The sequence below is a fragment of the Gorilla gorilla genome, chromosome 9, assembly GCF_029281585.2.
Source record: "Gorilla gorilla gorilla isolate KB3781 chromosome 9, NHGRI_mGorGor1-v2.1_pri, whole genome shotgun sequence".
Classification (NCBI taxonomy): domain Eukaryota; kingdom Metazoa; phylum Chordata; class Mammalia; order Primates; family Hominidae; genus Gorilla; species Gorilla gorilla.
Window position 1 is genome coordinate 132,306,513 of NC_073233.2, and position 72,089 is coordinate 132,378,601.

General features: G+C 39.4%; 5 protein-coding genes and 1 long non-coding RNA gene across 7 annotated transcripts; all 6 read right to left on the bottom strand.

Moving 5' to 3' along the window:
• Positions 1–354: 354 nt before the first annotated feature.
• On the bottom strand, positions 355–1,287 carry LOC101144637 (olfactory receptor 143-like). The gene has a single exon (XM_004052338.1). The coding sequence runs from the start codon at positions 1,285–1,287 to the stop codon at positions 355–357; it is 933 nt and encodes a 310-aa protein (XP_004052386.1).
• Positions 1,288–5,871: 4,584 nt separating this feature from the next.
• On the bottom strand, positions 5,872–7,974 carry LOC101145021 (olfactory receptor 8B3). Its single transcript, XM_019036005.4, has 2 exons — positions 7,849–7,974; positions 5,872–6,835 (listed from the first exon to the last, which is right to left on the bottom strand). The coding sequence occupies exon 2, from the start codon at positions 6,816–6,818 to the stop codon at positions 5,880–5,882; it is 939 nt and encodes a 312-aa protein (XP_018891550.4). The 5' UTR covers positions 6,819–6,835; positions 7,849–7,974; the 3' UTR covers positions 5,872–5,879.
• An 11,926-nt stretch (positions 7,975–19,900) lies between these two features.
• LOC115936276 (olfactory receptor 8B3) lies at positions 19,901–22,226 on the bottom strand. Its single transcript, XM_031016314.3, is given in 3 exon segments — positions 19,901–20,230; positions 20,232–20,860; positions 22,196–22,226. Coding segments are annotated over 2 exon segments (942 nt in total). The 5' UTR covers positions 20,844–20,860; positions 22,196–22,226.
• Positions 22,227–29,569: 7,343 nt separating this feature from the next.
• Positions 29,570–33,405, bottom strand: LOC129525441 (uncharacterized). 2 transcript variants are annotated; one of them, XR_010135411.1, is made up of 3 exons: positions 33,356–33,405; positions 30,311–30,447; positions 29,570–29,689 (listed from the first exon to the last, which is right to left on the bottom strand). It is a non-coding gene; the product is annotated as an uncharacterized lncRNA (long non-coding RNA). The 2 variants fall into 2 exon arrangements; XR_008669753.2 differs by lacking the exon at positions 33,356–33,405 and adding an exon at positions 33,185–33,325.
• A 14,247-nt stretch (positions 33,406–47,652) lies between these two features.
• On the bottom strand, positions 47,653–48,580 carry OR8B4 (olfactory receptor family 8 subfamily B member 4). The gene is given in 3 exon segments (XM_019036015.2): positions 47,653–47,834; positions 47,837–48,553; positions 48,556–48,580. Coding segments are annotated over 3 exon segments (924 nt in total).
• Positions 48,581–64,261: 15,681 nt separating this feature from the next.
• LOC101145374 (olfactory receptor 8B8) lies at positions 64,262–65,203 on the bottom strand. Its single transcript, XM_004052340.3, has one exon. It carries the CDS (start codon positions 65,201–65,203, stop codon positions 64,262–64,264), a length of 942 nt encoding a protein of 313 aa, XP_004052388.2.
• Positions 65,204–72,089: the final 6,886 nt, after the last annotated feature.

Sequence of the window (72,089 nt, forward strand, 5' to 3'; positions counted from 1 at the left end):
TGTTCTATTGCTGCTGTCTTGCAGGTTTTGCTTTTGCTATTGCTTAAGCTAACCTACATCCAACAGGTCCCCTTCACCCCCGACTTCCTCTGCTATTCTCCTGCCTCAGTATGGGGAACAAAGCTCAGGCTTGGACCACCTTGGGACTGAGGACAACTCTTCTGTCCAAGGATAGACCCACACAGTTACATTGCATAGTGAGAGAAGAAAGGCAGAAACCTTGCCAACATGACTTTAGAAAGAAAGATGGAGAGAAGGAAAAAAGATTAGGAGGAAGCAGATGAGGAGGAGCAGGAAGAGGAGATGAAGACTCAGCAATTGGAGAAGGGGCTAAGGCAGCACCATTGGCTCTACTCAGTTTGTAATTTTATTTAGGGTTTTCTTTAGAGCAAGTTTGACATCCTTGTTCCTGAGGCTATAAATGAGGGGGTTCAGCATGGGTACCACATTCGTGTAAAACACTGAGAGAAACTTCCCCTGACCCATATACCAATCAGATGATAACTTAACATGAGTGATCAGCCCAAATCCATAGAATAGGCCAACAGTTATTATGTGGGAGCCACAGGTACCGATGGCTTTGAACCAACCCTCTGCTGAGGACATGTGAAGGATGTTGAAAAGAATCAAAGCATAAGAGATTAAGATAATGAGGCTTGATACTATAACAGCTGTGCCTACAATAACAGACATCACCAGCTCATTGGCATAGGTGCTGCTGCAGGAGAGCTGGAGCAGTGGGAAGATGTCACACATGTAATGGTTGATGACGTTGGAGTCACAAAAGATGAGCTTCATCATACACTCTGTGTGGACCATGGCCCCAGCAAACCCCATCACATATGAACCAAGCATCAGTAGAGAACAGATCTGAGGGGACATGGTGACCATGTACAGAAGGGGTTTGCAGATGGCCACATAGCCATCATAGGCCATGGCTGTCAGCACATAGCACTCAGAGTGGACAAAAAAGCAGAAGAAAAAGAGCTGAGTTATGCATCCTGGAAAGGAGATGATGTTCCTCTCTGAAATAAAGCTCATCAGCATTTTGGGGGTAAAGACAAATGAATAACAGAGATCAATGAAGGACAGATTGAAAAGGAAAAAATACATGGGAGTGTGAAGGTGTGAATTCAGGCAAATTAGATTAATTAAACTCAAGTTGCCCACCATGGTGGTCATATAGTTTACCAAGAACAGGAAAAACAGGGGCAATTGGATCTCAGGCTGGTCTGTTAATCCCAAAAGAATAAACTCTGTCACTGAAGAGTCATTTTCCACAGCCATTAACTTGCTGGGTGTGATCTGTAGGAACAGGGGTAGAAAACATTGATAATGGATCCTCACTCTTTATCTCCAGAGGGAGAGCTGAATCTCCTGGTTTACAAACCCAGGGATGTCTGAAGACACATAGCAAGGCATCCAAGGCTTAATATTTTCTATGATGATACCTGAGAATTCCCTTTTCCTGCTCTTCTCCCCCATCATGTTGTGTGTCTGTCGGTGAGAATGCTGGTAGACCTCCCAATGTGTCTGCACATTGTTCCCTCCCTTCTCCTCAAACTTCTTTAAGGATTAAAGCTGGAAAAAGCAATGAATTGATGGTATTCCCCCGGAATCGTTGATTTATATAGTTTTGAGTTTGAACGGAAATTATCAAGACAAAAGTGATTCAATGCTTACCCTTCTATCCTTGGAGGACTAACTGCTGCAGGACCTTCAGGGTCCTTCCTCCCCATTGTCCTGAGAGGGTCAAAGTTGCTGATGATGAAGGAGGTAATTGCCAACAGCACAGACCTCCATCTTCGACGTGCTAGAAAAGGTATTCTAGGGAATATGCCATAATATCTGTCTGAGAATTTTCCCAGACGGTTCTCTCCTCCTGCATGCAGGAAAACAACCACCTTATAGGAGCCTCCTAAAGTCAGATGACTCAAATAAAAATCTATTTCATGTCACATAGTTCTGGGAAAGTTGATTAGAAGCACAAAAAATTATTATCTGTTTTATGATTTCCTCCCAAGTTTAACGAGCCCCTCAAGGGTAGATATTACCAAACCTGTGTTTACAACCTGTGTCACAGATCCAGCATTGGCTCCTTTGGGACTCAGTGTTCCAGTCAGTTCGTAATTTGACATCAAGAAGTCCTAATCCCCACTGCAGAAGGACGAGCTCCTCCCTTTGTAATCATTCCCTGGAGTCTATGCACAATTCTACAGAGGAAATGTCCAGGGCACAGTCACTTGCCATTTCTGCTACCTTCCTACAAGACCCCTGGATTGTGTTAATAAAATATTAGATCATACCCTTAACACTATATGTGCTTGTGGATTCCACCTCAATAGAGATGTAGCAAAATGGTTGAGGGAATGGGAGCAGGCCCTCAAGTCAGGCTGAGTTTACATCCAGGCTTCTTAACTTTCTCTGAGACCTCAGACAAGTGATAGAACTTCTCTGCCCCTTATGTATGTATATTTGTATCTATATAACCTATGCATATCTACAAACTAAGGCTAATTTTAAAAAGCTATCTCATAGCATTTTGTGGGAATTACATGAGTTAATTCACATAAAGTGTTAGAAATGTGCCTGACACATAATAAGAACCTGATAGGTGTTGGCACCCCTGCCCCTGTTACTCATCCATATATATAAAAATCAGGATTTATTGATCTTGGTACTTTTTACATTTCGGATAAGTTTTGGTTGTGGGGCTGTCCTGTGTAGCACAGGACTCACAGCACAGCATCCCTGACCTTACCCATTAGATGCCAGTGATATTCCCCCTACCATACAGACACACCAATCATTAAATCAAAATATTCTCCATTGTCAGACATCACCTGGGGAGCAACATTGCCCATATTTGAGAATCGCTGCTCTGTCTGTATAGCCTGGACTTCTGCCATAACTGTTTTTCGGAAAGTTCTACTTTATGTCTATTTATGTGTCTCAAGTTCAAAGTGCTCCAAATTGATTCAGTGTTTTCTTAGGCTTCCCAGGGCTGCTGCTTCTCAGGTCATCATTTTATAAATTATTTTTACCACCGTCTGGGCATATAATCCACAAAGTAAACTTAAGCACCTCCTTCTCCCTTACTATCTCTTCCAGTCTTCAAGTCCCAGAGAATCCACCTCTTTGAATGATCTGGACTTTCTCTCAATTCTACAGCTTTCACAGTCCCTCTTCATCTCAAATTTGGATTACTCTAATGGTTTTCTAACTTAGACTCCTTAAAGGTGAGAATTTGGACCTTTCAGGTCTATCACCACCACTGAAAACACACACACACCTCCTCATCCTGGCCCCCAGTACCAATTCCTACCAATAGGATTATAATTATAAATTCGGTTGTAACAATATTCCTGTGTTACATTATTAAGCCTATTTTTAAACACTATTCACAAAAAATTCATCAAGTACTGTAATTGTTTGTCTTTTTTTCCTATAATTCCATATATTTTTTCTTCTTTCTTTATATATTCTTACCCTTTTTTTTTTTTTTTTTTTGTAAATCTCTTACATGCCGTCATGGAGATTCAACTTCATATTTTTTTATTTACTTTTTTTTTAGACAGCATCTCACTCTGTCACCCAGGCTGGAGTGCAGTGTTGTGATCTCACCTCCCTGCCACCTCCACCTCCCAGGTTCAAGTGATCCTCCTACCTCAGCCTCCCATGTATCTGGTATTACAGGTGTGTGCCACCACACCCACCTAATTTTTGTATTTTTAGTGGAGACGGGTTTTCACCATGTTGGCCAGGCTAGTCTTGAACTACTGACCTGAGGTTATCCACCCACCTTGGCCTCCCAAAGTGCTGGGATTACAGGCGTGAGTCTCTATTCTATCCCATGGACTTGTTCACCTGACTTTATAACAAAACCAATCTGCCTTGATTGTCACGGCCTTATACTAATTTTTAAAATCAGCTAATGTAAGTCTTCTTTTTCATTTAGGGTCCCTTAAGTAGGAGATGTCAAGAAATGATAAGACTTGCAACACATATTTTGTTATAAATGCCTATTAAGGATAAAACTAGAGGGAGCAAGAGTCAGTGATGAAGGCCTCAGACTAGGATGAAAGTCACCTATGAAAGGAGAAAAAAATGGAAAGATCAGGTAGGAAAATCTCAGACCATAGAGCAGTTCTAAAAAGTCTTAGTCAGGAGGATAGGAAGTCTCTAAACAAAGATTTCCTATCAGAAAAGACATATGTTAGATGGAAATTGCCAGCTCTCTTTAAGTCCCACCCACCCTGCTGAGTCATTGGTGGAGGGCATCTCAGAGTAAGAATGGACTCTGCCTAAACACCATGGTGGATCCAAAGAAGTGCAGCTATAGACTTTCAGTCAGCCATGCACCCCACTGATGGGTCTCTTCATGGGGAGCTGAGCCGTTCTTCTCTGAGGCTACCACACTCCACCTCCAAAAATATAAATTAAACCCCAAAGCTGTTCAGATTGATAATTGTCATTATTTTTGTATGTTATTAATTATTAATTAAAATAATACATTTATTATTGGTGTAAGAAGCAAGGTACTCCAATTCAGCCAGGCACAGTGGCTCACACCTGTAATCCCAGCACTTTGGGAGGATGAAGCAGGAAGATTATTTGAGGCCAGGAGTTAAATTTTTTTCTCCAAATATTTAAAAATTAGGGAGGCATGATGGTGTGTGCATGTACTCCCAGCTACACAGGATGCTGAAGAAGTCCTCTACCTCATGCTGTACACAAAAGTTAATCTAAAAATGGACCAAAACCATACACACACAAAAAAGCTTAAACTGTAGGCTGAAGTGGAAGAATTACTTGAGCCCGGGAGTTGGAGGCTGCAGTAAGCTATGATCGAATCACTGCACTCCTATCTGGGTGACAACCTTTATATAAAATGTGTTTCATGTCTTATTGGTGAGATAAAGTTTAAGTAGGCTCACAATATTTGTAGAAATATAGTTTATTAACATTAATATACATTCCTTATGATAAACCACACTGGATAAGGAAAATGTTGTATAAAATATTGCTACTAACAATGTGCAGTATTTACCTATAATGAGTAAAAAATAACATTTACAGTAGGAACTACATGCTTTTTTTCAAAATTTTCAGTGCTGTTTTAGACAGTAATAAATGAAGTTTTATAATGTAAATTATATTCCCCCTTATTGGAATCCTGAGGTGCACATGTATTATTTCTCTAATCATCCTCTGTTAATGCTGCCTTTGGCAATAAAAGGTGGAGATACGCATATTCTCTGCTGTATCAAATGCACTGGACTGATAGAGGTTCTCAAAAGCAAACGGCATGTGGTACAAATTTTGCCATTCTCAAAGGGAACAAGAAAAGTCAGAATAATAAAAGGCAAAATGGTGACAACATAGAACAAAAGGACAAGATCAAGGGGAACTGATTCTGCTTTAAATTACCTACCATTTGTAGTGGATATATTTCATCAAATCCAGCTGCCTATATCTGTAACAATGTTGATAAAAATAAGAATGCTTCTATCATATTTGGCACTTCTGTGTTTAGGTGAGAAAGCCGTGACTTTGACATTTTTATAATTCATGAAATTTACCACATTTTTCCAACTAAGAATAGCCCAGGAGAGAGGAAAGGTAGAAAATGATGAAGAAAAATATCAGTGCATATGTTCCCTTTACAAATATGCCATGACCTCTTTAGTAATATTGCGAGAAGTGCCAGAGATGCAAAAACAAAAAAGAAGAGACAAGATGATCTCATAAGAGAAATGATAAGACAAGTTTATTAAATCACATTTAACACCATCTGTAGAAACAACAAAATCTCTTCATGAAAAACACTAATAAAAATTTGAAGTCCTTCAATTGTTTTACATCATTACTGCTTCTAATTAGAATATATTTCTTCTCTGAATTTTAATCAGAGCTTTCCTCAGTGCAACTTTGACATCCTTGTTCCTCAAACTGTAGATGAGGGGATTGAGCATGGGCACATTAGTGTAGAAAACAGAAGAAACTTTTCCCTGCTCCATAGATCCAGAAGAATATTTAATATACATGAATGCCGCTGACCCAAAAAACAGAGACAGAGCAATGACATGAGAGCTACAAGTACTGAAGGCTTTTGATCTTCCTTGAGTGGATTTGATATGAAGAATGCTAGTGACAATGAAAACATAACAAATGAGGATGATAAAACTGGGTACCGTGATATTAATACCCACAACGATGAGAACAACCACCTCATTGACATAGGTGCTGGTGCAGGAAAGCTGGAGGAGGGGGAGTATGTCACACAAGTAATGGTTGATGATATTAGCACTGCAGAAGGTGAGTCTAAGCATGCACCCGGTGTGGTCCGTGGCTCCAGCCAATCCCATTATGTAAGCAGCAAAAGTGAGCATAGAACAGACCTGATGGGACATGGTGACCTTATACAGCAATGGATTACAGATGGCCACATAGCGATCATATGCCATTGAGGTCAACATGTAACATTCAGAGATGACGAAAAAGAGAAAGAAAAACAGCTGAGTCATGCACCCAACATAGGAGATAATATTCTTTTTTGATACAAAGTTCATTAGCATTTTGGGAGTGAAAACAGAGGAGTAACAGAGATCAATGAAGGAGAGATTGAAGAGGAAATAGTACATTGGTGTGTGGAGGTGAGAATTTAGACCGATAAGAGTGATCAAGCCAAGGTTGCCTACCATGGTGACAACGTAGATCACTAGGAACAGGAAAAAGAAGGGTTGCCGGAATTCTGGACGATCTGTTAATCCAGCAAGAATGAACTCAGTCACTAAGGAGTTGTTTCTAGCCAGCATTTTTTGTCTTCAAAAATCTGGGAAGACAAAAGAAAATTCTATTAGGAACACAGATTTCTTTTTACAAAATCTCATTAATGAGGAGGGGACTCAGGCTGTAGGAATTTGGGTGAGTTCTTTGTTTCATGGGATCTGAATGTACTGAATGTACTGCCACTCCCACTCCTCAACATTTCAGTCACTGTCTTTTGTCTGTACAGACTGAATGTGACAAACAATTGCTCCTGTCCTTGCTAGAAGACAGAGAGGTGGAGTAGCTGAGGCACAAGCCTACCTGCTGTTGAGCTTGGGTTATATGGATGTGTCTCATCTCCCTCACTTCCATCTGTCCCTTCACTTCCTAGTTTCTACTTATGTTTCCATTATTCTACTAGACACTTCAATTTCCCTGTGATGACCACCAGGTAAGGGAGGATTCCTTTAGGGCAGAGACCATACCGATATTCTGTTTCCTAGACGAGGTCTCCTATAGGGTTTCTAGATACCTTACTATAAGAATCCATGAAGTCACCGGGTGATAACAGAAGACCCTTAGTAGTCGAGGCCTTATGATTCACCACATACAAATCACGTTAAGTGTTTCTACACATTCTCCTCTATTCCATCCTAGCTAGACAGAGGATGAAGAAAGGAAGCTGAATGTGCTTTCACAGGTCTTTGTAGGAAGGCATAAGAGAAACATAATTAATTTGGGTACAGTTATATTAGTTGTTAAGTTTGTAAAATTTTACCAAACTGGTATTTTTATGACACTTAAACTCTTCTATATGTATAGCACATGTCAATTTATTTTTAATAAAGAGACAAATCTCCTTTCCTGGCATTCCTCTGTTCTGGATGTGTCACTTGGAACTGCTATTGCTATCCTGATACCAGGCTGAGAATGAAGCCAACAGAGAGAACAGTGTGAGAAAAATGCAAGCCCGAGAGTCAGAGCTCCATACCACTAAGTTTCTTGCTATTGAATAAATACTTTTCCCCATTTTTCAGCAACATCCAGGAGAGAGAAATAGAAACTTGATTAACTCACCTTCCTTCCACTCAGAGAACTCAGTGCTGACCATTGATATGTGTTTCACCTCCACTGCCCTGGAGGTAGAACTGGTGGTGAAGGTATCTACGTTGACCACATGTAGTCAAAGAATCTTCTTCTCCCTTACCTGGCAAAAGCATTGAGCATAGATATCAGAGTCTGAATGTTTTGGGAATCATTCTGAGGTGTAGATCAAACTATTTATAAATTTGCCAAGAGGGTTTGTTGGAAAATCAGACTTCACACCAGACCCACCATGTCCACCGTCATAGAGACATGGCATTTGTTCAAGGCTCATAATTCTTTTAGACCTGATTACATACCAACAGTAAGTCTCTCTCAGGACCTCCCCTACCATGACACACTCTGCAGGGAAGAAATTATATGCCTGTGTTTACAGCCTAACTTGTTGTTGTAGATGTAAACTTTTCATCAGGGATTATACAGTCCACAGGGCATAGGAGAAAGAGCCTCTGCTGTCATGTATAAAGATGTAAATGTAATGATTGTCAGAATTTTTGCTAATTATAATTATCGGTAGTATTAGCTTTAACAAGTATGTATGTATAATTTAGTAAAGTTTATTGCTATGGTCATTTTTAATATTGTGAGTCCTTTTAAATAATCCATTTTTAGTTTTGCATACTTTATAGGCAAAAAGAAAACAAAAAGAATAAAGAAAAGGATACTTTTAATTGATTTCAGATTTTTTAAATAAAAATTTTGTGTAACAGAATGATCCTTTATTTCATCAAAATTTAATTATCTTGGGTCGCTCTAACTCAACATGTCTTTGCCTTTAACAGGTTAAAATCAAATCTGTAAGAAAAATCACTAATCATGTGCCCTCATTTCAAGACAGTATGACTTCAGAATTTCCCTGTAGGTTGGAATTTGTGCTTGTGAGAAGGCATCTATATTTTTTACCTTTTTATTTTAAAATTATTAGAATCACAAGAAGTGGCAGAAGTATACGTAGATTCCCTTGGACACTTCACCCAGCTTCCTCACACAGACATCTTCCACAACTGTAGGACAATAGCAAAATCAGGAAACTGACATAGGTTCAATAACGTTAACGAAACTACAGACCTTATTCAGCAGTTTAACATGCACGTGTGTGTGTGTGTGTGTGTGTGTGTGTGTGTGTGTGTGTGTGTCTGTGTGTGTGTGTAGATCTATGCAATTGAATCCTATGTACCTATTTATGTAACAAACACCTAATTCAGGATACAGAATTCTTTCTTTTTTTTCTTTTTCTCTCTCTCTCTCTTTTTTTTTAAAGACAGGGTCCTACTCTGTCACCCAGGCATGAGTGCAGTGGTGCAATCACAGCTCACTGCAGCCTCAACCTCCAGGACTCAATAGATCGTCCCACCTCAGCCTCCCAAGTAGCTGTCACTACAGGCACATGCCACGACACCTGGCTAATTTTTTAATTTTTTGTAGGGATAGGGGGTCTCACTATGTTACCCAGGCTGGTCTTGAACTCCTGGTCTCAAGAAATCCTCCTGCCTCAGCCTCCCAAAAGTGTTGGGATTACAGGCATGAACCACCATGCCTGGCCTCTAATTAATTCTTAAACAGACTTTTAAGCATTCCATTTGTTCTGCCCCATCCTCACTTCTTCCAAAAATATATGCTGCCGTGAAATTGTGAGAATGTTGGAGACTGTGTGTAAATCAGGTGTGTTCTTGGTTTTCCCAGTTCTATCATAGTGTCAGATGTCGTAAGAATGCCAGTGCAGATACTGCTTGTTTATCTACTGTCTAATTTCCAAAATCTGGGAGTTGTTCTAATTCTACCTTTTTTTTTTTGTCCCTGGGAGCGAACACCATGTTTATTTTTATATATTTATTTATTTATTCCCTTCTGATTTGCTTCTTTTTTTTGTTTTATTATTATTATACTTTAAGTTTTAGGGTATGTGTGCACAATGTGCAGGTTAGTTACATATGTATACATGTGCCATGCTGGTGTGCTGCACCCATTAACTCCTCATTTAGCATTAGGTATATCTCCTAAAGCTATCCCTCCCCACTCCGCCCACCCCACAACAGTCCCCAGAGTGTGATGTTCCTCTTTCTGTGTCCATGTGTTCTCATTGTTCAATTCCCATCTATGAGTGAGAATATGTGGTGTTTGGTTTTTTGTCGTTGCGATAGTTTACTGAGAATGATTTCCAGTTTCATCCATGTCCCTACAAAGGACATGAACTCATCATTTATTATGGCTGCATAGTATTCCATGGTGTACATGTGCCACATTTTCTTAATCCAGTCTATCATTGTTGGACATTTGGGTTGGTTCCAAGTCTTTGCTATTGTGAATAGTGCCTCAATAAACATACGTGTGCATGTGTCTTTATAGCAGCATGATTTATAGTCCTTTGGGTATATACCCAGTAATGGGATGGCTGGGTCAAATGGTATTTCTAGTTCTAGATCCCTGAGGAATGGCCACACTGACTTCCACAAGGATTGAACTAGTTTACAGTCCCACCAACAGTGTAAAAGTGTTCCTATTTCTCCACATCCTCTCCAGCACCTGTTGTTTCCTGACTTTTTAATGATTGCCATTCTAAGTGGTGTGAGATGGTATCTCATTGTGGTTTTGATTTGCATTTCTCTGATGGCCAGTGATGATGAGCGTTTTTTCATGTGTCTTTTGGCTGCATAAATGTCTTCTTCTGAGAAGTGTCTGTTCATATCCTTTGCCCACTTCTTGATGGGGTTGTTTTTTTCTTGTAAATTTGTTTGAGTTCATTGTAGATTCTGGATATTAGCCCTTTGTCACATGAGGGCTGTGAAAATTTTGTCCCATTTTGTAGGTTGCCTGTTCACTCTGATGGTAGTTTCTTTTCTTGTGCAGAAGCTCTTTCATTTAATTAGATCTCATTTGTCAATTTTGGCTTCTGTTGCCATTGCTTTTGGTGTTTTAGACATGAAGTCCTTGCCCATGCCTATGTCCTGAATGGTAATGCCTAGGTTTTCTTCTAGGGTTTTTATGGTTTTAGGTCTAATGTTTAAGTCTTTAATCCATCTTGAATTAATTTTTGTATAAGGTGTAAGGAAGGGATCCAGTTTCAGCTTTCTACATATGGCTAGCCAGTTTTCCCAGCACCATTTATTAAATAGGGAATCCTTTCCCCATTGCTTGTTTTTCTCAGGTTTGTCAAAGATCAGATAGTTGTAGATATGTGGCATTGTTTCTGAGGGCTCTGTTCTGTTCCATTGATCTATATCTCTGTTTTGGTACCAGTACCATGCTGTTTTGGTGACTGTAGCCTTGTAGTATAGTTTGAAGTCAGGTAGCGTGATGCCTCCAGCTTTGTTCTTTTGGCTTAGGATTGACTTGGTGATGCGGGCTCTTTTTTGGTTCCATGTGAACTTTAAAGTAGTGTTTTCCAATTCTGTGAAGGAAGTCATTGGTAGCTTGATGGGGATGGCATTGAATCTATAAATTACCTTGGGCAGTATGGCCATTTTCACGATATTGATTCTTCCTACCCATGAGCATGGAATGTTCTTCCATTTGTTTGTATCCTCTTTTATTTCATTGAGCAGTGGTTTGTAGTTCTCCTTGAAGAGGTCCTTCACGTCCCTTGTAAGGTGGATTCCTAGGTATTTTATTCTCTTTGAAGCAATTGTGAATGGGAGTTCACTCATGATTTGGCTCTCTGTTTGTCTGTTATTGGTGTATAAGGATGCTTGTGATTTTTGTACATTGATTTTGTATCCTGAGACTTTGCTGAAGTTGCTTATCAGCTTAAGGAGATTTTGGGCTGAGACAATGGGGTCTTCTAGATATACAATCATGTCATCTGCTAACAGGGACAATTTGACTTCCTCTTTTCCTAAGTGAATACCCTTTATTTCCTTCTCCTGCCTAATTGCCCTGGGCAGAACTTCCAACACTATGTTGAATAGGAGTGGTGAGAGATGGCATCCCTGTCTTGTGCCAGTTTTCAAAGGGAATGCTTCCAGTTTTTGTCCATTCAGTATGATATTGTCTGTGGGTTTGTTTTAAATCCCTTTTCTATCACATTAGTGACTTTGGGCAAAGAATAGAGACAATGCATTGACATTAAGACTGCCATCTTTAACCAGAGTCCTCCAGTTGCATTTCTAGAACAATGCCTAGGAGCACACCAAGCTTACAGAAGCCCAGAGATTGGCCGTTCAAGCTCCCAGGACTTGACCAGATGTATTCTGCTCAGAGATGATGATGCATGAGGCCTAAAATCCCATAAATTATCTTTATTTTAGAGATTCTACTGATTTATTTCATCAAATGAGCTTCTTTTTTGCATTTAGGTTACAATTACTGTGAACACATAAAGAAGGCCCTGCCCATAGGATTCCTCAGTCTAATCAGAAATATAACCCAGGAAATTAAAATTGAAACTTGTACCTCCATTAGTTATTGTTTGCCAATCAGAGTGTGAAATTCTTTTTTTTTTTTTTTTTGAGATGGAGTCTCGCTCTGTCACCAGGCTGGAGTGCAGTGGAGTGATCTCAGCTCACTGCAACTCCACCTCTTGGCTTCAAGTGATTCTTCTCCCTCAGCCTCCCAAGTAGCTGGGATTACAGGTGCGTGCCGCCATGCCTGGCTAATTTTAGTATTTTTAGTAGAGACGGGGTTTCACTATGTGGGACAGGATGGTCTCAATCTCTTGACCTCATGATCCGCCTGCCTCGGCCTCCCAAGGTGCTGGAATTATAGGTATAAGCCACCACGCCCAGGCTGAATTCTTTATCTACCTTCTCTCATGTCACCCTTATGATCACCCTCTGAACCAGACACCCCTATCTCACATATAAGAAATCCAAAACTAAGAGGGATAATCAATTGTTTCAAGGTCAAAATGCATACTGGCAGAGCAAGTTTTATACTTGGTATCTAGGAATGCAAAATTGCTTTATTTAATGACTACACTATGCAGAATTGTGTTATACAATGTAGAATGTGCTACTATGCAACCTTTACAAAGCACATTGGGGTTCTTTCCATTTAAGTGACAGGAATAAGACAGCCTACACCAAAAATGTGTGTAAAACTGGTAAGTCAAGGATGTGGATGACTTCTTGTATGCTGGACAAAGTAGAATCAAGTCATATCATGAGTGGGTGTGTCTCTTCTCACTTTTTTCCTGCTTAATTCTACCAGGGTTTTAATCTTAGATGGGCTCTCACATGTAGTTTTTGAAAAGGAGCCACCCAGAACTCCTAGGTTTAATTATAACTTCAGGGATAAAAATTGATTGTTAAAAATCATTTTGGCAGAGAAAAACTACAGTTAATGTTAATACTCCAGACTAATCAGGAAGTTGGACAGCTCTGACACGAGGGTTTGACATGTGCTAACTGGACAAGTTTATAGTCTATGACATGGACAAGAGAGTCCATAAAAATCACATACAGTGTGTTCCATGTATCAGAAAAGATCCTGCCAAAAAAGCCAGTAGTATGCTATGCATTTCCTAAAGAGGATATTTAAACAGAGAATTAGTTATACAGATATTGCAAGGGGGAAAGAGCAAAACGTTGGCACAGAGAAAATATGAAGACTAATAAAGTGTGGAAAATAGCCACCACTCCCAGAACTCGTGGAAAAATAGAAAGGGGATGCATAACCAGATTCTCAAATGTCAGAGAAGCCCTATAGGATTGGCGCTTGAATTAATTGAGGTATGGAAATACCCCACAGCTGGTGCTTGGCCCTCTCAAGTAGAGGCTCCACTCAGAGATTGCTGGGACTAACAAGGAAGGAGACTAACCAGAAGGTCTGATAAATGCTTGACTGGGACAAAGTCTAGGTAATGTAGTGAAAGAGGATAGGCACAAATTCCAGGCAATGCAATGAGGGGGGATAGAACAGCTGGTAAGGGAGTGCTATCCAGCTATTCACTATAATTCTAAGAGGTTACAACAAATTAAGCACATTGGCAGGTGTTTATTGATTTGCATGTCTTCCTTTAGGACAGGGGTGTCCAATCTTTTGGCTTCCCTGGGCCACACTGGAAGAAGAAGAATTATCTTAGGCCACACATAAAATACACTAGCACCAACAATAGCGGATCAGCCTTTAAAAAGTCACCAAAAAATAGCATAATGTTTTAAGAAAGTTTACAAATTTGTGTTGGGCCATATTCAAAGCCGTCCTTGGCTTGAGACCCGAAAGCTTGCTTTCGGATATGTCATTTGAATCATTTGTCTGTTTATTAAATGGTCTTTTTTGATATATATTTTAAGTAATGAGTTGAGATCTATATGTGGACACAATACTGTATTGAATATATAGTTACAAATATTTTTCTAGCCTGTGTTTGCCTATGAGAACTTCTCTGATAAATAGATAATCTCATTTTAATTAAGTTTCTTTGTTTTTTTTTTCCTTTGGGGCTTAGTGCTTTATAGAATAATGCTAAGAAATCTATGCCTGTACCAACACAATTTCATATGTTTTCTTCTAGAAGATCCAGAATTTAAGTTTTTTTGTGAATGGTTTTGGTCCATTTTTAGATTAAGTTTTGTGTATAGTGTGAGGTAGAGGTCAAGGTTCGGTGTTTTCCTTATGGATAGGCAGTACATCCAGCAACAATTGCTTCAAAGCCTTTTCTTTCTCAATGGAATTACTCTGTTCCTTGGTCAACAATCAATTGACCCTGTGAGTGAGGCTCTGTTTCTGAATCTGCTATTCTATCTCATAGACTTGTTCACCTGTCTTTATAACTAAACTAATCTGTCTTGATTATCACAGCCTTATGCTAATTTTTAAAATCAGCTAATAAGATCCAAAATTGACACCCTAACATCACAATTAAAAGAACTAGAAAAGCAAGAGCAAACACATTCAAAAGCTAGCAGAAGGCAAGAAATAACTAAAATCAGAGCAGAACTGAAGGAAATACAGACAAAAAAAAAAAACCCCTTCTAAAAATTAATGAATCCAGGAGCTGGTTTTTTTTTTAAAAGATCAACAAAATTGATAGACCGCTAGCAAGACTAATAAAGAAAAAAAGAGAGAATAATCAAATAGATGCAATAAAAAATGATAAAGGGGATATCACCACCAATCCCACAGAAATACAAACTACCATCAGAGAATACTACAAACACCTCTACGCAAATAAACTAGAAAATCTAGAAGAAATGGATAAATTCCTCGACACATACACTCTCCCAAGACTAAACCAGGAAGAAGTTGAATCTCTGAATAGACCAATAACAGGATCTGAAATTGAGGCAATAATCAATAGCTTACCAACCACAAAGAGTCCAGGACCAGATGGATTCACAGCCGAATTCTACCAGAGGTACAAGGAGGAACTGGTACCATTCCTTCTGAAATTATTCCAATCAATAGAAAAAGAGGGAATCCTCCCTAACTCATTTTATGGGCCAGCATCATCCTGATAGCAAAGCCGGGCAGAGACACAACCAAAAAAGAGAATTTTAGACCAATATCCTTGATGAACATTGATGCAAAAATCCTCAATAAAGTACTGGCAAACCAAATCCAGCAGCACATCAAAAAGCTTATCCACCATGATCAAGGGGGCTTCATCCCTGGGATGCAAGGCTGGTTCAATATATGCAAATCAATAAATGTAATCCAGCATATAAACAGAACCAAAGACAAAAACCACATGATTATCTCAATAGATGCAGAAAAGGCCTTTGACAAAATTCAACAACCCTTCATGCTAAAAACTCTCAATAAATTAGGTATTGATGGGACGTGTCTCAAAATAATAAGAGCTATCTATGACAGACCCACAGACAATATCATACTGAATGGACAAAAACTGGAAGCATTCCCTTTGAAAACTGGCACAAGACAGGGATGCCATCTCTCACCACTCCTATTCAACATAGTGTTGGAAGTTCTGCCCAGGGCAATTAGGCAGGAGAAGGAAATAAAGGGTATTCACTTAGGAAAAGAGGAAGTCAAATTGTCCCTGTTTGCAGATGACATGATTGTATATCTAGAAGACCCCATTGTCTCAGCCCAAAATCTCCTTAAGCTGATAAGCAACTTCAGCAAAGTCTCAGGATACAAAATCAATGTACAAAAATCACAAGCATCCTTATACACCAATAACAGACAAACAGAGAGCCAAATCATGAGTGAACTCCCATTCACAATTGCTTCAAAGAGAATAAAATACCTAGGAATCCACCTTACAAGGGACGTGAAGGACCTCTTCAAGGAGAACTACAAACCACTGCTCAATGAAATAAAAGAGGATACAAACAAATGGAAGAACATTCCATGCTCATGGGTAGGAAGAATCAATATCGTGAAAATGGCCATACTGCCCAAGGTAATTTATAGATTCAATGCCATCCCCATCAAGCTACCAATGACTTCCTTCATAGAATTGGAAAACACTACTTTAAAGTTCACATGGAACCAAAAAAGAGCCCGCATCGCCAAGTCAATCCTAAGCCAAAAGAACAAAGCTGGAGGCATCACGCTACCTGACTTCAAACTATACTACAAGGCTACAGTCACCAAAACAGCATGGTACTGGTACCAAAACAGAGATATAGATCAATGGAACAGAACAGAGCCCTCAGAAACAACGCCACATATCTACAACTATCTGATCTTTGACAAACCTGAGAAAAACAAGCAATGGGGAAAGGATTCCCTATTTAATAAATGGTGCTGGGAAAACTGGCTAGCCATATGTAGAAAGCTGAAACTGGATCCCTTCCTTACACCTTATACAAAAATTAATTCAAGATGGATTAAAGACTTAAACATTAGACCTAAAACCATAAAAACCCTAGAAGAAAACCTAGGCATTACCATTCAGGACATAGGCATGGGCAAGGACTTCATGTCTAAAACACCAAAAGCAATGGCAACAGAAGCCAAAATTGACAAATGAGATCTAATTAAATGAAAGAGCTTCTGCACAAGAAAAGAAACTACCATCAGAGTGAACAGGCAACCTACAAAATGGGACAAAATTTTCACAGCCCTCATGTGACAAAGGGCTAATATCCAGAATCTACAATGAACTCAAACAAATTTACAAGAAAAAAACAACCCCATCAAGAAGTGGGCAAAGGATATGAACAGACACTTCTCAAAAGAAGACATTTATGCAGCCAAAAGACACATGAAAAAACGCTCATCATCACTGGCCATCAGAGAAATGCAAATCAAAACCACAATGAGATACCATCTCACACCACTTAGAATGGCAATCATTAAAAAGTCAGGAAACAACAGGTGCTGGAGAGGATGTGGAGAAATAGGAACACTTTTACACTGTTGGTGGGACTGTAAACTAGTTCAATCCTTGTGGAAGTCAGTGTGGCCATTCCTCAGGGATCTAGAACTAGAAATACCATTTGACCCAGCCATCCCATTACTGGGTATATACCCAAAGGACTATAAATCATGCTGCTATAAAGACACATGCACACGTATGTTTATTGAGGCACTATTCACAATAGCAAAGACTTGGAACCAACCCAAATGTCCAACAATGATAGACTGGATTAAGAAAATGTGGCACATGTACACCATGGAATACTATGCAGCCATAAAAAATGATGAGTTCATGTCCTTTGTAGGGACATGGATGAAACTGGAAATCATCATTCTCAGTAAACTATCGCAACGACAAAAAACCAAACACCACATATTCTCACTCATAGATGGGAATTGAACAATGAGAACACATGGACACTGGAAGGGGAACATCACACTCTGGGGACTGTTGTGGGGTGGGGGAAGGGGGGAGGGTTAGCACGAGATATACTTAATGCTAAATGAGGAGTTAATGGGTGCAGCACACCAACATGGCACATGTATACATATGTAACTAACCTGCACATTGTGCACAGGTACCCTGAAACTTAAAGTATAATAATAATAAAAATAAATAAATAAATAAATAAATAAATAAATAAATAAAATCAGCTAATATAAGTCTGCTTTGTCATTTAGGGTCCCCTTAGAAGGAGATGTCAAGAAATAGACTTGCAACACATTTCTTGTTATAAATGCCTATTAAGGATAAAACTGAAGGGAGCAAGAGTCAGTGATGAAGGCCTCAGACCAGGATGAAGGCCTCATCCGGGATGAAAGGAGAAAGAAATGGAAGGTTCGGGTAGGAAAATCTCAGACCATACAGCAGTTCTAAAAAGTCTTGGTCAGGAGGATAGGAAGTCTCTAAGCAAAGATTTCCTATCAGAAAAGATACATGTTAGATGGAAATTGGCCAGCTCTCTTTAAGTCCCACCCACCCTGCTGAGTCATTGGTGGAGGGCATCTCAGAGTAAGAATGGACTCTGCCTAAACACCATGGTGGATCCAAAGAAGTGCAGCTATAGACTTTCAGTCAGCTATGCACCCCACTGATGGGTCTCTTCATGGGGAGCTGAGCCGTTCTTCTCTGAGGCTACCGCACTCTACCTCCAAAAATATAAATTAAACCCCAAAGCTGTTCAGACTGATAATTGTCATTATTTTTGTATGTTATTAATTATCAATTAAAATAATACATTTATTATTGGTTTAAGAAGCAAGGTACTCCAATTCAGCCAGGCACAGTGGCTCACACCTGTAATCCCAGCACTTTGGGAGGATGAAGCAGGAAGATTGTTTGAGGCCAGGAGTTTAATTTTTTTCTCCAAATATTTAAAAATTAGGGAGGCATGATGGTGTGTGCATGTACTCCCAGCTACACAGGATGCTGAAGAAGTCCTCTACCTCATGCTATACACAAAAGTTAATCTAAAAATGAACCAAAACCATACAAAAGAAAAGCTGAAACTATAGGCTGGTGTAGAAGAACCACTTGAGCCCAGGAGGTGGAAGCTGCAATGAGCTATGATTGAACCACTGCATTCCTGCCTAGGTGACAGAGTGAGATCCTGTCTCAAAAAAAAGACAAAAAAACAAAACAAAACAAAACAAAAAAACTTCAATTCAACAACTATTTCTTGATTTTACAATATATCTGACATTTTAAATATATGAACAGGAAAAGAATTCGACAAAATAAAGGAATTATGAGAAATAACCTTTATATAAAATGTGTTTCACGTCTTGTTGGTGAGATGATAAAGTTTAAGTAGGCTCACAAAATATTTGTAGAAATATAGTTTATTAACATTATTATACATTTTTTCATGACAAACCACATTGGATAAGTAACCATTGTGTAAAATACTTCTGCTAACTTAATGTGCAGTATTTACCTATAACAAGTAAAAACATTACAGTAGGAACTACAGGCTTTTTCAAAATTTTCAGTGCTGTTTTAGATAGCAATGAATGAAAGTTTTATAATGTAAACAATGGACCCACTTATTGGAATCCTTTGGTGCACATGTATTATTTCTCTAATCATCCTCTGTAAATGCTGCCTTTGGCAATAAAAGGTGGAGATACACATATTCTCTGCTGTATCAAATGCACTGGGCTGATAGAGGTTCTCAGAAGCAAACGGCATGTGGTACAAATTTTGCCATTCTCAAAGGGAACAAGAAAAGTCAGAATAATAAAAGGCAAAATGGTGACAATATAGAACAAAAGGACAAGATCAAGGGGCGCTGATTCTGCTTTAAGCTACCCACCATTTGTAATGGAGACATTTCATCAAATCCAGCTGCCTATATCTGTAACAGTGTTGATAAAAATAAGAATGCTTCTATCATATTTGGCACTTCTGTGTTTAGGTGAGAAAGCTGTGACTTTGACATCTTTATAATTCATGAAATTTACCATATATGTCCAACTAAGAATAGCCCAGGAGAGAGGAAGGATATAAAATGATAATGAAAAATATCAGTGCATATGTTCCTTTTACAAAGATGCCATGACCTATTTAGTAAAATTGTGAGAAGTGCCAGAGATGCAAAACCAAAAAAAGAGACAAGATGATTTCATAAGAGAAATGATAAGACAAGTTTATTAAATCACATTTAACACCATCTGTAGAAGCAACAAAATCTCTTCATGGAACACACTAATAAAAATTTAAAGTTCTTCAATCGTTTTACATTATTACTGCTTCTAATTAGAATATATTTCTTCTCTGAATTTTAATCAGAGCTTTCCTCAGTGCAACTTTGACATCCTTGTTCCTCAAACTGTAGATGAGGGGATTGAGCATGGGCACCACATTAGTGTAGAAAACAGAAGAAACTTTTCCCTGCTCCATAGATCCAGAAGAATATTTAATATACATGAATGCCGCTGACCCAAAAAACAGAGACAGAGCAATGACATGAGAGCTACAAGTACTGAAGGCTTTTGATCTTCCTTGAGTGGATTTGATATGAAGAATGCTAGTGACAATGAAAACATAAGAAATGAGGATGATAAAACTGGGTACCGTGATATTAATAACCCACAACAATGAGAACAACCACCTCATTGACATAGGTGCTGGTGCAGGAAAGCTGGAGGAGGGGGAGTATGTCACACAAGTAATGGTTGATGATATTAGCACTGCAGAAGGTGAGTCTAAGCATGCACCCGGTGTGGTCCGTGGCTCCAGCCAATCCCATTATGTAAGCAGCAAAAGTGAGCATAGAACAGACCTGATGGGACATGGTGACCTTATACAGCAATGGATTACAGATGGCCACATAGCGATCATATGCCATTGAGGTCAACATGTAGCATTCAGAGATGACAAAAAAGAGAAAGAAAAACAGCTGAGTCATGCACCCAACATAGGAGATAATATTCTTTTTTGATACAAAGTTCATTAGCATTTTGGGAGTGAAAACAGAGGAGTAACAGAGATCAATGAAGGAGAGATGGAAGAGGAAATAGTACATTGGTGTGTGGAGGTGAGAATTTTGACCAATAAGAGTGATCAAGCCAAGGTTGCCTACCATGGTGACAACGTAGATCACTAGAAACAGGAAAAAGAGGGGTTGCCGGAACTCTGGACGATCTGTTAATCCAGCAAGAATAAACTCAGTCACTAAGGAGTTGTTTCTAGCCAGCATTTTTTGTCTTCAAAAATCTGGAGGACAAAAGAAAATTCCATTAATAACAAACACAGCTTTCTTCTTACCAACTCTCATTCACGAGGAGGCAACTCAGGCTGTAGGAATTTGAGTGAGTTCCTCTTTGTTTCATGGGATCTGAATGTACTGAGTGTACTACCACACCCATTCCTCAACATTTCAGTCACTGTCTTTTGTCTGTACAGACTGAATGTGACAAACAATTGCTCCTTTTCTTACTAGAAGACAGAGAGGTGGAGTAGCTGAGGCACAGGCCTACCTGCTGTTGAGCTTGGGTTATATGGATGTGTCTCATCTCCCTCACTTCCATCTGGCCCTTCACTTCCTAGTTTCTTTTTTTTTTTTTTTTTTTTTAAGATGGAGTTTCACACTTGTTGCCCTGGCTGGAGTGCAATGGTGGGATCTCGGCTCACTGCAACCTCTGCCTCCCGGGTTCAAGAGATTCTCCTGTCCAGCCTCCCAGGTAGCTGGGATTACAGGCGCATGCCATGATCCCAGCTAATTTTTGTATTTTTAGTAGAGACAGTGTTTCATGATATTGGTCTGGCTGGTCTCAAACTCCTGACCTCAGATGATCCACCTGCCTCAGCCTCCCAAAGTGCTGGAATTACAGATGTGAACCACCGAGCCTGGCCACTTCCTAGTTTCTACTTATGTTTCCATTATTCTACTAGACACTTCAGGTTCCTTGTGATGACCACCAGGTAAGGGAGGATTCCTTTAGGGCAGAGACCATACCGATATTCTGTTTCCTAGACAGGGGTCTCCTATAGGGTTTCTAGATATCTTACTATAAGAATCCATGAAGTCACCAGGTGATAACAGAAGACCCTTAGTAGTCAAAGCCTTATGATTCACCATATACAAATTACATAAGTGTTTCTACACATTCTCCTCTATTCCATCCTAGCTAGACAGAGGATGAAGAAAGGAAGCTGAATGTGCTTTCACAGGTCTTTGTAAGAGTGCATGAGAGAAACATAATTAATTTGGGTACAGTTATATTAGTTGTTAAGTTTGTAAAATTTTACCAAACTGGCATTTTTATGACCCTTAAACTCTTCTATATGTATAGCACATGTCAATATATTTTTAATAAAGAGACAAATCTTCTTTCCTGGCATTCCTCTGTTCTGGATGTGTCACTTGGAACTGCTATTGCTATGTTGATACCAGGCTGAGAATGAAGCCAACAGAGAGAACAGTGTGAGAAAAATGCAAGCCCGAGAGTCAGAGCTCCATACCACTAAGTTTCTTGCTATTGAATAGAATACTTTTCCCCATTTTTCAGCAACATCCAGGAGAGAGAAATAGAAACTTGATTAACTCACCTTCCTTCCACTCAGAGAACTCAGTGCTGACCATTGATATGTGTTTCACCTCCACTGCCCTGGAGGAAGAAATGGCTGTGAAGGTAACTATGTTGATCAGATGTAGTCAAAGAATCTTCTTCTCCCTTACCTGGCAAAAGCATTGAGCATAGATCTCAGACTCTGAATGTTCTGGGAATCATTTTGTGGTGTAGATCAAACTATTATTTATAAATTTGCCAAGAGGGTTTGTTGGAAAACTGCACTTCAAACCAGAGCTACCATGTCATAGAGCACATGGCATTTGCCCAAGGCTTATAATTCTTTTGGACCTGATTACCTATCCAGTAGTAAGGCTCTCTCAGGACCTCCCCTACCATGACAAACTCTGCAGGGAAGAAATTGTATGCCTGTGTTTACAGCCTAAGTTGTTGTAGTAGAGGTAAACTTCTCATCAGGGATTATACAATCCACAGGGCATAGGAGAAAGAGCCTCTGCTCTCATGTATAAAGATGTAAATGTAATGATTGTCAGAATTTTTGCTAATTATAATCCTAGGTAGTATATTAGCTTTAACAGGAATGTAAGTATAATTTAGTGAAGTTTATTGTTACGCTCATTTTTAATATTGTGAGTCCTTTTAAATAATCTTTTAAATAATCAATTTTTACTTTTGCATACTTCATAGGCATAAAGAAAAGGGATACTTTTAATTGATTTCAGATTTTTTAATAAAAATTTTGTGTAACATAGAATTATCCTTTATTTCATAAAAATGTATTTACCTTGGGTTGCTCTAACTCAACATGTCTTTGCCTTTCATGTTAAAATCAAATCTGTAAGAAAAATCACTATTCATGGGCCCTTATTTCAAGACAGTGTGACTTTAGAATTTCTCTGTAGGTAGGAATTTGTGCTTGTGAGAAGGCATCTATTTTTTTACCTTTTTATTTTAAAATTACTAGAATCACAAGAAGTGGCAAAAGTCATACGTAGATTCCCTTGAACTCTTCACCCAGTTTCCTCACATGGCGATGTCTTCCACGACTATAGGACAATAGCAAAACCAGGAAATTGACATAGGTTCAATAATGTTAACAAAACTACAGACCTTATTCAGTAGTTTAACATGCTCGTATGTATGTGTGTGCAAATCTATGCAATTCTATCCCATGTACATATTTATGTAACCACCACCTAGGAGTCAGGATACAGAATTCTCTTTTTTTTTTTTTTTTTTTTGAGACTGTGTCCTGCTTTGCTGCAATCACAGCTTACTGCAGCCTCAACCTCCCAGGTTCAATAGATCTTCCCACCTCAGCCTCCCAAGTAGCTGGGACTACAGGCACATGCCACCACCATTGGATAATTTTTGTATTTTTTATAGAGACAGGATTTCATCATATTGCCCAGGCTGGTCTTGAACTCCTGGGATCAAGTAATCCACCTGCCTTGGCCTCCCAAAGTGGTGGGACTACAAGAGTGAGTCACCATACCCAGCCAAAAATATCCATCTTAAAAGAGATGTATAAACTTTTGTCTTCTTATTTTTTATTAGTAATTATTGTATGTATTTATGGGATACAATGTGGTGTTTTGATAAATGTATACATCATGAAATTATTAAATTAAGATCATTAACACACCTATCAACTCACATACTGATTTTCTGTAGTGCAAACACTTAAAATCTACTCCCTTAGCAATTTTGAAATATATATTGCACTATTATTAACTATACTCTCCAGTCAGTGCAATAGATTCCAAAAACATATACCTCCTTTCTAATTAAGACTTTGCACCCTTTGACCAACATCTCATTCCCCTCACCCCCAGCCTCTGGTAACAACCATTTTGTTCTTTTTCTTTTTATTATATTTATTTATTTAAAAATATTTGAGACCAGGTCTCACTCTTTCACCCTGGCTGGAGTACAGTGGCACGATCTTGGCTCACGGAAGCCTTGGCCTCCTGGACTCGAGCAATCCTCTCACCTCTGCCTCCTGAGTAGCTGAGAGTACAGGCGCCTGCTATCACACCCAGCTAATCTTTTTTTATTTTTGTAGAGACAGGGTCTCACTGTTTTACAGGCTGGTCTCTAACTCCTGGGCTCAAACAATCCTCCCACCTTGGCCTCCCAAGGTGTAATCTCCCAAGGTGTAATCTCTCACACCTGGGATTACAGATGTGAGCCATCACACCCAGCGTAATTTTAAAATTTCTATAATTTTATAATATTCCAAAAATATATATATTCATAGTTATTAATGAAAATTTGTACTTTCTTTTGGAACATAAATTCTTTACATCAGGCTTTGTGCTAGAAATAGCTATTTGCAATGCTTTTTCCAGAATTTTTAATGAGTGTATCTCTAATTTCTTTTACAGTCACTGTTTTAGTTCACATTGACCTGCTATAAGAGAATACCTAAGACTGGGTAATTTATACAGAATTTTGTTGGCTAATGATTCTGGAGGTTGGGAAATCCAAGATTGAGGTGTCAGCATCTTGCAAGAGCCTTCTTGCTGTATTATCACATAGGGGAAATGCAAAGAGACAGAGAGAGAGAGAGAGAGAGACTGGAGCTGAACTCATCCTTTTGTAAGGAACCTACTCTTGCTATAAAGGCATTAATTCATGAGGGGAGAACCCTCATGGCCTAATCACCTCTTACAGGTCTCGTCTCTTAATACTGCTACAATGGCAATTAAATTTCAAGATGCATTTGGGAGGGGACAAACAATCAAAACACAGCAATCATCATCAATGAGAAATTATATATGAAAAGTGGTAAGAGTTTTCAATGATTTGTACCACCATTTAAAACTTTGCTATTGAAATCAGATTTTAAAAATATAAGAGTTTTTTTCCTTTCATTGGCGTATTTAATGTTGAATCAGTTTGGAATCAATTTCACTTTTTATTTCAAATATTACAAAATAACAAAGAAGCTCTAATTTGCAGAAAGTGTATGCATTGTTAGAGTAACCACATTGCAACCAGCTTAGATGCCACCAAAAGGCTCCATCAGCTGCTGTAAGAGAATATATGGCGAGAAGTATCTGATCTGGGATACTTGGACAGAAGTATCTGATCTAGGGCTTCTGCTTGGAGCAGTGGCCCTAGGATTTCTAGCCTGGTCTCCCACCACCACAGAAGGCAGCACCTAAGGCTGAGCACTGTGCTTCTTGGGCACCCAAAACATAAGCTCCACCAGCAGCTCCATAGGCCTTTTGTCCACAATGGTCTCTGTCCTTCTCTCCATGTGACAGCTGTAGCTGGTGTCCAGGTGGTGAAGTGCCTCTTTGGTCAGGCTGTGAAATAGAACAGTGAGTACCTGACTTGGCCAACTGTTCTTGCATCTAGGCAAAGCATACCATCAGATAACGCTCCACTCTTGCCCTCCTGACAGCATCTTTTTAGGCTCTGTAGCCTCTGTGCCTTTCGCATGTATTCTTATAGGGCTTCTACATGAATAAAACTTTCTTCCAATTAAAATTGTATTTATACAGCCGGTATAACAGAAGGATAACAAAGATATACAACAGTACCCATATCTTCAAGAAAGTCGCCAATTTGCAGATACAATACTTCCAAATATCCACAAGTTGGTTTTAAAAATGCTTCACATTCTGAAATAGTTCTTCAAATCTCTAATTATATTAGTTTTTAAACCTACGTTTGAATGTTTAATCAATTCAGTTTTATGTAAATTATAGCTTTAATTTTAAAAATTGAAAATTTTTGCCAGGATGATGAAGAGTGGGCCTGTAAAATAAGTCTGTTGATTCACAGCAGAGCCAAGCATTTTGCTGACTTATCCTCCACCAGGGGGTGCTGGTGACGCGGATATCATATTCAGACTGCAAGGTGCATGCCAAACCTGCGACTCATATTTTACTTTTGTTTGTAGTCATGGATGCTGCACATCTTTGTTTGTCTTTCATAAAATGTGAAGTTTTTTAAAGATGTGCTCTTGAGCAAAACTTAGATCAAACCATTTTAAGCTATTTAATCAGGCATCTTAATGGATGTAGGAGAGAAAATGATAGAGGCAGACATGAGGCCTTCAGATTTCTGCATGGTAGAGTAAGAGCTTTAAACAAATCCATTACAATAAGGTAAGTTTACCTAATAAACGTATATAAATGATGCTTCTTTTTTTTTTTTTTAATTGATCATTCTTGGGTGTTTCTCGCAGAGGGGGATTTGGCAGGGTCATAGGACAATAGTGGAGGGAAGGTCAGCAGATAAACAAGTGAACAAAGGTCTCTGGTTTTCCTAGGCAGAGGACCCTGCGGCCTTCCGCAGTGTTTGTGTCCCTGGGTACTTGAGATTAGGGAGTGGTGATGACTCTTAAGGAGCATGCTGCCTTCAAGCATCTGTTTAACAAAGCACATCTTGCACCGCCCTTAATCCATTGAACCCTGAGTGGACACAGCACATGTTTCAGAGAGCACAGGGTTGGGGGTAAGGTCATAGATCAACAGCATCCCAAGGCAGAAGAATTTTGCTTAGTACAGAACAAAATGGAGTCTCCCATGTCTACTTCTTTCTACACAGACACAGCAACAATCTGATTTCTCTATCTTTTCCCCACATTTCCCCCTTTTCTATTGGACAAAACTGCCATCGTCATCATGGACCATTCTCAATGAGCTGTTGGGTACACCTCCCAGACGGGGTGGCGGCCAGGCAGAGGGGCTCCTCACTTCCCAGAAGGGGCGGCCGGGCAGAGGCGCCCCCCACCTCCTGGACGGGGCGGCTGGCCGGGCGGGGGCTGCCGCCCACCTCCCTCCCGGACGGGGCGGCTGGCCGGGCGGGGGCTGCCCCCCACCTCCCTCCCGGATGGGGCGGCTGCCGGGCGGAGATGCTCCTCACTTCCCAGACGGGGCGGCTGCCGGGCGGAGGGGCTCCTCACCTCTCAGACGGGGCGGCCGGGCAGAGACGCTCCTCACCTCCCAGATGGGGTCACGGCCGGGCAGAGGCGCTCCTCACATCCCAGACGGGGCGGCGGGGCAGAGGCGCTCCCCACATCTCAGACGATGGGCGGCCAGGCAGAGACGATCCTCACTTCCTAGACGTGATGGCGGCTGGGAAGAGGTGCTCCTCATTTCCCAGACTAGGCAGCCGGGCAGAGGGGCTCCTCACATCCCAGATGATGGGTGGCCAGGCAGAGATGCTCTTCACTTCCCAGATGGGGTGGCGGCCCGGTAAAGGCTGCAATCTAGGCACTTTGGGAGGCCAAGGCAGGCGGCTGGGAGGTGGAGGTTGTAGCGAGCTGAGATCATGCCACTGCACTCCAGCCTGGGCAACATTGAGCACTGAGTGAGCGAGACTCCGTCTGCAATCCCGGCACCTCCGGAGGCAGAGGCTGGCAGATCACTCGCCCTTAGGAGCTGGAGACCAGCCCGGCCAACACAGCGAAACCCCATCTCCACCAAAAAAATACAAAAACCAGTCAGGCGTGGCGGCGTGCGCCTGCAATTGCAGGCACTGGGCAGGCTGAGGCAGGAGAATCAGGCAGGGAGGTTGCAGTCAGCAGAGATGGTGGCAGCACAGTCCAGCTTCGGCTCAGCATCAGAGGGAGACCATGGAAACAGAGGGAGAGGGAGACCGTGGGGAGAGGGAGAGGGAGAGGGAGACCATGGGGAGAGGGAGAGGGAGAGGGAGAGGGTGCTTCATTCTTATAGCAATTTTTTTAGTCAGATGTAAGTAAAGATCTTAACTGGTATAAATACGTTCTATAGCTGTTCTTATAAAGCAGTGTTTTCAACTTTTTCAGAAGGTAGTAGTATCTTCTGACAAAGATAAAAATTGCACACATAGGTAAGCTCATTCTCCAGAATCAGATATATCCTTTAAGGAGCATTTTTCCTTGAACCATTTGAGAAGTAGAAATGGACAGAGAAAATTTTTCTTGTGAGTAACCCACAAAACATGAAGATTTTGTAAAGATCCATTTTCTATGATTTGTGATATAAATAACTCTTTTTTTCTGTTTCCAAATATAAAAACATATTATAATATGTAACAGACTTTTTAAAGTACATGTGCAATTCTAGAGAGTGTGTCTTGCTGCGCTAAGGAACCTTGTCCCAAAGCTCTGCAGCCTCACTATCTCTGGAAATAATCGCTGTAATACAAGAATATGATTAAATGTTTCTTTGTAGTAGATCCTGCTTATCCCATTCTAAAATCAAACCTTTCTAGGGCCATGTGCATTTTGTAGTTTCACATCAACGACTAGTCCATTATCTCTCGGCTACAAGCATCTTGGCTGAGAACATTATTCCCACAATGACCCCATTTTTAGGTTCTTTGACAAAGATGCAAAAGAAATATAGCTAAGTTGGCCATCCCACAAAGGAGATGATGTTCCTCTCTGAGATAAAGCCCATTGGAATTTTTGTGGTACAGACAAATGAATAGCGGACATCAATGAAGGATAGAGTGAAGAGGAAAAAGTGTGTGGGGGTATGAAGGTGAGAATTTAGGGACATAAAATTATATTCAAATTCTCCCCACAGGGACCACATTAAGAATAAAACACTGGGGCAGCGGGAGTTTGTTAATCTCACAAGGATAAATTCAGTCACCGAAGAGTTATTTTCCACTGCCATTCATTTCATGGTGTGATCTATAAGAACAGGGGCAGACAGTAACATTAATGACAGATCCTCCCTCTTTGTCCCTAGAGGGAGAGCTGGATCTGCTGGATTGTCAGCTCAGGGTTGTCTAAAGACTTACAGCAAGGGATCCAAGGAGGAAGAGTCCCTAAGGAGGTCCCCAAGACCTGAAATTTCAGATTGTCCTTCCCTCTTCTCTCCCTCCCCCAAGTCAGTTTTTGTAGGTCTCTAACCAGAGAAAACTGCTTGTAGACCTTCTGCAGTTTCAGCACTTCCTCCCTCCAACCAGGGCTGTCTCCAGAGTATTCCCCTAGAATCTTTGATTTATGGGTTTGGAAGGAAATTGGCAAGACAAAGATGATTTAGACATTCGTCGTTGTTTTTCCTAGAGACCCTGCCTGGAGGGCCCTTCTTTCCCACTGTCTTGAAGGGGGCAAATCTGATGATGCAGCAGGCAAGAGCCATCAGCACAGTCTTCAGTCTCTGACAAGCTGTAAGAGTTCTTTGGAGAATTTTCCATGACTTCTATTTGAAAACTTGCCCAGAAGGCCCTCTTCACAAGCAAGCAGTAAAACAACTTTAGAAGCCTAAATGGCTTGAATGGGAATTTGTTTCATGCCCTACAGCTCTGGAGAAAGTGATTCAAAGCCCAGAGAATGATTCTTTCCATTGCAATTTCCTCTAAAGTTGGATGAGCCTCTTAAAGGTTTACATTACTGAGTCTGTGTGTACATCCTGTGTCATAGACCTACCCTTGGATCCTTCTGTACTCAGCGTTCTTACTTAGTTTATAATTTCATGTCAGGAAATCCAATCTCCAATGCAGAAGAGTGAATGCTCCCTTTGTCAGTTCCTTCATTTTCCCCTGGAGTCTATGCACAGTGCTACAAAAGGAAAGTCCAGGGGTACAGTCACTTGCCATTTCTACTCTCCTACATGCCTTTGGGATCGTGTTAGTAAAATCGTAGATTATAGCTTTGACACCATATGTGATTGTGGATCTCTCCTCTATAAAGATATTTGTAGCAAAGTAGCTAAGTCTTTGTAGCTACTTTGTAGCTAAGTCAGACTGCCTCAATTTAAATCTAGACTATTTCTGCACTTCCTAACTGTGAGATTTTAGATGTTATGTAACTTCTTTGACCCTTGTTTCATTTGACTCCTCTGTAAAATGAGAATAGTAATTGATTGCCATGGGGGTTAAATGATTTAGTACATGGAAAGTGTTAGAACACTGCCTGGAATATGAAAAGAGTCTGGTAAGTGTTTGTTCTCCTTCTCCTCATTCATATTCGCCTGTATATATAAAACGTGAACCTTTTCCCTGCATGGTCCCTGAACACTTTTATTTTATGTGTATTTATGTGCCCCAAGTTCGAAGTGTCCCAAACTGCAGTCAGCATTTTCTTATGATTTCCAGAACCACTCCTTCTCTGTTCATTATTGTCTAAATTATTTTCATGACCACCCAGGTTACTAAATTTAAGCATCTCCTCCTCACTCACCTTCTTCTTCCAGGCTCCATGTCCCAGAGAAGCTATCTCTTCAAAATCTTGCTCTGGTCTTTCCTCTCTAATACATTGCTTTCGTAAGCCTCTCTTCACCTCCTGATTGGATTACACTTGATTTTCTAATGTGGGTTCTTATGGAATAAAAGAATTTGTTCTTTGTAACCTCCTTCTCACCACACACACACACACACACACACACACACACACACACACACACACACACAATCTTATCCTTGTAATATGGCTTATAATAATTATAAATTTGGTTAGATAAATATTCAGTGGTTGCATTATTAACACAATTTTAAACACTATTTACAGATAATAGATCAGATACCAGAATCATTTTTATTTTATTTCTTTTTCATTTTCCATGAAGCAAATGTTTTTGGGGGCTCTCATTTGCTTTGATAGTCTATGATTTCCTTGAATTATCCTCATGACCTCTTCTCCATTTGTATATATCTTTTCTCACTATATACAGTTGTAGCCATATGATGTTAGCTGATATTTCAAAAATTTCATCTTCTCCAAAGTGTCATCCTAAGAAACTTGTGATCTACTACCAGATCAGAAGTTTAATGGGATGTCCTCTAGCTTTGTTGAAAATCTAACATTTTGAGATCTCTTGTCACCATCTTTCTGGGAATTCTCTTCACCTCATACCTGTGTTAGGTAACCTGTTTTCTAGATTCTATGTTTTCCTGTTTCTTCATTTCTCTCTCCATTTTTAAAGTGAACTTCATTTTTTAGAATAGTTTTAGATTTATAGAAAAATTGAGAACGTAGTACAGAGAGTTCTCATATACCCCACTCTCATGTCCCCTAATATTAAATCTTACCTTAGTATGGTACACTTATTACAATTAATAAACCAATGTTACATTATCATTAACTAAAGTCTGTATTTATATAGCCTCAGTGTTCACCTAATGTCATTTTTCTGTGCCAGGTCATCTAGGTTACCCCATTACATTTAATTTTCAATTCTCCTTACATTCCTCTCAACTGTAATAGTTTTCTTCCTCATTTTGATTGAAAATTTTTCTATTAATTTCCAGAGAAAATGTACATGAAATACAAATTTTATAGAAATTGCCTGTCTGAAATTGCCTCTTTTTTGCCTTCTTCTTTGATTGGCAATGGTAGGGTTTAACTTCCAGTTTAAAAGTTAATTTAAACCTCCAGTTTAAAGCTTCATTTTTCTGAGAATTTTGAACATATTGATACAATATGTGTACTGGAATTGCATTAAATCTACAGATCTAATAGACGGACATGTTAATAACATTGTATCTTCCATTCCATTAATATCATGTATCTTGCATTTATTTATATTATTTTTCTTTCTCAGAGCAAGGTTTAAAAGTTTTCAGTTTAGACATTTGCACATCTTTCATTAAATTTATTCCTAAGTTAGTTTGTGATGCTATTATAAATGATGTATGTATTAATGTAACTTTCCAAATTTTTGTGGCCAGTATATAGAAACACAGTTGATTTATGTTTAATGACCTTGTATCCTGAGACCTGAATTCATTTTTTAGCTCTGGTATTTTTGTTTTGTAATTTTTTAAAGAATTTTCTACATAAGCAATTATTTTAGGTGAACAATGCTTATTTATCCTCTTCCTTTTCAATCTGTTGGCATTTTATTTCATTTTTCTGTCATATTTCAACAAGCTAGGCTCTTCACCAACCATAGAGGAGAGAGAATAATCTTAGTTTGTTTCCAGTCTTTTAGGGAAAGTAGTCAGTCTTCAACCATTAACTATGATGTAAGACGTAGTTTTTTAATAAGTTTCTTTTGCTAAATTGAGAACGTTCTCTCCTGTCCTATTTTTCTGAAAGTTTTCTTGTTAAGTGGCTCTTTCCATGGCTGAGAGTAATAAAGGTGGAGACACATGTTCATAAGGAGCAGAATGGGGTCTTCTTGTCTATAGGTGAAGAAATCTGTCTAAGAAAAAGCCACATAGAACCAAGCACATCAGAAAAATTGAAAAAGAGGCACAATCCCTGTGACCCCTTGGATCCAGACAAATCTGAAGCAAAATGTGTCCCTAGGAGGCAGGATTCGACTCCATCTACTATTTTAGGGAGCTGCCCTTCATATAAATTGAAGACTGGCTAAAGCAGGAAAGAGGCACGGAAGGCACCTCCCCATAAGACATGTCCACCAGTGCCATGAAAATTTACCATTACCATGGCAACACTCAATGTCACCACCCCTTTTCTAGAAATTTCTGAATAACTTGTCTCTTAATTTGCATGCAATTAAAAGTAGGTATAAATAGGACTGCAGAACAACCTCTGAGCTGCTGCACAGTGCACGCTGCCCCTGAGAGGAGCAGTACCTCTGCTGCTGCCATACATTGCCACTTCAATAAAAGCTGCTGTCTATTACCACTGGCTCATCTCGGAATTCTTTTCTGAGCGAAGCCAAGAATTCTCCCAGGTTAAGCCCCAATGTGGGGGCTCGCCTGCCCTGCATTACTTGGACCTTCCCATTAAATGAACTTTTTTGTTTAAACTGATTTGGCTCAGGTTTGTTAAATCTGAATTACCGGAAGTAATTACTGAAAAGCAATCACTTCGAATGAAAAGGCTCTTAATATATTGCACTATTGTACCTTGTACAAATTTCTGTGGCAGCGCTTACTTCCATTTTTATGTATAGCACTGTAACAGAGATAATTTTACATTAAGAAAGATCTGTGTTTGAATCCTGGCTCTGCCACTAGTTTTTGCAACTTGGGCAAAAGCAGTTAAACTAAGCCTTGGTTGATTCCTGTGTAAAACAGAGATACTTGTGTAGAGATTTTAAAAGGTAAGTTAATAAAAGAGCTTAGCATTGTTAACACCAGTTACCCATTAGTTGTGCAATTCTCAGTTTCTTCTGTTGCTTCTTCAATTAGGCCAAAGGGCAAATCTGTATCTTATCTCTTTTTGTGTTCAGAGAATCTTCATACTTAAATCCTCTACAGATGTTTATTTGATGAAATGAATAAGTAAACCTTCCAAAATAATCAGATAACTTACTTGTGGAGTTTAGATCTCAAGGATCCTTTATCTAAGCAAAGGTATATCAGCTCAGGAGAGGAGTGTTTTTGCCAATAGATAGAATTGTGCAGGCTTTGTGCGCTCACAGACATCACCTTAGAAACTTAGCCAGAGGACTTTGGGTTAGAGAAATACAGTTGAGCTCATCCATTTTAACCACTGCTACTTTCTGAAAGCCCACTAAAATGTTAATGAAGGCATTAAAAGGCAGAAGAACAAGCATGTTTCATTAACTTACTGGGACAAGAACACAGGGGAAAGACAGCAGGAAAAAAAAATCAGAAAGCTGGAAGGCACAGTGATAATCAGTAACTGACTCGGTGGTCCCCAGAAAGCTGAATTCAGAGCTCCGTAGTGGAAGCAAATATCCAGATTACGCCATAGCGTGTCTCACGTGCTCAGTAATGTGGTGGCACAGCTCACTTCTGAAAGTAGGGGTTATGGTGAGCATAAAAACAGGAGGGCAGCTTGAAAGTCTGTTACAGAAGTAGGCAGATCCCCAGATTCTCTCTTCTACTCGGTGCATCCAGAAGAGTGATCCTCCTACACCCCAGCAGAAGACTGGAGGTTTATTCTGCAAAGATGAAAAATGAAACATCTCTAGAATAGAAGGCACTTGAGTGTGGAGAAGTACTATACTAAAACTGAGGGAAATAATTGGCAGTTCACATACTGAATGTTACTGTGTCATTGAAATATGAGTATAAAATAAAGACACTTTCTGACATGCCAGGTGTGGTCAAGGCATACAAAGTATGGACAGGCTAGATGTCCCACAAATTCATTTTATCTTCTTCCTGATCACAAAACTAGAATACTTTTTGCAGAGTCTCTTTTGCTTAAGTACAGCCATAACTGAGTTCTAGCCATGGAGCATAAGCAAAAGTTAAGTGTGTCCGTTCCAAACCCACAAAAACTTCACTTCCATCATCTCTCACGATGCTCCCTCTTTGGCCACACTGATGCAGAAGAGCATGTGTTAGAGATGACTTAGCAACGTGAGAAAAGGGTCTTGTGTCCAAGTTTATTACTTTATGGAGCTGCCCTCCATTTACAAAAACTTATTTTAAACTTTATATGAGTAACATGGAAACTTTTATTATATTTCAGTTATGTATATTTGCTATCAAACACCAAGTTTTGTAAGTATGGAAAGATGATTTAAACAACAGAGAGAGTATTAAGATGAATTTATTGTAAGTACATAGGAAATTGAATGAAAAACCAAAACCATTATTTATTCTAGAAAGAACAAAGGTAGTGAAAGAAAAATGATCATAGCACATTACAGTACTTATATAAGCAAAGCATTTACATTCTTATAATTATGTAAACACTGAATATGAATCCAACTACAAAAAATAAACTGTATTGGGAGGATAAAGAGAATAGAAAGTATATTTGTGTTGAAGGGAGGTAAAAAATGAAGTTAATTCTGATATCCTAAACTGAAAACCAGTTGACTTTTTATTTAGGCCTAACACTGAAAAATCAAGAAGCAACTGCATATATTTAGTGATAGGGTGATAAAGACCAGAAAAAAAAAGCCAAGATCTGTTTTTAATAGGACCATAGAAAATGATAAATAAGATTGAATTCTTGCCCCTAGCTTCATTTCATTAGTTTCATTTCTTATGCCCTGATCCTCTTCGATATCCTCCACATCTCATCAGCTGAAAGTCTTCAGCACCTGTAGTTCCCACATGGTAATTTTTGCTGTGGTCTATGATTCTACATTATTCACACATCTCAAAACCTTTCCTGATGGTTCTTTGAGCCAGGGGAAATTTTTTACTCTGGTTTTCTATATCTCTTGCTATCATGAACATGTTCTCATTTCAGTAGATATTTTTCTTGAGGAAAGCACTGTTTAGGATGCCACACGTTCTCTTTTCCATCTTAGGCTTTTCACCGCTGTTTCTTCCTTGGATGCTGTTTCCCCTGGAAAGCTTTCTTTTACCACATTCTCTTATCACCACCACCACCTCTGCCTAAATTTAGCTCCATATATATATATATACACACACACACATATATATTTATATATTTTTATATATATATATATTTAGAATTAATATATTCTGTAAGGAAAATACAGCTTCTTAGTATTGTGGGGTTTTTTTTAAATGATTTAAGTCCATAATGCAATGATATGGTTCAAAATTCAAAAGATTCAAAAAGGATATGCAGAGGAAAGTCTCCTTTATACCCCTGTCTCTCAGCCATCTAGCTGTCCTCCCTGGAGGCAACCAGTGCTACCAGTTACTATCAATGCTATCAGTGATATTTTATTCATATACAGTCCTATGTTGCTTAGAGACTAGGACTATATTCTGAGAAATGTGTTGTTAGGTGATTTTGTGGTTATGCAAACATCACAGAGTGAATTTACACAAACCTAAATCATACAGCCTGCCACACACCTAGGCTACATGGTACAGCCTCTTACTCCTAGGCTACAAACTCCTACAGCATGTGACTGTAGTTTGTACTGTAGGCAATTGTAACCCAATGGTAAGTATTGCTGTATCTAAACATATCCAATCATAGAAAACGTACAGTAAAAATATGGTATAAAAGATTAAAAATGGTACACTTGTATAGGGTACTTACCATGAATGGAGCTTGTGGGACTGGAAGTTGGTCTGGGTGAGTCAGTGAGTGAGTGGCGGGTGAATGTGGAGGTCTAGTACATTACTCTACACTACTGTAGACTTTATAAACACTCTACACTTAGGCTACACTCAATTTATCTTAAAATATTTTTCTTTCTTCAATAATAAACTTTAGGTTACTGTAACATTCTTACTTTATAAATGCTTTTGTTAGAAACTAAGACACAAATGCACATGTTAACCTAGGCTTACACAGGGTCAGGATCATCAATATTACTGTCTTCCACCTCCACATCTTGTTTCATTGAATGGTTTTCAGGGACAATAACATATGGAGCTGTCCTCTCCTATGGTAACAATGTCGTCTTTTGGAATCCCTCCTGAAGAACCTGCCCGAGGTTGTTTTGCAGTTAATTTTTTTTTAATAAGTAGAAAAAGTACACTCCAAAATAATGATGAAAGAGTATAGTAAGCTTAATACATAAACCAGTAACAGTCATTCATTAGTAAGTATTATGTACTGTACATAATAATATGTGCTATCCTTTGATATGACTGGCAGCACAGTAGGTTTGTTTATACCAGGATCACTACAAATATGTGGGCAATGCATTGTGCTACGTCTTTACCTTTTGATGGCTATGACATTGCTAGGGGATAGGAGTTTTTCAGCTCCATTATAATCTTAGGGGACTACCATCATATGTGCAATCTGTCATCAACCAAAACATCATTATGCAGTGCATAACTGCATAATGAAATTCACATGCATTATCCCACAAATTTTACACAAATAGTAGTATACTGTATGCACTGTTTTTCAACTCGCTTTTAATTTCCTATCTATCACTTCTTGAGAAACGACTGAAGAATGAGTAAGACTTAGGACCCAGGAAGAGTAGATTCAGAAGAGTAGTAAAGAGGAGTCCCAGATATCTGTGCAGTCACCATATGGACCAACCAGGCTAGACTGGAACAGTGGTGTAAGAGAGATTTTTCCACTTAACAATATCTTTTGGAGATTATTTCATACATAAAGGTAGTCTTCATTTTTTATACACCTAGATAGCAGTTTTTGTACAGATATCTGAAAATCTATTTGATCTGTCCCTCTTTGATGAATAATCAAAGGACTATCTCAGTCCTTTGTTATTAACTGAGGTTAATCTCAGTCCTTTCTTATTATTTTTTAATGTAATGAGTAAACCAATATATAAATCATTAGGCATATGTATATGGTTTCCTCTCTGTCCAAATCCATACACCTATTCTTTTCCTTTATGCTTCGACTCTGGGGATATACTTTTCTTTATGATGCTGGAGCTGAGCCTCTGGAGATTAGATTTCTACTTTGCCAGACAGCTTAGTATTCAGTTCCACCAATACTCAGTGCTTCCACCAGAAATAAAAAGCACCTAGAAGTATGAAAACAAATGAAATATCAGTTAGGGAGAAATGACCTGAATCCTTGATATGATTTAATCAAATGCAATGAAAGACAGCAAGAACAACACCCCCAAATGTTACAGTTGATATTATGTAAATAAGCCATAGGTTATAACCAGAGTTAAAAATGTCAGTCAACTGTATGAGCTTGTGTCTTCTGGGTGAAATCCTCCATTCAGTGTCATGTTGGAGGGACTCAACACCCATCTTCCCACTGCAGAAACCATGTAGGAGAGAAGGTCTCTCCCCATACCACCTGGCAGCCAGAAAACAGGCACCTTGACCTAGGTCAGCAGTATCTAGGTGCATGCTCCCACCTGAGAAATTAATCTACAATGATACAAACAAATGGAACCATTGGGAACCATTTGCATGGCTTCAGCAGGATCCAAGGATAGTGTGAGATGTACGGAGCAGGGGTGTGGCATTTTCGCCAGACTGTTCTTGCTGAAATATGTCCTGGTCTTGGCCTCTGGGGTTGTCTTGGTTCTTACAATTCTGCAAGTATGGTTTTACAACCCACTCCAAATTACTTTACATCCCCAATATTCTTTCCATCAACTCCTAGAGTTACTTTCTGTTACTTGTCAGAATAAGTTCGGATGCTCTGTGAGAACTGGGAAGATGTCTGCACTGTTCAGTGTGATGTCCCCAGTGCCAAATGCAGGGCCTAGTACATTGTTGGTGCTCACTTCAACAATGTTTTTTTACACAGATAAATGAAAAGAAAGAAAAGGAATAAAATCGCTCACCATCCAAGAAGTGGCAGATTAGCATGGGAAGTGGGAAATGAGGGGCCAAAAAGGTGGAATTCTGTGTCAGGAGCCGGTAACAGAACCTTGGGGAATGTGTCCGTATTCCCACGTACTGTTCTTGAGCCCAGGAGAGAGAGGGCAGCAGGCTGAGCTGTCAGAAATGCCAGGGAATGAGCATTGAGCCCCTTTCTCCCCTCTCCCCCTTCAGAGCAGTCTACATCCTCTGACTTTGGGGGAAGGAGGAGGCTGCAGGAGAAAGTCAGTGGATGCCTGGAAGACTAGGGCACTGCCGGTGAGGCAACTGGTTCCTGAGCACAATCAGATGTTTTTGGAGACTCGGAAATTCTTAAAGGGACGTCAGAGGAGTTGGATTCCTGCATTACTTAGTGGGAGCACAGGTAGATGAAAATTATCTATTTTAATGAATCATCTGTGGTTTTAATATCTTGGGATTAGAGGTTAAACACTCCTGCAAACACTAGTGCAAACACTCCTGTGCCTGGTGAAATATATCTTAAAACATCTCTGTCAGATGATCATTCAGCTTTTGCCTGGATATTTCTAGTCATGATAACTCGAAGGAAGTGTCATTTCCAATCCTTAGATTATAAATATCATAGATCGGACAAAGATAGCTTTCCTAGGCTCTATTAACTCATCAATGACTTATAAAACCCACTAAACCCTTCAAAATGTTGCAAATCAGTAAAACAGCAATTGCTTTTAATTCACAAAATCCTTATATTCCTGTGGGAGATAAAGATCATAATTTAAAAGTGCATGACAGTCTTCTTGCCACCAAGAAATTAATTATTATGGAGAGACAAGTTTTCTAATCACATTGTTATTAGAAGAGCAGTGCATACAGTATGTTGAAAACACCTATATTTGTCTTACAAAAAGTTATATGTTTTAATTTTATAATGCTTATAAAATTGTAATGTGCTTTTTAAAATGTACTTTTTTAAAATGCCTGGCCAGTACAAGAAAGAAAACAACCAGAGGAAAAAAAATTGACACCGAACCAGGGAATTCACTTAACTAGCCACTAGGTTGTGCTGGTGATTCAGTAACATTGCTTAAACCAAAAAAAAAAAAAAAAAAAAAAAAAAATTTGTTTGAGATTTCGTTTTTCACATCTTTCTCGGGCCCCTAACATGTATAGCCATGGATTTTGCATAACTCCTTACATGAAAATTTAAACTCCTTGTTAAAACATAAACTTTTTTAAAAAGCTGTCCATTAGAACAAAATTTAAACAGGTTGAATATATTTAATTTGCAAAACTTAAGCACTTTCTATATTGTACAAAGGAGAAGAATGGCTAAGATATGACAATTACAGTATAAATCATATACACAAATATAAGCAAGTAATTCCAATATAATAGATCACTGTAATGCTAGCTCTAAGTATTTTTGTTGTTGTTTTGCTTACTGCTCTATTCCAAGATGTAGAACATATTAGGAGCACAATAAATGTTTGCTGAATGAGTGAATGGTTAGGTGAATTCATTATTATACAATGGCTGTATAGTCTATGGTCTAAATGTATTCCTATAAAACAGTGTTTATAATCATCTTAAAATCATTTGATAAAAATATAAACTTGACAAATATCCAAGACTGTATATCCCAAAGAAATAATAGCCTTCCTCTCGACTCATTGGAATAAATGATGTTAAGAAGATAGTATCTAGCTTTTGTGTGTTTTCACCAGAACGATTTGTATTACTAAGTTGTATTACAAAATTGTTTGTACTTATTTCAATATATAAAGTAACATGATAACGTCTTTTATTTTACACAATGTTTCTAAAGAGTAACACATTCCCAGAATGAGGTTGGCTTCATTGTGAGAGCTATTGTTGAAAACAAATCATGATTAAATGTTTCTTTGTAGCAAACCTTATTCATCCAGCCCTGGGGACAAACTCTTTAAGGATACCTGCATGTGTCCACTTTGGCGTCTAAATCCACACAGATTATTTCTCACATATAGGGATTTGGAACACCATTTCTGTGATCACCCTTTCTTTCATGTTGATTGCCAGTCATTTCTCCAGATTGCCATTCTCTACTTCTCTATTTCTCTGTTTCATACTATTTCTTTCCACTCCTTTCTGGAATGCAATGTGTCTTGGTGCAAAAAAAAAAAAAAAAAAAAAAAAAAGCACAGCAGTTGGAGCCAGATAAAGAAGGGTTTAAAAATGGAATCTGCCACCTTCTGGGGACCTTCAGCTGATTCCTTAATTCTGAATATCAATTTACTCCTCTGTAAAAGATGACAGCCAGCAGAACACATGTTATTTCTGCCTTTTAAGAAGCAAGACAAGTGGGAGCTACATGGAAAGGTATTCAATCCACTCCACACAGTTTCAAGATTAAAAGATCGTTTGTGCTAGGAAACTGTTTGCAGTTAAGAAAACAAAGAAACTTCATTCTGTAGGTAGCCCTTTGGTCCTTAGCTAAAGATAGTATGCTGTGTTTTTCACTCTATCAATTATGGAGCCCAGAATATTTATCCAAAATTTGGAAATAGCTAGAAGATAAAAGAAGCTATAAATACACATGAACAAGGCAGTAACAATGTTATGCTACACCTAGTACAGCATATTTTTGTATTAGTAATATAATATAAAAAATAAAATTCTGTGAATTTTTCTCAAAGACGAAGAGTACTTTGATGAATGTCATAGATCCTTAGAAATAAAAGGAAAAAGAGCCAAGAAAGTTTTTAGCACTGGGTTAGAAAAGAAAAAAAAAAAAAAAAGAGGTACAAACTTCAAATTAGTTCTATTAAGTCGTTTTTTTTTTTTTTTTTTTTTTTGAGCTGGAGTCTGGCTCTGTCACCCAGGCTGGAGTGCAGTGGAGCGATCTTGGCTCACTGCAAGCTCTGCCTCCCGGGTTCATGCCATTCTCCTGCCTCAGCCTCCCCAGTAGCTGAGACTACAGGCGCCCGCCACCACTCCCGGCTAATTTTTTTTGTATTTTTAGTAGAGACGGGGGTTTCACCGTGTTAGCCAGGATGGTCTCGATCTCCTGACCTCATGATCTGCCCGCCTCGGCCTCTCAAAGTACTGGGATTACAGGCGTGAGCCACCGCGCCAGGCCAAGTCCTATTTTATAAAGCAAATTTAATCAATAATGGGTGATAAATTTGAATAAATATCTTTTTAGCATGTATGGAAATGATCACTTGATTTTTATCCTCAGCTGTATTTTAAAATATGTTATATTAGTAGATTTCCTAATGTTGAAGCGTCCATGCATCTATGGAATAAATCCCACCTGGATATGATTACTCTTTTTTCTGCTGCTAAATGTTTGCTAATATTTTATTCAGTACTTTGTGGTGATATTCCAAAGTAATATTTGTCTGTGATTTTCTTTTTGTGTATGCAGTCTTCTCAAATTTTGCATCAATGTTGTGCTCACTTTGTAAAAATGACTTTGGAGGGAGTTTTTCTTCTGTTTTAAGCTCTGAACCAGTTTAAATACTATTGCAATTATCTCTTCTGTGGTAGACTTCTCCTGTGAAACCACCTGGGAAAGTAATTTTTGTGATGTAACTCTGACAACTTTTTCCATTGCTTCTATGGAACTGACTCTTTGGGTTTTCTATCTGATCGAGAATTCATTTTCTTTAATTATATTTTGCTAGAAAATAGTCCATTTCATTCAGGCCTTTTATTTCACTTGACTAATGCTCAAAAATGTCATTATTTTAATGTCCTCTATTTCTATGGTTTTCTCTCTTTGTAATTTCTTATTTGTTCTTTCTTCTTTTTCTCTGAATTAGGATAGACAGCAGTTGATATATATTACTAATGTTGAAAGAACAAGCTCTTGAATGTATTTCTTATCTCTACTGTTTTTTTCTAATTCAATATTTTCTGATTTTAACTTTATTAATTCCTACTGTTTTCTTTTAATTTTACTACGTCTTTTTCTGACCCATAAGTTAATTGTTTATCTATCTTTATTGCTTGTTTAATATAATATTTAAAATTATTTTTCTGTTTTAGCTGTATACTATCTCATAAATTATAAAAGGTTACATTTTCATAGCTTTTTTGTAGGCATTCTGCAATTTTATATTTTTTCTTTGACCTACAAGTAGCTTAAAAGAAAATGTTAAATATCAAAGTAATAAAGTATTTTTGCTTTCTAATTACATAATTATGCTTTAGTTTTATTGCATGATGATCAAAGAACATTGATGGGACTATTTTTAATATATCAAATTTATTGAAGTTTGCTTTTGTGACCTAATATTCACTCTTCATGTGACTGTTTTTTGACTCTTTGATTAAAAGGTATGTTTTTAATATCTAGGACACAGAACTACACATACACACACACACACACACACACATAAAAAATTGGATGTTTATATAGAAAAAACTAATTTATGTAAGTAATTAGATTTATCTCTCTATTATCTTCTTGACATTTTCTACATCTTTTATCTTTTTCTATAAACCTGCTTTATCAGAGACTAAAAGCTGTAATTTAAAGTTCCCTTCCAATAATGTTAATTTCTCTTATAACTCCTGATGTTCTACTATGTGGTGCATAGAGAGTCATAACCATTACATATTTATTGTAAATTGTATCCTATACCATTATAACGCTTTTGCATTTAACATTTTTTGACTGAATTTCCATTCTGACTGAAAGTCAGCCTGTTTGTTTGCTTGTTTGTTTATATTTACCTGTTATATCTTTAGTCACCATTTTATTTTCAATCTTTCTGAATCACCTGGTTATAGATGGGTTTCTTGTATGCCACATAGAGTTGTATTCTGCTCTTTGATCCAGTCTGACTCATGTTCTTTTAACGAAGAAGTTAGAACATTTACCTTTTTTAATTTGACAGATAAAATTGTGTGTATTTATCATGTACAGCATGATGTTTTGAAGTACATTTACAATGTAGAATGGCTAAATCTAGCTAGTTAACAAATACATTGCCTCACATGGGTGTCATTTAATACACAGTACCCCCTTATTCTTAGGGGATATATTCTAAGTCTCCAATAGATACCTGAAATCACAGATAGTACCAAACCCTATTTGCCATCAACTGGAACACCATTTTCTGTTCATGTCTTCCACATGCTATTCTGTGAAATTGTGAGTCACCTAGCCTAAATTTTCCTGTGAAATTTCCCTATTAGCTGACAATGAGCCCTCCTTCCATGGCCCTTGTATTTTACTCATGGTTCTCCAGAGAGAAAGAATCAACTGGATTGGATAGCTCAGAGATATAAATATAGATTAGATATAGATATAGGTAGATAGATGAGAGGGGATTTATTAGGGAAAATGGCTCAAATGATTATGGAGGCTGAGAATTTCTATGACAAGCTGTCTGCAAGCTGGAGATTCTGAGATGCCAGCAGTGTGGATCAGTCCAAGTGTGAAAACCTCAGAACCAGGAAAGCCAATGGGTTAACTCTCAGTCCAAGCCCAAAGACCTGAGAATCCAGGGACCACTGGAGTTTGTCCTGGAGTCCCAAAGCCAAAGAGTTTGCAGTTCTGATATCCAAGGACTGGAGAACAGTGTCCCAGCTCCAAGAGAGAGAGGAAATCCTTTTCTCTGCGTTTTCTGTTCTGTCTGGGCCCCCAGCCGACTGAATGATGCCCACTCACATTGAGGGCAGGTTTTCCCCACTGGGTCCACTGACTCACATGCCAGCCTTCTCTGGAAACACCCTCACACTCACACACCCGCAGTTCCCTAGGTGTTCCTTAATTCAGTCAAGTTGACACCTAAAATTAACGAGTAGAGCCCTATTTGAGTTGCACTTTGTGTCCTGTCAGACACTCTATTTTTCATATGGTTTCCAATAACCCACTACCAGAGCAAGAGGGGCCATTTCAAATCATAAGAAAATGAGAGCTTCAATTACCAGAAGTCCTTGTGCTAAAAGTGCAGAGACAGCTCTAATGTGGGAGATTTGGCAATATTAATCACTCACTCCCCCTTTTCTGTGGGTCTAATTAGTGAGAATGACTGGAGCCAAAAGAGGATGAAAATACCATTGCATCTTTATTCATAGCCATGCTGAAGAGGCAAAGAGGTCAGGACTCGCACCTCCCTCTCAGAACCCGGACTCTAACTTAACCCAGTTAGGAGACAGGAGTAGAGGTTAGGATTGAAATAGCACAGATTCTGGCTTGTCCTCACCGTGAGCTTGCCTTACGTTAGTACCAATAGTTTGGTGATGAAGACACTGGGCACATTTCCGTCAATGACCAACTTGTCAGTCTTTTTCAATCTTACCTGTCCAATTAATCTAACCTTCTCTCATAGAGTGGACCAAGTAAGAAAGCAAAAATATGGATAGAGTGTATTCACTTCTAAATTGTTCCCTCCTGGCAAGTGGTATTCTATCCTTTGGTGGATACTGCTAGTTGTCTACACAATAGCCATGTTAGCACCTTCTTCCTTAGCAACAAAATTCTGCTGTTTAAGGATGATAATGCTATCAAGTGAAATGCTAAGTTTCTCAGCCTCCTTTGCAGGTAGGGATGGCTAATAACTTGTCAGTAGCAGTCATACGTTAAATAGGTAAAGTACCCATTTGCTTATGCTCACCCCTGTGTCCTCCTGCTGCTTGAAATATGGACAAAATCTTAGGAGCTCTAGTGGCCATCTGGAAGTCATGATGCATTATTGAGAATGAAATCTCTAGCTAGAAAGAAGAGAAAAAAGATGGAGAGAGAGACTGAGTGCTTGATGACTCAGCACTGTCAAATCAGTCCTGGACTGCCCACCTCTGGATGCCGTTTATATTGGAGGACAGTAAACACTTATATGTTTCAGCCACTGAAGTCAGACTTTGGTTACCAGCAGCTGAAGTGGTTTGTAAATGATACATTTCTGCTGTGGAAGTGTGAGGGGAGAAACGGCGCTAGCATCTAAGCTAAGAGTTAACGCCGAGTCCGCCACGGACATCCTCTCATCTGCCTCATGAGCACACGGAAGCCATGTCCTTTTCCTTCCAAAGATCCACTGGAAGTTCTCCTTGTACTCTCGCTCTTCCTACCTGGAGGGTCACTTACCTATATTCTCCCACCTGGTTAGAAATGTGAGAGACAACAGTTTACTCTTCCTGATACTCCAAAACTATGTCATCACTTAATCGTTAAACAATTCTATTTGAACATCAATGTTAATAAGACTTGCGTGTTTCCAGTTTACAACTGATTACAGATTCTGATTGTAGCTCAGGGTCAGAGTTATAGATTTGAAAGTCACCATCAAATGCGTGGTTGTTGAAGTCACCTGAGTCAGAGAAATGCCTCAGGAAGAGCCCGGAAGAGAAGGAGACCAAGAACTGAACCTAGAGGAATCTCAACCTTAAGGATGCTTCCTAAAGAGAAAAAAAGTAGCCTTGCTAGAAATTAAAACATCGTGACGTGAGGAGATGATGGAGTTGTGGTCTTGTGACAGAAGGACTCATTTAGGACAGATCTGACACTCAGTTTCAAATTACTTCTCTGATACTGTAATGCAACAGCCCTCAACCCTCCTTCTATTTGTTTAACACTGTGAGAACAAACAATTCCTTAACGTCAACCCAAAACAATATGCAAGATGACCCATCTTTGGTTTGAGACAGAAGTGCAGGACTTCTGAATTTATTTAATGTTGCATTTTCTGTGGAAGCAATAGATGCTCTTATTTGGCTGTTACAAGAGCCAAGAAAAGTCTCTCTGAGTTTTTGTCATGTCAGATCCTCAGTCACAAAGGAACTTCTTTCCAAAAGATCCAAGCCAGTGTCTCATTAAGTCAAACATACTTTCACGGCTACTCACCCCAGTGCCAATATGGAGTGAATGCAGGGAAAGTTATTCTTGGACTTTGATGCATTGATTACATAATTGTTCCTTTCCATTCATATCCTATGCCCTGACTTAGTTCTTGTTCCCGCTCATTTATACCAATGGTAATTGTTTTTTTTTCTTTATCCATATCAAAGTAGATTTACTTTTGTCCTTCCTTATTCTTGATTCTTTTCTAATATCCCAAGACCCCCATGGACCTAGACACAGACAGTCCACTGGAGGGTGGGACTCAGCAAGGCCCAGAGGACTGACCAGCAATGGTTGAGTAAGGTATTAAATCAATTCCAATGAATGAATTAATATATTTAAGGTACCTCAAATGGTGCACAAACACATAGTGCAAGTTCAGTAACTGTTAAGTGTCATTATTATCATAATCAAAGCATAATCCAAGTATCAGAGTTTTTCTCCTCCAAAGATCTTCTTCCTCTAGCAGATCTGGAGAAGATAGATAGAGTTTGTCTCACGTCTCCTGTTGGTCAGCCCTGTGCTGCAGTTGCTTCTCTGCCCTGCTCTCAGCTCTCCCTCAGAATGTCTCCTGGCCACAAGCTGGAGCACTGAACTCTTCAATGTAGAACAGCAGAACCTTTAACAGAGTAATACAGAGTGGTCTTTGGCACTCAAAATCCAGATCCCTTCCAGACTCCCTGAGAGTGGGATGTGTAATATGACTCCTCTTTCTTTCTGACTCTATATTGATTAACTGTAATACACATACAGACACACACACACACACACACACACACATATAAACATGCACACACGTTGTCAGAACTGTAAAATCTAAATCCACTTTAAAGAATAAGCAATCTTCCTAAAATCCAATAGTGTGCTCAGTATCTCCAGAGCAAGGCAGAGGCCACATTTTACAGATCATGCAAATCCGTGGAGTTCTTCCTTGTTTCTTCTTCCAGCCTGAGTCTCCGGAGCCTAAGAAATTGGCCCAATTACACAGGATCACTTACCCCTGATTACCATTCCAAGGCCCAGAAGCTTTAGAACTTTGAAATAAAAGATTTGGATTTGATTTATCCTTACAGAGCAGATCATAGAAAATTCTTGTGTGAGGGCTTCTTTTATGTACATACATGTATATGAAAAGGAGGGTTTATGATCTTCCTGACCAAGCAACCTCCTGAAGAGCTGGATATATAATCATATTAGCACTGGCACCAAGGTATCTACCACTGATCTTTAATAAGTCTGCTTATGTAACTAAAGAGGAATACACTCCTCAACCTTTATACCACCACCTGCCCCTTGTTCCAGCCAGAAACGTTCTTGCTCAGAAAAACCCATTTAGCCTACCAAGAAAAGAATGGAAGGCATGGAGCCTCATCTTACTCATCTCTTGGGCCTAATACAGAGTTCAGTAAACAAAAGACATTTCATAGACGCTAACTTGCATGCAATGAGCCAATTTAATTGTTGCAAAATAATATAGTCCTCAAGGAGAGCATAGGAAAGAGATTTCCAATTTTTAAAAGTGGAGAGGAGACCCTCTTTGAGGAAAAATATTAAAATTCCTCCACCTATAAATAGAAAGACACTTGAGTATCATGCTTACCGAGAATCGGTTGCCAGTGATATGAAGAGACCCATTAGAAGAGCACTCTCTTCAGGGTTTTGCCCAGGGCAAGTTTAACATCCTTATTCCTCAAACTGTAGATCAAAGGGTTAAGCATGGGAACCACATTGGTGTAAAAGACTGAGGCAAATCTGCCATGGTTCACAGAGCCAGGAAAAGATGTTGTTAAGTAGGTGAATGTCCCTGACCCAAAAACAGAGCAACAGCAATTATGTGGGAGCCACATGTGCTAAAGGCTTTGGATCTGCCCTCTGCAGAAGGAATACGGAGGATGTTGGAGAGTATCAAAGCGTAAGAGATGACGATGCTTATGCTGGATAGCATGATGATTACTCCAACAACAATGAAAAATACCAGCTCATTGACGTGGGTGCTGGTGCAGGAGAGCTGCAAGAGGGGGAGAACGTCACACAGATAATGGTCAAGGACGTTGGAATCACAGAAGGTCAGTCGCAGCATGCTTCCAGTGTGGGCCATGGCCCCAGCAAACCCTACCACATAGGAACCAAACATCAGCAGAAAGCAGACCCTTGGGGACATGGTGACCATGTAGAGCAGGGGGTTGCAGATGGCCACATAGCGATCATAGGCCATTGATACCAACACATAGCACTCAGAATTGACAAAGAAACAGAAGAAAAATAGCTGAGTCATACATCCCACATAAGAGATGATACTTTCTGAAACAAAGTCATTCAGCATTTTGGGGGTAAACACACAGGAATAACAGAGATCTATAAAGGACAAGTTGAAGAGGAAAAAGTACATGGGGGTGTGAAGGCTAGGATTTATCCCAATTAAGGTGATCAAGCCCAAGTTGCCCACCACAGTGAACACATAGATCCCTAAGAATAGAAGGAAAAGAGGGAGCTGGAGCTCTGGCTGTTCTGATAATCCCACAAGGATAAACTCAGCACTGAGGAGCTGTTTCTCAGAGTCATTCTCTCTTGGCGAGTTGTCTGGGGAAGCAGAGGGCAAAACACAAAGAGTCATGACAGGCACAAGCATGGCTAAGGGAAGAAGACGGTAGCGGACCAGCCAGTGTGCAGGTGCCCTCTCTTCCATCCTCCCTCATCTACACACCTCCCCACCCTGAGGTATTGACAACGTGTCTGTGAGAGGATCTCAGCTCTGCTGGGCCGATCATGAATTCAAGCTAGCATCTGTTACCATGGGCAGCAAGAATTCCGTCTCTGCTTGAGAGATGACGAGGGAGACAACACACCTGAGTTGGCTGCCCAGGGACTCTCAGAAAGACACCCTGAGAACCAAGAGTACAACCTGGGCCGCTGCCTCAAGAGCTGAGAGACCAGAGCTCTCAAGGTCACCAGGATGCCCTCCCATTCTCTGCCTCCGTCTCCCAACTAGATAGTGGATTTCCATCTGGAGAGAAAGCCTAGAGTGTTCCCTGCTGGCTCTTTACATCCCACCCGCCTGCTCGAAGACCCTCCATTCCATCTCACCTCAGGGTCAGTGTTGAGAGCAGAGACGGGATCCATACTTCCCAGAGCCCTTGGTTGTGGGTTTCAAAGAGACCATCAGGAAAGACAGGATTCAGACCTTCACCTTCCTTCTCCCGGGCCCCACTCAGTGCTGGGCCTTACGCCATCTCTTTTTCCATTAGCCAGAAAGAGAAAATGGTGCTGCTTGTGCAGAAAGCACACAGCCTTGCGTATTACCTCTTTTGACTCCCTTGGTGCTGAGAATCAGAGCTTTTACAGACCCCAGGCTCCGAGGTGCTCCAGGAATAGACCATGGTTTCTGTTTGTGGATTTTCCCAGGTGGTCTTGGCAACTTCAGGAAAAAAAACTAGGAACTCTCATTTTGACCAGAACCCCAGCTGTCATATCACAGAGGAATTTAAGCTGCTTGACGATCTCAGGGACCTGATTAGACACAGTTTCCCCTGGGAATTTCTCCAAGATCTGTCTCTATAGGGAAGGAATTGCACTGTCTTTGTTTACAGCCTGGATAACGGTGCTTACCTAGCATCTTGGGAGTGGGGGTTCCACTCAAACTTTCCCTCTACTCCAGGGATTTCATATTATTCAGTGCTGAGTTTGGGGACTCATTTTTTCCTTTCTCATTAACTCTCAGAGCCTAAGCTTGAATTTAAGAGTGAATAGCCCCAACCTAAGCCACCATCTCCAAATCTTCACAGGGAGCTATGAGAGTAGGACCCCTCAAAAAAGGTCAGATCAGATCTACAGAGAGCACCTCAGATAAAAGGCTTCTTGGACCATGCACTGCTCAGAACAGAAACCACACCACCTCCACCACAAACACCACCTACTCGCAGCTCTAATAAGGGCCACAGACAGGCCTTTACTATATATGAAGAGATTAAAATATCACAACACATATGCTAGAAAGCACACACTAACACACACACACACACACACACACACACACACACACACACACACACACACACACACACACACACACACACACACACACCCCTACACAGAGTTACTCTCTAGGCATGCAGGCTTAAGGTATAATGGGAGATGGATGTAAGGGTCTAATCCTGCCATTGTTCAGATGACAAAGCTGCTCTCCATATGATCTGCTAGATGAATATTTTAAGAAAAATTCAAAGACATGGGAGCATCTGCATTTGTAAGTTTCACTAAGGCTACCTAAAATAATCCCAGTTCGCCTGGGACAGTCCTGACTTACACTCATTATGTCTGTATAATTATTAATAGCATACCCTTTCACTCTCAGAAGTGTCTGGACTTGGACAACAAATTGTGTATACTAACTAAAAATAAGTAGGCATATTTACCTAAAGACATGCCAAGATTGTGCACTGCAGCGTTGTCCTTAACAGCCACAAACTGAAATCACCCCATCTGTCAGCCAACTGTAGACTGGATAATAAATGGTAGGATGTTAATAAAATAAAATTCCACATAGCCATGAAAGATAATGACATAGATAAATGTCACAAACCAATAGGGAGTGAAAGGAGCCAAGCACAGAAGAGGTATATTTTATGATTTCATTTATATACAGTTTAGAAACAAGGAAGCTAATCTATGGTGCTAGAAGTCACACAGCAGTTCCTCTTGCCTGGGCAGGCAGGGGCTAGTGACTGGAGAAGGATGTGAAGGGTGCTTTAGGGTTGCTGGCAATGTCTGGTTCTGACAGGGGTGCTGGTGACACAGATGTATGCAGTTAGCAAAAATTCATCGAGCTCTATCCTTATGTTACACTTAAATAAAAAGTTTATTTAAAACGTAAGTGGAGAACAAAAAATAAATCATCCTACCAAATTAGTTTAAGACAAAAATTACTCAACAGCTTTGAGCTATAATTCCCCCATTTGTAAAATGGATATTTACTGCCCTGACAACTCAATATAGTAGAACGTGCAAGAAAAATAACACCGTTTATGTTTCTTTTCCATCTTATGTCACTTAAAATAAAAAACCATTTTTTAATATAAAGGGAAGAAATCAAGAGAAAAGAGAATTAATGCATATGGAGCAACTACAGAGTGCCTGGCCTTATGCTGGATGTTTTCTGATATAATATGTTGTTTATAACAACTATACAATGTGTATGTGTGTGGCAGATTGTATTTCCCAAGTATGACTATACTGGGGCACACACACATACACAGTCACGCATGTATACCTTACGTCCCACATGCTCTTGATATAATAGGACTGAAACTCCTCCAATCAAAAGATGAGGCCTATATGCCCTAATTTTGCCTCTAGGCAGGGACTTGGGATTTTTCCAATCACTAGAGTATGGTGGAAGTGATGCTATGTGACTTTCAAGGTTAGGTCATAAAAGGGTAGAGCTTCCACCAGGCATGCATTCTCTCTCTCTCTCTCTATATATATATATTCTCCCTCTCTCTATCTCTCCCCTCTCCCCACACCTCTTTTGACATCCTTTAACCTTCAGGAAAGTCACGTTAAAACCCTCTGGCCTTGTCGCAAGATAAAATCACAAAATTACATGCCATAGGAACTTAACTCTTGTTTATGTCACTTACCCTATAGGAAAATTGCTCTCATTATACAGTACATTATTTCACTTAAAGTTGTGGTTTCCAAGCACCTACAAAAAATTTTGAGTGCAGACTTACCGTACACTATAAGGTAGCAAGTGTGTGGTCATTTGTCCAGTGTTGAGGAGCAGGAGCCGCTTAGGACTTACATGCCAGTGAGTGGACACTTGGAAAAACACTCAAGGGAAATAGCCAGGGGACTCACCAGAACAGGTCTGGATCACTTGGCCCAATTCTCCCGCACTACCAAGGAAGTCTCCTTCCAGTTCCATATTTGAATAATGTTTATGAGGTTTACTCTTATGAAGAAAACAAGCATTGCTATTTAGTACACATAATTCCTTACCCATTGCATTTTCCCATCCTGAATGGCAGTTTATTAGGTATGCAGTAATTATCTAACAATAGAAAAGAGAATCTTCTGTTCGTTAGAGTAGACGTCAATTTATTAATCATCCAACAAATATTTATTAAAGCTAGTTATTTCCAGTAATATTGCAAAAGCTATTGTATTAGTCAGGGTTCTCTAGAGGGACAGAACTAATGTGATACATAGAGAGAGGCGTTTATTAAGTATTAATTCACATGATCACCAGGTCCCACAATAGGCTGTCTGCAGGCAGAGGAGCAAGGAGAGCCAGTCCAAGTCCCAAAACTGAGGAACTTGGAGTCCAATGTTTGAAGGAAGGAAGCATCCAGCATGGGAGAAAGGTGTAGGCTGGGAGGCTAGGCCAGTCTCTCTTCTACATTTTTCTGCCTGCTTATATTCTAGTCTCAACGGCAGCTGATTAGATTGTGCCCACCCAGATTAAGGGTGGGTCTGCCTTTCCCAGCCCACTGACTCAAACATTAATGTCCTTTGGCAACACCCTCACAGACACACCCAGGATCAATACTTTGTATCCTTCAATCTAATCAAGTTGACAGTATTCAGCATCACAGTTATATTCAGAAAGAGTTCTTGGGATAAAAACAAAAACCAAGAATTCTGGACAAAATATTAAAAGCATCTATTTGTTCATATTTGAGCTGCCAAAAACTAAGTAAAAATCTGCGAGAGCAAAAGAGAAGAAGTAAGAAAGACTTCAGAGGGATGCACAAACCCCAGAGCTAGAGTTTGCCTTTGGGGAACTCGCGGATTCCTGGGGGGTCAGAGCTGGGGTTTAATGAGTTAGCTATGCAGGAGATAAAAAGATAAAGCCTGGAACTTTAAGCAGGTTGGAAGTTTGGAACCATGACTGACATAATTCTGACTCCCCAGGAAAAAAAAAATTCTCCATGGCTAATGTGGAGAAAAAATGCCCACAGTAGGAGCAGGCCTAGAAATGTGACCGACTTGGCCTTGGCTCTAGAATGGCAGAAAAACAGACAAAATAGCCTCTGACAATTTCTAATCACCTCTGTGTTTCAAGTAAAAAATTCATATTACAAATATGACAATAACAAAAATTTCATTCTGGAGAATAAAACTTAAATCCAGATATGAAATTATTTCCCCAGATAAATATCCAAGGATCATGAGCTCATGATGAAAATTTTAAACAAACACAAAACAATCCACCATCAATAAGACTCACCAGGAATGATAAAACACAATTTATGTACCTAGCCAAACCTGCAAAATTACTAGCTTGTCAGGGACAGAAAACAAAATAGATGCATACAATATGTTTTTAAAAATTAAAAATTAAAAAGCAAACTGAAAGTATAATGAAGGAACCATCAAAACTGAAAGAACCCCCCAAACTTTAAAGAATCACACGTATGTTTATTGCGGCATTAGTCACAATAGCAAAGACTTGGAACCAACCCAAATGTCCAACAATGATAGACTGGATTAAGAAAATGTGGCACATATACACCATGGAATACTATACAGCCATAAAAAATGATGAGTTCATGTCCCTTGTAGGGACATGGATGAAATTGGAAATCATCATTCTCAGTAAACTATTGCAAGAACAAAAAACCAAACACCGCATATTCTCACTCATAGGTGGGAATTGAACAATGAGATCACATGGACACAGGAAGGGGAATATCACACTCTGGGGACTGTGGTGGGGTGCGGGGAGGGGGGAGGGATAGCATTGGGAGATATACCTAATGCTAGATGACGAGTTAATGGGTGCAGCGCGCCAGCATGGCACATGTATACATATGTAACTAACCTGCACAATGTGCACATGTACCCTAAAACTTAAAGTATAATAAAAAAATTTAAAAAAAAAGAATCAAATAGAATTTTTAGAAATGAAAATATGATGATTAAAATTGGGACCTCTATGAATATGTTAGAGAGCTTATGTTAGACACAAGTGAAGAGAAAATAAGTAAACTGGAAGGTAGATCTGAAGAAATTGTTCGGAAAAGTCAACATCAGTGTGGGAGAGACTATGAATTAGAAATACAATTTAAGATATGTAGAAATAGGAAGTTCCAGTGTGTGTGTGTGTGTGTGTGTGTGTGTGTGTGTGTGTGGTATACACACAAGCATTTAAAATAATTTAAACCCTGTGTTTTGCTCTAAAAACAAGGCAACAATGAAAACAGACACAACCCCTTAACTTTCAAACATATAATCTAGATGGAGAAAGCTAGAAGAAACAGATACTGACACATAATTAGAAATACAGTAAGTGTGCCAGGAAGAGGCTATAGAGTTCTATGAAAACATTTAAAGTGGGCCCTACCAAGTCTTCAAGGTCAGAGAAGTCCTCCCTAAAGAAGTGAAATTCAGTTTTAAAGCTAAATTTAAGTAGACATTTAAAAATATATAGCTGTTTGTTTGTGACTGTCCAGCATTGGAATTCCTTCCAAATTGAGGACTCTGCCCCGTGTGAGCCTTGGCTGAAGCAAGGACCCAGCCTCCTTCTGTGAAAGCACCCCAGAGAACATCAGAGCTAGCTCAGCCAGTCAGATGTTCCCAGGCAGAACTCTTCAGTTTGGTGTGAGTGACAGAAAAAAACAGGAGCAATTTATATTTCATTTTTGCAAAATCAAAAACAAAAATCTACCAATCAATAAAAATGTTAGGTACTAGTGGTGCCAACATGAACAATCGGTGCAGCCTAACCAGATAGTTGTGTGGTATAACTTGGCTGAGATTCCACCTGTCTGGCTCCAAAAACTAGTTCCCTAGCCTGTTCTAAGATTCTATGAACTACCCCCATTTATTGCTAATGAGCTCCCTTTTTTGCTAAAGTTAACCAGAATCCACTGCTTCTTGCAGCTAAGATCTCTGTCTACTGAAATAGGGACTGGTGGCTAAGGGGTCTGTGGGAAAGGAGTAGAGACAGGGAAAGCATCGCAGGCTGTGGGGCAATTTTTTCATCTCCCTGTGTCGCGATAAGCACACTCCCCACAATCATCTGCACAGAGTGTGACAAACCCTCCTCAAAGTTTTGGTCTATTTTTAATGATTTTCCCCTTCCAGGGATATGTTTGGATGTGGTTTGGAAAATAAAGTAAACAAGCATCCCAGTTTCCAAAGACTGCTATTCTTCATACTCTTGCAAGAAAGTTCTTAAAACCTTTGATTCTTCAATGATTCCTTTTTTTCTAAATAAGCTAAATTATGCTTGTCAGTGGAATGAATATAAGCTTCTTTGCTGGCTAAACAGAAATGCATTTAACGAATTATCTGGCCAGGTTTTTTAATGGAATGTGGGCCATATGTAAATAAAATAAAAAGATGATGTTCAACATCTAAGGAAGATCATGGCTCAATAACTACTTTTATTAATGAATAATAGCTAGTGTAAGTTTACATTAGTCAATGTTATGATGGTGTTCTGCTTTTTCATATGCTCTACATTCACTTTATTGGCTTGGAGATCCTTTATAAAATCAATACCTGGAATAACTTTTTGCACATCTTGTAAAATTTGGAGAAAAATTTTGCTCTTAAAAATTATTATAAGCCATTATAGAAAGTATATCTTTAATTTTATAACAGGTTATTTTATACTAAACCTTTATTCAGAACATCTCCAGTTATTATATTGTTACTATGGAAATTCACAATCTGCTTTATGACATAGTTTTAGAAATGTATTGCTATTAGTCTTGAATAACAAGTAGAAGGTTACCAGCAGAGAAAATCAGGAAAGCATTCTCAGCAAAAGGAACCACAAAAGGAAACGGAAAAGGTTATAAAGGAAAAAAACACTGCAAATTTTAGGAGTGCCAAGTGACATAGAGAACAGAACAGCTGTATACAGGGCAAGGAGGGGTTGGAAACTGTGGACTGGGTTAATGATGAGAAATGTAGAAAGAAAATAAAATGTCAGTACCTTCCAGATTCGTTATGCTAAGGGGAAAAGTTAAGCCCTGAAAGCTGACTCACTCATGTTAACATGACTGTTTTTCTTCTCTGTTGCATGACTGTTGCTTTCTGACTTTTGTGGTGAGATGTTATACAGTAACTAAACTCCCTGTTCTTTATTCAAACTAGACTAAATGACACTGGAAATAGAGACCCTTGTGACTGTTACCTCTTTACAATAACATGTAAAAAAATCCCCTTAGAGTGGAACCAATAGTAGTCAATCAAATCTTATATCTGTATGTTGCCTTTGCATGGAAAATGTAACCTATTCAGCACCTCCGTTTTCTTCTGTATAAATTATCCTTATTTTTCACCACACCAGGAGCACAGATCACCATTCTGTGGTGTAGCTCTGCTCCCTGGACCATGCCCTCATACTTTCCATTTTAATGAGCTTTCCTTAAATTAGATTCTGACCCTTTTGATTATCTTAGATTGACATAATTAATCATATCCCTTTCTGTCTGAGTCCAGAATCAGTTGAAAAAATAGAGACAGCAGTCACACAGGAAAAAAAATGCCAGCTTTATTGCTGATAAAGTTAATTGGAAAACCCAGCTTGGATGTGCAATAGGACCTTGTAATTCTCTCAATGCACACCATAGATTAAACTTGTGAATTTAGGTCTAAACTGAGCTGGACAACAGTTGTCTTCACTACAAAGGAGAAAGGTTTCAAATGCAAGAGATTAGTGGGGGCCCTGAGAACATACCTATCCAACTAGGAAAAAAAAGGGAAAGGGTCTGTAGGAAGAAGGCTGGGCCACCCTGAACCACAAGTTCATTCTCCCAATTTCTCATCAGTCCTATAAATCACTCCTCTCCCTCAGCAGCTTCCTGATTTACCTTCTGGGACAGAAAGCCCCGCATGCTGTAGAGAATGCGAGGTGCAAAGCATAAAGGAGACCAGAATCACAGTTTGGGCCCAGATCTGTTGTTACCACAATTTGGACTTGACTGTGGTCAATGGTGAGCAAGATGGGAGAGTGCTGACATCACCAAGCTGGCCTTCTGGCTTTTAGAAATGAGACAGATGGGACTGGAGACAAGAAACCCGAACTAGAATGGTGCAAGGGATATGCAGAATTTGACACCTCAGGATAAGAAAGGGAAAGCTACTTTTAGAATTTAGAAAAGAAATTTAGGATCATCAGATGAAATGTCACTGTTACAAAGTTCTTTGCAAAGAAGGAAACTATGCTTTCTGTGAGGCAAATAGAAACATTTGTCTTTCTACTGACCTGATAGCTATAAACACAACAAAGTAAAAACCATAATTTTGGTATATATATTTAATCATACAGAAAGCTGTTTACAACATTTTACACAATGAAAATAAAATTGCGGGTCAGGTGCAGTTGCTAATGCCTATAATCCCAACACTTTCAGAGACCAAGGCGAGAGGATCACTTGAGGCCCAGAGTTCAAGACCAGCCTTGGCAACATAGTGAGACTCCATCTCTACACAAAATTTAAAAGTCAATTAAAAAAAAAGAAAATTGCAAAAGGGAACTTAACATGATCATATCTTTGTATATATGTGTGTGTGTGTATGTGTGTGTGTGTATATGTGTATGTGTGTGTGTGTGTATATATATATATATATATAGTTTTTGCAAACTGGTCTTTGCCATCACAACTACACAGACATACCCAGAAAAATATACACCAAAATGCTAAAAGTGGTCATATTTAGGTGCCAGGATTGTGGAATTTTTTTAAAGCTTTTGCTTATTGCTACATATTCCTTATGTCACATAGTCCTACAATAGTAAAACATGGCTTTTGCAAATTTAAGAAAAATAATTTTTAAAAATTAAAAAATACCGCATAATTTCAGTATTTTAAGGTTTAAGGATTTCTTCAAAGTGTATTTAGCATCTTCTATATCTAGCAGGCATTATCACCTGCTGAAGTTGGGAATATAACCTCGATAAACATTTTCTAAATACATTATTGCATAATCCATATAACAATAGATCAGTAGGTCTCAGATATGTTTATATTACTGATCCCTAATAATAATGACTGAGCTAATGCTCAGTGCATTAAATAAGGAGAAAAATCTTCAATGTCTTTATCTTAGCATATTTTTTGACAAATTGTTTCAACTGAGAGTGAATGTGGGGACTTGTTCAGCTCAAAGGCAGCAAGAATTTGGACTTTGTACAAGGTGAAAATATATATGCATCACACGTGCTCCTTCTTGCACACCCATACTGAGCCTTCTGGAAGGCAGCTAGTGTTGAAAGTGTGGGCGATTCTAGAGTCCTGCAGTCTAAATTCAATTCTTTACTCCACCACTGACTATCTGTGCAATCTTAGGCAAGTACCTTAACTTTTTACAGCCTCGGTTTGCCCATTTATAAAACAGGGACAATTATCTCACACATTTGTACAGGAGATTAAATGAGAACTTGTATCTAAAGTTCATAAGACAAATAAAGTCTCAAAAATGTTATTATTAGGGTTTGAAAAACTCATGTCCCTTGAATATTAAATTATTATCTATGTGTCCACATTCATTCTCAGATCAGGGTAGTATGGAAAATTTTTAAAAAGGGAAGAAGCAGGAGAGGAAGGTATTGCAAAATATTACAAGAATGAAAGAAGCAAATGGGACAAGTAGTCATGTCTTTAAGGAGGCCAGACAGAATGGCATTTACAACCAAATTGTGTGGGTAAAAGTCTCAGGGCTTTTTTTCTTCCACCTCAGGCTGATTTTCTTCTCATCTAGTCCAATCAGTTACTCATAGGAACTGGAAGAAGCTGTCATGTGAGGAGGTAAAAAGTGGTAAGAAAAGGGCCACAAGTGACACTTAGGAATCACTGGCTTTGGCCACAGAGTATTGGCCCATTCACAGACAGCAAGTCCATTATTTGCCCATAGACAGGTGTATTCAGAGGGACAAATATGTAAATGCTATTTTACAGACATGAATGTTATTCCATTGAATATCTGCGCACAGAATGACATTAAATATAGCTCATCTCACCTTCCACTCATCTCTTAGTTGTAAATGCCATCAGTCTCTAAACAGAACCAATGCTGGGCAGGGAACGGGCAGCAAGAACCTGAAATGTACCATTTTGCCAGACAGTGATAAAGTGCTCAAAATCTGATGGTGCTATATTAAAAGGACACAGAAATCAGTGTGAAGTGGCTTCCACTGGCCAAGTCAGGGACAAATTGAGCATCAGAGTAAACAATGATGATAATGAATCATAACCAATTAGATAAAATTAGAAAGCATGAGTCCATAATGACATAAATGAATGAACAAACTGATGAGAAGAAACAGCTCTTAACAGAATGCCCACTAACAAATAAAGAAAGACTGATGGAATTAGAAAATCTTCATTTTTTAGGCATTAGAGTAATAATTGATTCAGGCAATAACTGATCTTTAATAGATGCTAAAACCAAGGTGTGAAAGTTTGAAAAGGAACAAAATATTGGCATAGTCTCAAAACATCTCCCTATAATGTACTGTGCATTGCAAAAGAAAAAGTGGCAGTCTCTGCCATTCAAATGACTGAGGAACTTAGTTACAAAAAAACTCTGTATTATCAAATGTCCCAGAAGCAATTCTGGGAAGACATAAAACATACTCATTTGTGAGAATTTCTTTTTAAAAAAGGAGGAAGATTTGTTCTGAGAAAGCAGTATTGTGCCCTGCAAAGACAGCAAAGATGAATCAGGCTATGGTCTTGGTGGCTTTTTTCTAAGTATATTCATCTTTTCAAGGCGAGTGTTCAGGCAAGTATTCTGAGGAAAATGAGAGCTCCATGCGTGAATGATTCATTTTCTCATCATGCAAATTTTTCTTCTATGTGTTATCTCTGGGATATCAGTTTAAATGGAGAGTACAAAATGAATGCTCAATTGTTGATATTTTATAAAATCCTTCAAAGCCCCATGTTCAATTGAATAAAGATTTAGAGCTTAAGTCACCTATTTTATATTATGCTATACATTTTACCATATAAAGGGGTGGAAAGTTGAGATTTACAAAACTAAGGGAGGGACTAGTTTCTACTACAGCCACCAGGTGACATGAGCCTAAAGTTGGAGATCTTGAGTGAACAGGAAGAATATGATGAGGGGACCAGGGTGAGGGACATATGTTCATCAATGTGGTGAAAGAAAGGAATGTGTTGCCAGAAGGATGAAAACAGGAAAGCCTCTTTAGTAAGGCAGCTTCTAAAACTGCTAGACACTCCATTCTTGTATCCAATAAATATTTGCTAAATTCCTACTCTATATGTGCCAGACACTGTGCTAGGTATGGAGGATATAGCAAAATAGACACCGGGGACCTTGCCTGTACAACACTCACAGTCTAATTTGTGGCGGAAGTGGATATGGAAAAGTAAGCAAGTAACAGTCCCACACGGTCCGGCACTTACTAGGTTATGTGCCATGTGCTGTGAAAGCACAGAGAAGCAGCACTGAAACCCAAGAGGAAGACAGGAGGAAGATATTCCAGAAGGAGACCTCATATTTATACATTACCTCAAAGGCCAAGGGTGTCTGCCCTTCCTCTGGTTAAACCGATCACCAGAAATACGGTCAAGCCAAGAAAAAGCCGTTTAAGAAATAAGGCTAGTTTATATGGAAGGAAATGTAGAAGGAAAAAAAAACATTTTCAATGTTGCTCCCTGTTTTCTTTATCGATCCAGATACAAGTCGTTGATGAAATAAAGTAGGAGGAAAAAAGATGTAAAAAGGAGGAGACAATAATATAAACACTATCATCACCAAAACTGAAAGTAACATGTTTCTATGAGCAGTGCCCTGACTAGGACAGAACCTGGCCAAGAGTGGATTTTCCAGATACGTTTATTCTGGTAATGAGAGTGCACATTGAGTTAAACTTTCAAGAAGGATTTTTGCAACCAAATTCAAGAATCTTGTGCAATTCATTCAGTCTCTGTCTAGGAATGTATCCAAAGTATGGGGAAAACTCAAAGAGTTGCTGAGTAAGTGTGTTAAACAAGTATTATTTATAATTTGGAAAAATGGAAATAACCTAATGTATAGTAGTAGAAAATTGTTAGTTACATTTAATACATCCATAGGATGGAATTTTGTGCAATCATGAAAATTGAGTTGGAGGCAATAGATCAGAACAAACACATTCTTGCTGTGGGCTGTGTCTTTCTTGGGGTGTACACTTTTTCAGCCAGCGCTAAAGCTCCCTGTTTTCACATCATTACTTTCTCTCCCCCCACTTTTTTCCTAACCACAACCCTTCATATACATTTGTAGGCTTTTCTCTCCATTTATTTATCTTAGTAACAAACCCTAATTCATTCCTCTTCTAATTAATTTTCATACTGGATATATTTCAAAGTAGGTTTTCATGACTTTGGAAACAAATTAAAAAACTGTGTGTATGTATGTGCAGGCACACGCAACTTGTACATGCCGTGACTATGTAAAATATACAGCTAACAGGCAACGATGGTAACCCCTAGAAAAGAAGAGGACTGCATGACAAGAAAACTGAAGTAAAAGGAGGCTTCCTTTCACTGATTATTCTTTGGTACTAGTTTTAATATCATAAACATTGTCTTAGGCTGTTCAGCCCACTGTAACAAAACTACACACCAGGTGGCTTTTAAACAACAGGAATTTATTTCTCATGGTTCCAGAGGCTGAGAAGTCCAAGATTAAGGCAGCAGCAGATTCTGTGTCTGGTGAGAGCCCACTTTCTGCCTCATAGACAGAGCCTTCTTGTTTTGTTCTTACATGGTAGAAGAGGTGGGGGAGGTCTCTCAGACTTTGTGTGTGTGTGTGTGTGCTGGGATTACAGGCGTGAGCCACCACACCCAGCCTCAGGACTCTTTTATAAGGACACTAACCTCATTCATGAGGGCCCCACACTCATTACCTAATCACCTCCCAAAGGCCCCACCTCCTTTCAACATCCGTCATTTCAAAATCTGATTCTGAGGGGACACAAGTGTTCAGCCTATAGCAAATGTATTATCTGGTCAATATATAAATAAATATATCTTGTAAATGGAATGTAGAAATAATCTGATAGAACATGATCATTTTCATATAAGCAAGCATAGACCCAGAAAAATGAAGCAATTGTCCCAAGGTCACATAATAAATTAGTGCAAGTGCTGATATTAAAAGGAAAAGGATCTAGCAGGGACAGAAACAAATTTACCGAGAATTTGGCATCTAATTCACTTAATACCTCTGAGAAAAACATTTTTAAAGATGAAGAAATTGATGCTCAGAGACATCATGTAATGCTTAAGGCAACACAGCTGAGGAGAAGCTCAGGTTCAAATTTGATTCTACCATCCAACTCTCTGGGCTCTGCTCTTTTTGAGTCTTTATGCTGCTCTGCCCCTCTCAATCCCATAGTCAGCTAAATTCTGTGTTGTTTATCTAGTCCATGCTGTCCAAGACACAATCCCTCATTCTTTTGAATTCACCCTTATTAATCTGCACCATCCCAAAGGGCAACACTCTACATCCATCCAAACTTTACTTTTTCTAAATAGAAGAGAATCTTCCTAAAGAGAGACTCGTAAGTCAACACATTTTCACAGCATTTCACATATCATTGTTTCACAAAGAAATCTACTATTTATAATCTTTTTAAACTGAAAAGCTACTCTACCTTCCTTTATACAGTACCATTAGGCTGTGGGCTTATAAACCTGAGCCATATCATTTCTCCCACCCTTTATTGGAAGGTGCAGCAGTCAGGGTTTCTGCAAAAATCAGATGATCCACATAAATACAGTAATTGAAAATACAATAAAGAAACTATCTGCATTCGTTTAAGCAAAAGTGGTTGAGAGAAACCACAAAGAGATGGTCAAGCTCTCTGGGTTAGCAACAGCAGGGAGACATTATCACTCCTTGGCATGAAGAGACGAGGGGGGGGCAGTTATTATAACCCAGTAAGAAATGAGGCATTCAGTTACTGCCACTGTTGCCCAGCTAGGAGGAAGTCAGGGAAATAAATAGCATAATATCACACTCCTCCTACCCTTTGATTTCCTCTGCTGATGTTGCCATTGGTCTAACCCAACTGAAACCAGAGGGCAAGGGGACCAGTTAAGGAATACCCCCCAGGATTCGGCGTGAGGCGCCAAGGGGCAGAAAGTTGATCTGTGAAACCATGCAAAAAGTACCCCACATGGTTTCTGCTACATGCAGCATTATACCATTCGGTGGTCATTCCCTCCACTGACTGACTGCTGTGTGGATCTCACCTGCCTACTGACTTGTAACACAATGCTCTCCGTGGTTCTGAAATATTCTCCAGATCCATAACTGACCACCCTAGGTGGTGGACTTCTCCATCTTGAAGTTTTTTTGTTCTTGTTGTTTAGATGGAGTCTTGCTCCATTGCCCAGGCTGGAGTGCAGTGGCATGATCTTGGCTCGCTGCAACCTCCACCTCCTGGGTTCAAGCGATTTTCCTCCCTCAGTCTCCTGAGTAGCTGAGAGTACATGCATGAGCCACTGCATTTGGTCCCCACCTTGACTTTTGAAAACAGGGCAATGATTGTATGTGATTGCATGTGAAATAATTCCCAAATTCTGTTCTTCATAACCTTGACATTTCTATAAGTTCTTCCACCCAGCATCACTAAAACCCTTCAAGTCCAAGTCCCTGAAGCTCCACCCCACTGTCTTAAGAGGTACCATACATGCTGCTCCCTGGGTCCTAACACACTTCCCCTGCACCTTCTTCAAAATGCTTCAAGAATTTCCCTGGTCATTTGGCCAAGGCCATCTCAACAAAAAATTCTATATACTTCCTACCTACTTGCAAAAATGCGACATTAAAAATTAGCCTTTGAAAAGTTGCATGTAATTTCTGAGGACAGAATCAGATTTTAACATCCTAGGCCAGCTCACATTTGAAATGAAATCTTCCAGAGGCTGAGGGAGGAAGAAAGTGAGCCATAATGAAAAGCAACCAGTACTGGAAATAAAGAGCCTGGATTTTAGTCGCAGTTCCACTGCTGAGCAGCTGAGCGACCTCGGGGAAGGTACATAAGCTTGAGTCTATCCTCAGAAATAGCGGGGAACTGAGTGAAATGATCCTCAAGACTTACTGTGTGAGTATTCAAAGCTCTTAAGAATATTTGTAAATTAAAGAACCCTTAAAATGGGGGTGATGAACCTGTTTGAGGAAAAATTGTATTTCTTCCGTGTAACCAATGGAGTCCAAATCACTTATGGGAGAAACAGTGTTTCTTTCCTGAGCATTGCCCTTTTCTCAGGAGAATGCATTTTTGTTCAAGATTTTCTTTAGAGCAACTTTGACGTCCTTATTCCTCAGGCTATAAATTAATGGGTTGAGCATGGGCACCACAGTGGTATAGAATAGGGAAGACACCTTGCCCTGGTTCATAGCTAAAAGAGAAAAGGGTTTGAGATACATGAATGCTCCTGACCCAAAGAACAGAGAAACTGCAATTATGTGGGAGCTGCAGGTGCTGAAGGCTTTGGACCTGCCCTCCGTGGAATCAATGTGGAAGATGCTGGAAAGAATGAGAGCATAGGAAATGAAGATGGTGACTGTGGGCACACCAATATCAATGCCCACAACAACAAACACTACAAGCTTATTCACATAGGTGCTGGTGCAAGCACACTCGAGAAGGGGAAGGATGTCGCACATGTAGTGGTTGACAAGGTTATTGGCACAGAAGGTCACACCCATCATGCACGCTGTGTGGGCCATGGCCCCAGCAAACCCCATCCCATAGACACCCAACAAAAGGAGAAAACACACCTGGGGATACATGGTGACCATGTACAACAGTGGGTTACAGATGGCCACATAGCGGTCATACGCCATTGCTGACAGGATGAAGGACTCAGAGACAACAAAGAAAAGAAAGAAGAAAAGCTGAGTCATACACCCTGCGTAGGAGATGCTGTTCTTCTTTGAGACAAAGCTCATCAGCATTTTGGGAGTGATAACACTGGAATAGCAGAAATCTATGAAGGACAAGTTATAGAGGAAGAAGTACATAGGGGTGTGCAAGTGAGAGTTGAGCCTTATCAGGGTTATCAAGCCCAGGTTCCCCACCACAGTGACCACGTAGAAGCCTAGAAACAGGAAGAAGAGGGGGATCTGGACTCCCGGTTGGTCGGTTAAGCCTGCGAGGATAAACTCTGTCACGAAGGAGGAATTCTCAGCAGCCATTGTCATTTAAAGCATTCTGTGGGGACAAGGGAAAAAGTTATTTAGAGAGAGAGAGAGAGACCACTGCTGCCCTCCCAGTCATCCTTCCTTCCTTCTTGAGAATAGGAGGCACACAGAGAGATTTTGAACTTCAGCTGAGGGGGCTTTGCTGCGGCTCCCTCTGGAGCAAGCCCTGCCTCCATGGCCAGGGCAGTTGCTGCTGGCAAGGCCTCCCATCTTTACTTTGATCCCTTTGTTGCGCCCTTTCAACTCCAGTTTCTACTTAAGTTTACAGAAACTGGGGCCAGTCTCCAGGAAGAGTCCTCTTAGAGGCCGGACCCAGCCCACCTGTGCCTGTAGAGTTAGGGTTAGGGTCATCCTGGACAGAGCAGAAGGGTGGAGTGGACTTTCCCAGAGCTTTAGTACCTGAGACTGGGGACTCAGGTACTAAAGGAAAAAGGAAAAGTTTGGGCTGCTCATCCGGATTCAGCCTCTCATCCTCTTCAGCCCAGAGTTTCAGTGATGTACCTTTAGGTCCAGCTCTTATCTTCACTTGTTCAGACAGATTGGCTGCGGAGCTATCACAGATGAAAGACTAAGCACCAGCCTGCTACGCCCTATCCCGATGGCAGCACTGGAGCCTCGGCTGCCTCAGAACTCTTTCTGAGCTACGGTACATGACATCTGATGGAGGCTGTGCCCTGAGGCCTTTCTCCAGCTTGCAGAAAGGCATCAGCATCATTACCATTATCAGTGACAGCCAATGACAGGAGACTGAGCAGTTTTATTCTGAGTTTGGATATCTGGGGAACTGATTAGAAGTGGAGCAGCAGAAGTTCCCCTGGGATCACAGCCCTGGATATCACAAAGTTGTGCTCATACCCTTGATAATATTTGAATGGGCTTTTAGAAACATGAAAATATTTGTTCAATTAACATCTTCAGAAATACACAAAGCATTGTGCAAAAATAATAATTTACCATTTATTGAGCACTTAATGTATACCTAATGCTTTTTTTATCCTAGCATTATGCACTGACCTCAGCATGCCAGGATCCAATACCATTTTTCATATAATGCTTCATTTTAATTCTACCCCAAATTCTATGAGCTGGGTTTTATCACCCTCATTTTAGAGATGAAGTAACTCCCCAAATGTTAAGTTACAAAGGCCATATTAAAACTAGGTCCATCTTACTCCAGATTTAGTGTTCTTAATAACTGAGTTTAACACCTCTCTGTAGAAGATAATGAAGTATGTAAAGCCCAGTTCTTGCCTTCAAGACTCTGACCATGTCTTGAAAAAGATACTAGAACACACATAACTAAGCAAAAGCATGTGATAAGATCCAGAAAAGGCAAAAACAAAATGTTATGCCACTCTGATGGAGGACATTCAACCTATCACTTATATTTCAGTTCATTGCTGAGCTGCACAATACCCAGTCCAGAAGACAAACCAACCTGTCTTTTCTTGGAATTTGAGCTTGACAGTAAAAATCAATCTCGATTGGTTAAGAAGAGTTTTTTCCAAAATTGCTAATTTGTTGGGATTCCCCTAGATGGCCCCTGTCCTCTATCGTTGTTCTTTCCAGTGTTATTTTCAGCTTTCCTCAGGCTCTCATCCCCTCATCGTGAGCCTGAAGGCCTTGTAGCTTGATTCTCCTTCTTCCCACAGGATATTTGCTTTCTCGTTTTGCTTGCTTTGTTCTTTTCATAACTCCCCTCTCTCGTGACAAAAGTCATCCCTTCTGTGTTGCAGCCTCTCAGAGCCTTGCTTGAGCTCAGTGACAGCTAGTTATCATTCTTGGAGCCCCATAAATTTGAATCAATATTTAAAAATCATCTAATCCTGTGGTTCATAAACCTGGCTGTGCAAATGAATTAGATAACTATATGCTTATTAAAAGTACAGATCCTGCTGCCCCAAGCCAGGCATCATAAATTAGAATCTCCAGGGGTGGGATTTTATAACTTGTATTTCTCACCCTATTGATCTGGATATTTAGACAGGTTTCACCCTATTGATCTGGATGTTTAGGCAGGTTTGGGATTCAATGCCCTAATACTCTATCTACCCTACGTTTTCTAGACAGGAAAATTGAAGTCCACCAGTCAGAGTTGGTTGGTGGTGGAGTCCAGAATAAAACTTGTGTCTCCAGTCTTTTCAGTTACATTGTCTGGAGGAAGTTCACCCGGCCTTTAGTTTGGCTGGAATGTAGAGTACAGGGAGGGATATAGTTGTGCATCAACCCTGGAATAGCATCCCAGGTTCCTACTGTGGAGAGACTTGAACGTCATGACAGGAATTACGTATGCAATGTGAATCCGTGGAATATATTGAATATGAGAGTGACATGGTCAGAGTTGTGGGGAGGGAGGCCAATTAGTCTATTGGGCTACTGGGTGTTGATGACTTGATGCCATGTTCCCCCCAAATGCTATGTTTAATGTGTAATTCAGACACGATGCCATAGCTCAAAGCACCAGCAATAAGATAAAGGATGAATTTTCAAAACAAGTAACAGGTAAATGGAGCAAAAGGCCTTTCTAAGCTTTTTAGCACATGACAAGTCACATAACGCTGGCCCTGTCTTCTAGCTGTGTTGTTCTCTGCCTACTATCCTGAATATTTTCACCAGGCCTGAGTTCAGGTCCCATCACCAAGCTCTCTGTGTTGCACATGTTTTATGCCTCATTTTATATTACTCAGCCTATCTTTTGGGCTTCTGCTGTTGCTGTGGCAGTGAGCTGCATCCAGCTATAGCCCAATAACAATGTTTCTTGACTACACTGCGTAGCCCCTCCTTTCAGCCCTAGGACATCTCTGCCACCACAAAGTGGTACATCTGAGAATCCATTCAGCCATTATGGTGCACGTGCTGATCTGTAAGCGTGAAGGAATTAACACCCCTGGGAGCCAGTGGGTAAATGTCTCCCTTTTCTGTATCTCCAGTGGTTCATTCTTCTTAGTACATCAAAAGATCTCAGAGGAACTAATCCTAAATTCCCCATTAAGGTAACATATAACAGAACCTTTTATTGGTTTTCTATACTTCCCTGTTTTTCTCTCTCTCTTTTCCCTGGGATGACTTCTAAAAATAAGCTATCTGCACGTATGGCCTTGTCCCCAGCACAGCTTTTTGTGGAAATCCCAGCTAAGGTACTCCTAAAACAGTATTCGGATCAGGTTTCAACAAAATGTTCCTTACTCCACCTGGGAGGAAGCATCCTCCCCCAAAGCTCTTTGATTCCAGGACAAGAAACTAAATATGCATCAGTCAATTCATCAAGGACCTGAAATTATTCAGTACCATGTTTCAGAGAATTTTTATGTCTTGAGCATGACCTATCAAAACACCTAAATGCCAGAAGGAGTAATCTCAAATAATTATCGGCTCACACCTTAATAGGGATTAGCCACGACAAATCCTACAGTGCTTTGTTCTTAGATCTCTTGCAGCTCTAGTCACAATGTATTACTGTCCTATCCCTCCATGAACTATAATGATGCTAGCAACATTGTAGTTTTATTCACTTTTATATCTTTGTATCATATAGCTCACAAAATGTTCATTAATCTCTAATTCTCAATCTCCTCATCTATAAAATGGGGATGATGGTGATAATTCACAGTGTTGTTGTTGTGAGAGTTAAATTAAGTCATGAAAGTGGAAGAGCCGAGAAGAGTGGAAGAAAGAGTCCTGATCAATGCTGTAGAAAATAGACATAAAACAAATATGAAATGCATATATCCTAGGGATGGCATGAGGGAAGGAAAAATCTTGCTTAAAGCTGAATGAGCCTGAAAGAGACAAGAGAGGGTCTGCCATAGGGCAAAGGAGACAGCTGACAAGAGTGAGAAGAGCTTGGGAACAATACACTCTTCAAACTTTAAGGCCTGTCTCTCCAACATAACCCAATCCACAGACAACATCAGGCCCTTGAGTATATTACCCTGTCCCTACTTCCTGTCCTATCACCAATGCCTGTTTTTCAAATATCCACATTCTATCACACCACAAAAGCCAAATTCCAAAATCAGGTAAGTGTTTCTTTACAGCCTCCCATTTTCTCTTCCTATACCCATCTCTAGTCTCCTAGTCTCAGCAAAAATTCCTCTTCCCCAACATTCACAATCTTAGTGCTTACTTTCCTTCAATTCTCTGTCAAAACTAAGTTTTCAAGAAGAATCTCACAAATTCATCAGCACACAGTCTACTAAAACTTGCTGGGGACAATCCACATTCTTCACCCTCTTCCAGGCATTTCTTAAAATGAAGACAAAGTCTTTAGCAAAAAAAAATAGATCTCTAGTTATGAAATTTCAAACAGCACTCAGTTAATGAGAGGTATATTTTGGTCAGGATAAGGCAGCTGAAGTGGTGGCTTCACAATTAGAGCCCCATTGGCAGCTGTCTGACCTCCATGCAGCAAGCTAATTACCACCCTTCTTCCAGTCCTGTGTGTGTAGTGGGTGTGTGTGTGCGCAAACATGTGTGTGTTTTGTGTATAAGTGCTGGGTAACATTTGAACATACCTCAGAGCTTGCTCCTCTGCCACATGTGGAATGTATTTTAGTCACTGCTCAGAAACAAGATGCCTCAAGTGTAACTCTTATACCTAGAAATTTGCCACTCCCTTAGTGATTATGAGAAACCTCAATCCTTGCTCTCATTCCCACTGTAGTCAACTCACAATTTAAGAAAATAAGTCATTATTACAAGCATGAAATGAGTCCCACAGGAAAGGTGCTCCTTAGGGCACAGAAAGCAAGACTCCGGTTTCATTAAAAGTTGACTTTTCTCTGGGAGGCTTAGAGGATTCTTGTTTGGATGGTAGAACAACCAAGAAAAGTTCTTCTGGATGTATGTCATTTTAAAGCCTGTTGCCATGGAAACTACACTTCAAAATCCTCTCAACTGGGGCTTTACTAAAGTCTTGTTGCCTGAGGAGCAGATGAAGCCCAAGCAGGAAGCAGTGTAGGAAGAACTATTCTTAACTCTGTTCCTTTTGTTGCAGAACTGCCCTCCTTCCAAAACTTGAATTTCAGTATAGTGCTTCTTTGTTTTATTTATTTCTATTTTTTCCTAACTTTTCAAAATTACATTCTAATTTGTGTGATTTCATATGTGACACATGAATATGAGTCAATACAATGTTTCTCACACACACGCATTAACCCTTAGACTTCTGGTGGCACAAGGTTGGACCCAACTGCAGCAACCATGACAACATACCAAGAAGACCAAGTACAAGTTTCATAAGAAATTACAGAACCTGATCAGAGAAAAAAGATGGCAACTGAAAGGTCTTCATTTGAAATGGCCTTCATTCACTCCTGAGAAAGCAATATCAGCAGTAATCTGTTTCTGCATTATACTTAATCTGACTTTACTTTTATTATTTTCAACTCATTGACATACAAACCTATACATAAATTATATATGTATTTAATATAGAATTCTAGAGTTAGATGGGACCTTGGAGGTCTATGTTGGGGAATAATTACCATGTATAAACACATATGTACCAACCACTGTGCAGGAAGTTTTATATACATTATGCCATTTGTAGAAAATGAATAATCTGCACAAAGTGCAAAGCTGACATTTTAAAAAACATCATCCAATCATATTTTAGTATCATTAGTATTAAGAATACTAATACTAGTACTAATATGTTATACTTTGTAAGTGCTGACCATGTGCTAGGAACTATGCTAAATGCTTTACACATATTAATGCCATTAGTTTTCACGAGTTATGTTAAATGGTTACTTTTATTATCCTATTCTGCACAAGAACATTTCCTTGAATTAAAAAAATCAAACCTGTTTATCTGTTAGTTGTGACAACCTTGTCTCTTTAGGCCTCAAGTATTTGTAGTGATAGAGGATTAATAAATTTGCTAGATTAATGGTTATAAAGGAAGAATCGAGAGGGAAGACCAAGTGTCAAAGGTACTAAAGTCTCAACCCCAGGGCCTAGAAATAAGGAAGTAAAGAGATAAATAAAGAGGTAGAATTTAGACCTGACTTTCATGTGCTGAAAGTACATGTAAGAGCAAATGGTCAGTAGTGAGTCATCAGCATGAGATCAGAGCTGAGAAAAAGATATCAAGACACATATTGAGAAGTCATGTAAATAAAAGTGATTGCAGAAACTACAAGTTAAGGGTAAAGGATGGAACCATATAATTATCCATGATCAATAAAAGGGAAGGAGAAAACTGTTAGTAAATTTGTCAGAGAAGGCAAATATGGTACCCTGAGCAGGCTTTGTAGCAAAATGACCTGGGATCTCCTTAGGTCTCCCACTAGCCAAGCGAGCTTACGCTATTTGGACTTCAGTAACTCCATCTGAAGTCAGATATGTTAGCACCTAGCATACAAGATTGTGTGAGGATCAACTATCATAGTGTTCAATAAGTAGCTTCGAATTAACAAAGTGTTATAGACTTACTGAAGTATTATTACTACACATCTTTTTTATCCACTTAGTCTAATTTATCCTGCTTTAGGAGTTACTTACCCCAGCCACAATTATGTTATAAGCTACTAAAGTCAAGATCATATGTTCGGAGCTGGGGGCTATGCCTGTAATTTCAACAACTAAGGAGGCTAAGGCAGGATGATCATTTGAGGCTAGGAGTTTGAGACCAGCCTGGGAAAAATAGAGAGACTTTGTCTCTTAAAAGTAAATAAATAAATAAATAGCCAGGGGTGGTGGCACACATCTGTAGAGTCAACTACTTGGAAGGCTAAGGCAGGAGGATCTCTTGAGCCCAGGAGTTGAAGGCTGCAGTGAGCTATGATTACACCACTGCATTCCAACCAGGGTGACAGAGCGAGACCCTGTCTCTAGAAAAAAAAAAAAAAATCATATCTAGTTTAAAAATCTAGTCAGAGCA

Bases quoted from the DNA above. Each gene is read 5' to 3' on its own strand.
- LOC101144637 (XM_004052338.1), bottom strand. From the start codon at position 1,287: ATGGCTGTGGAAAATGACTCTTCAGTGACAGAGTTTATTCTTTTGGGA.
- LOC101145021 (XM_019036005.4), bottom strand. From the start codon at position 6,818: ATGCTGGCTAGAAACAACTCCTTAGTGACTGAGTTCATTCTTGCTGGA.
- LOC101145374 (XM_004052340.3), bottom strand. From the start codon at position 65,203: ATGACAATGGCTGCTGAGAATTCCTCCTTCGTGACAGAGTTTATCCTC.